General features: G+C 39.9%; 1 protein-coding gene across 1 annotated transcript; it reads right to left on the bottom strand.

The window, feature by feature from the left end:
• Positions 1–21177: 21177 nt before the first annotated feature.
• On the bottom strand, positions 21178–44056 carry LOC149167700 (uncharacterized). The gene is made up of 3 exons (XM_089430565.1): positions 43885–44056; positions 25461–26161; positions 21178–25302 (listed from the first exon to the last, which is right to left on the bottom strand). Exons 1-3 carry the CDS (start codon positions 44054–44056, stop codon positions 21178–21180), a joined length of 4998 nt encoding a protein of 1665 aa, XP_089286691.1.
• Positions 44057–72089: the final 28033 nt, after the last annotated feature.

Raw genomic sequence — 72089 nt, 5'->3', positions numbered from 1 at the left:
AAAGGTCAAAACATTTTGACCATAAACCATTTACAATATAACTTGAGTATAACCAGCGTTGTGCTCATCAATGACATAAGACTCATGCACATTAATGATATAAGACTCTTTGAACCTTGTGGTGCCAGGTGGAGATGAAAAAATAGTAGAAATAATTTATCTACTGCATGTTATAAAATGTCAATTATTTATTGAAATTATATTAATTTAATAGAATAATTTATCTAATACATACACATTTTTAATAAATATGATAGTGTGTTGATTGCTTCTATAAGTTATGATATCTTAAAAAAATTATAATATTAATTTTTGGGTTTTATATAAATTTCTAGGGTTTATAATTATGGTCAATCATGGTCTAACCTCACATAGTGACAAAGATTGTCTCAATATGAAAATCAATGACCATCAATCTTTGTCAAACTTGGTCAATCATGGCACCATGGTCAACCATGGTCCAATGTCACATTGTGACAAAGATTGTCTTAATATGAAAATCAACCATGGTTATTTTAGGGTTTATAATATTTATCTTAGAATTTATATACCTTGGCTTTATAATATTAATTAAATGAATGAAATAAATATTATTATTAGTTAATTATTATTATTATTATTATTTAATAATAATTAATTAAATTATTATTATTATTATTATTAATTAAATAATAATATTAGTTATTTTTATTAAATAATAACATTATTATTATTACTATTAACAAAAAATAATATTTAAAATTTTCAATAAATTATATTAAAAATTAATTATTTCTGGTAAATAAATAAATAAATTTATTGTTATAAAAATAAAAATGATGATGATGATGATGGTGGTGGTGGTTAACGTCCACTGAGACCAAATTAGTCTATCGGACCTACAATTTTCTTAGTTTTTAATTATCTGGCTCCTCGTCTTTCTTGGCGAGATTGGTGCTGTAGTTTTCTTTTTTTTCTCTACGGTCTTCCAACTTCCTTTATCTTGCATCTCCTTCATCTCTTCTGGTTCTTGGGACATTGGTGTCTTAGCTTCATGATTTATTGTGTTCGTCCTTTTGAAGATAGTCGAAGAAGAAGTTTGGTCTAGGAGATCTGCTTTGCATAGTCTTTACTTGTTAGGTTTATTTCAGCTGGGAATCCGATGCTGAAGTCGATTTCCACACAAATGCATGCATAGGTGGTTCTGACATATTCCTCTGTTGCTGGGCACCTACAGTCAAATTTCCCAATTGCATTTCCAATGGCTTTTAGCGAGGAGAGATTCCAGAGATGCAAGGGTAGTCTTGGCAATCTCACCCAAATTGCTGTTGAGGTTATGACTGTTGTAGAGGGATCGAATGATGGGTTCCATGGCTTCATGAATAGGCCTGATTTTTCCCAAAACCAAGGGCCGGAATCTAGAATACATTGTCTGCTTCCAGGATTTTCAAAATCTACTATAAAGAAACCCCTAGCACAGGGGTAGATATTAATTTCATCAGAAATGACAGGCTTCCATACCTCTGAGATCCAATTGTGGAGAGCTATCAGCCGCGGCCAAAAACCATTGAACCGGAAGATTAGGGAACTTTCAGAAAACTTCAAAGCCTCATCAAGTGAGGCTTGGACCACCTGGACAGTTGGAGTTGGGGCTTCACTGACGATATGGGCAGGAGCTTTCCCTCCAGAAGTGGATGAGCCAATAGCTATTTTCGCGAAGCTGAGAGCCATATTTTACTTGCTCGTAGACCCCAGCCGCAAAGAAATAAGGCAGAAGATAAGATTAGATCTAGATCTAGCCGCAGAAGATTAGATCTAGAACTTAGCCGCCTAGATCTAGATCTAGCTGCAGAAGATTAGATCTAGAACGCAAAATGTGCAATCTCAACTAAATAGCGAGTGCAGATCAGAATTATTAAGAACCAGATGCCTACTTAATGGATCGGGGGTGCCCACAAGCCATTCACAACTCTGAAAATCCCCACTGTAATTCTCACGAGCAGGCTGCCAAAGGGACAACGTGCTATCTCTGAATCATTCTTCGCCGATCCGGCGATCTTTGCGCTTTGCGAAATACCCAAACAGGTCGATGGATCATGCAATCAAGCAATGTATGCACGCCGATCACTCACACAAATGGTAGAGAGGATTCGCATTAGCGGAAATACCCTGCATAACCAGTCACTCATCACTCGTAGATCTCAGCCTGAGGTGCAGAGCCGCAGAGCGTGAAGCTGAATAGCGTGAAGCCGCAGAGCATGAAGCCGCAGCCGCAGAGCGTGTGCCGCTGAATAGCGTGAAGCCGCAAATCTCAGCGTGAAGCCGCAGATCTCAGCCTGAAGCCACAGATCTTGGAATAAATGAATAAGGTAATTATTTTTATTTTTATATACAAACAAATAAATAAATTATTAATAATATTTAATTAAATTATTAATTGATTAATATTAATAGTAACTATATTGTTTTATCATTATCTAATTAAATTATTTAATATTTATTTAATTATTTAATATTTAATTTTATTTAATATTATTAAATTTTGAACTATTTAAGTATTTAATAACAATAATGATGATGATTAATATCCATTAAGACAAATGTAGTCTATCGAACCTTAAGAAGGAGAATCTAATTATAATTATAATCAATTGTAATTTTAAAATGATTATAATACTTTTTAATTAGCAATGATTATATTTAATTAACAATGATATTTAATCTTTAATTACTGTTAATTAAAGATTATTATAATCATTTTAAAATAATTATTGTTATTAAGATTATTATCATGCCACACTCAGAGATATCGCAATTGCTATCTGGTTGACTTTAAATTAGTTTTAAGTTTGACTTAAAATTAAACCATTATATGCAAAGTTTACATTACAAACTAAAAATATTATATTTTTTAAAATATTTTAATTCATTTTCTTTTAATTTGGATTGGTTCTCTATGGTTGCGTCTTATTGTGCTATGATAGTTGCGTCGCCGATATGTCGATTTGCCAAGCCTGGAGCCTGTACGGCTCATTGGTCATGCTCCTTTGCGTCATATTGTACAACAACTAATGATATAGATGTAGACAAAGAAAAGAAAAAATGTATTAGCTATCACCATCATCTCTTTATTCTTCACTGCTCTTTATCTAGCCCTCACAACCCAAGCACACAACTGGATTTTGACCAGAACCTATGTTATCCATCTATCCATGTCTTAGTTATATTGATATAGAATCATTGTAACTCAATTAAATTTTGTTCTTTAGTGGTTCTCGAGTTTTTGTAATTTCAATAACTTGGACTCTAAAAATATTTGTGTTCTTGTAAAGGAAGTAGATTTCAACCAAAATCTTAAAATTACAAAACCTCACTCGCAGTTTGTAGTTATTGAGCTTACAAACTGTACAGACCATTTTCACTCCTCTAAAGTAAATAAATAATACATTTCAATAGTACATGGCAGCCAACGTACTGAGGTCTACAAGACTTGTAAGAAGGAGCAATATAGTTCGTATAGATTCACTTAGCTATTGAAATTGTATTTTTTCACCTCCACGTGTTAATGTTTCCCACTCCATTGCGTGTCAAGTCAGAGGAAAAGATTGCCAAGGAAGAGGAGGCAACTTTCCATAACCAGACGAGGCATATATTTATTTGATTAAAGTAAATGTCAAAATGCTTAATAATTTTTTTTATTATTATTATGTTAATGACCTTTTATAATTACAAATATTAAGTGACTATGTTATAAATTAAGATGACATATATTAAATTGATAACAAATATTCAATTACTATACATTAAATTAATTTAATCTCTTTTCATTTTGGCATGAATATTGTTGTTTTCATCCAAATAACTAAATTGCAAGTCAATCATTAATTTATCACAAACTTTAATATTCATTCAACTAACAAAATTGCAATTCCATCATTAATTTTTCACAAACTCTAATAATCATCCATTACATTTCTTTCCATTACATTTCTTATAATTGAAATGATTGATTAAGTTTCATAATTTAATTTTTTTTTTTAATTACATATTATTAAAATTAATAAAATCATAATAAAATTAATAAATATATAATTAAAATAACTAAAACAATTTAAATCAATTCTTATATATTGAGCAACATGCATTACCATATTTTAAAAAATTGTACCATTTTTAATGTTTTATTTAGTTCCATAATATTTTATTAATATGATTAACGATAGTGTCTAAAAAAATGTGAGAATATGTTATTCCAATTTCCACAAAATCCATATTTTCAAGTGGGTCAACTAATATACTTCAATGTAAATGCAAATATAATTATATTCAATGCAACATTAACTGCATGCTTGAGTTGGAGAATACAATTTTTATATAATGCAATTGCTTTCGAGCCAATAATTTTACTTTAATTTAATTATATTTAAACTAAATGGCAGGTACGCTAGCTATGCGGTCTTGTTATTATTAATTAATATTACTATTATTATTAATTAATAATATTATTAAATAAATGTTACATAGTAGCTATTCCCCATCACTTAGTTAAATTAGATAGAACACATTACACACATTAATAATCAGAAAATAGAAATTCAATGTTTTTCATGCAAATTAACTAATCAAAAAATAGAAATTCAGATTTAATATATATATATATATATATATATATATATTCAAAAAAAATCAATTTAATATTTATTTATTTTCAAACTTTATAGATAGTTTTACAAATTAAAAAGTCAAAACATTTTGACCATAAACCAATTACAATATAATTTGCCAGGTATAAGAAGCTTCGTGCTCATCAATACCATAAGACTCATGCACATCAATGATATAAGACTCTTTGAACCTCGTGGTGCCATGTGGAGATGAAAAAAATTAGTAGAAATAATTTATCTAATACATGTCAATTACTCATTGAAATTATATCAATTTAATAGAATAATCTATCTAATACACATTTTTAATAAATATGATAATATGTCGATTGTTTTTATAAATTATGATACCTTAAGTTAAATATATTAAAAAAAAAAAAATTATAGTGACAAAGATTGTCTCAATATGAAAATCAACCATCGTGAATCATCGTCAAACTCGGTCAATCATGGCACCATGGTCAACCATGGTCCATTGTCAAATTGTGACAAAAATTGTCTTAATATGAAAATCAATCATGATTATTTAGGGTTTATAATATTTATCTTAAAATTTATATGCTTTAGGTTTATAATATTAATTAAATGAATTAATTAATTATTATTATTATTTAATAATAATTAATTAAATTATTATTACTACTATTATTGTTATTAAATAATAATAATAATAATAATATAAATTTGACTCAAGAGGTAGAAGTTTTTTGCCCTAGAGCTCTGCTGCCCGCGCGCGACCTCTTCTGAGACTGCTTCTGCGCTCCGGCTTCGCGGCCGCCTGGGCCTTGGCCTCCTGCCATGGCCCCTTCGGATCCTCCTCTGGAGGGAGTCGACCCTCAACGAGCTTTTTCAGATTTGGTGAAATCCCTTCCACCGCAACGCCCCAGGCCTGCTCTCTCAAGATTTGTTAAGAAGTTGGATGTACTCCAGGAAGTTCAGTTACCTCCAGTCCTGCCTCGCATGGCGGCTTTGTCTCTTGCTGAAAAGGGTCTCATAGGTCAATTTACAGGCCTTTGGCCTTCTCCTAGAACTGTTCAAAGATGGGTTGAAAGAAATTGGTCTGACAAAATTCAAGGGAAAATCTCCATTAGGTTTTGTGGGAAAGGGTATTACATATTCCACTTTGAATCCAAAGAGGATAAGGATTTAATTCTCAGAAATGGGCCCTATTTCATGGACTAGGGGCCTCTACCTCAACAAATGGACCCTAGACTTTGACCCTGAACTGGATGTCCCCAGTTCTGTTCCGGTTTGGGTCTGTCTCCCTCATCTCCCCCTCCACTGTTGGGAGATGAGTCTGTTCGAGCCATCGGGAACGCAGTTGGCAAATATATTGACCGTAGCGAACCGAAAGATAACATGCAAGCCTGCGCAAGGATTTGTGTCGAAGCGGATCTTGGCAAAGGGCTTCCCAAAGCAATAAAACTGAAAGTGGACGAATGGAGCCATATCCAGCAACTGGATTACGAGCAGATACCATTTAAATGTAAGGTATGTCATGAATACGAACACTTTGCCAATAGATGTTCTAAACTTGTTGATGCAGAGAGCGGCGAACAAGAAGGCCAATGGGAAACTGTCAAAAAGAAGAAGTCTGCCCTGTCAACCAAGCCTCCCCTGGAGTCTGATCCTCCTGCTCCCTTTGCTTCGCGACCCTCTTCTTCCTCCCCTTCTTTATCTTCCCACCCCCCTCCTGATCCGCCCCTCCCCTCCTCTTCTAATCCCTTTCTAGTCCTTTCTTCCCTTGAACCTCCTTCCGAGGACCCCTCCCTGCCCCCCTTGATCCTATCCGAGCCTTCCGATCCTCCCCCTCCCAGATCATCTCATCGCAGGCTTCCCTTGAACCCTCTCTTTCCAGGATTACCAGAAGCTCCTCTAAAGACCATGGAACTTCCAGCGACACTTATAAGAAACCTGGACCTGGTAGAAAATCAGCCAAGCAGCATAGGGACGAGAACGCTCAGAAAGACATAGCCATGGGAACTCAAACCCCAATAGAATCTTTCATCCTGGGGCATCAAGAGAAAGAGACAAATTACAAAGATCAAGAGAGGCGAGCACCTCTCCGCACGCCAAATATCCAATGATGAAAATTCTGTCTTGGAACAGTAGGGGTTTAGGGCACCCCTCCAAAGTCTTAGCCCTCAGAGATTTAATACATAGTGAAAAGCCAGAAACTTTATTGATTCAGGAGACAAAGCAAGACCAGCAAAAAATGAGAAGAATAATAGATCAACAAAAACAATACAAAGGATGCACCAGTGATTCAAGAGGAGCTTCTGGAGGAATTGCCACCCTCTGGGATCATAGTAAATGGAACTGCACTTCAGTAAATCTTCATCAGCATTGGATTAGAACCGCTCTGGACAGCAGAATAGACAACCAAACTGTAATCATCTATAATGTTTACGCCCCCAACCATTACAGAGAAAAGGAAATTTGTTGGGATGATCTTAAGGCTAGCATCGATGGTGAGTTAAACTTAAATATCATAGTGGCAGGCGACTTTAATCTTATCTTACATGCCAACGAAAAACGGGGAGGCTATTTTTCTCCAGACCCCTTTAGAGGCCGGTTGGAGACTATCATTCAAGATCATGAACTAGTGGATGTTGCACCTAAAAACTGCAGGTACACTTGGAGCAACCGCAGGCTTGGCATTGGCAATATAATGGAAAGGCTGGACAGGTTTTTAATCAATATTTCGTTTCTTTCCTCCTTCTCCGTAGGATATGCTAGCATCCTTACCACTTCAGCCTCTGATCACTATCCCATAACCCTCACTCTGGAAACTCACTGCCCCCTTGGGCCTATACCGTTTAAATACAGTCCCCTCTGGAATTGGGTTCCAGCTGTCAGAGAAATTGTTCAGGGAACTTGGAATCAGCACGTTGAAGGCTCACCAGGCTTCATTTGGGAAACTAAACAAAGAAGAACCAAACAGGCTATCAAAGAATGGGCAAGAGCTAATTATAAGGAACCTGAGGAGACCAAAAAGAAAATCAAGAATGAATTAGAGAGCATCCAAAGAATGATAGAAGAACATGGCCTCTCTTAGCAGAATATGGAGCAAGAAAGCGCTCTCTATTCACAGTTGAGCCACATAAATAGGGAAGAAGAATCCAAATGGCGTTTAAAGTCAAGGCAACTCTGGCTCCAAGGAGGCGATAAAAATACAACCTTTTTTCACAAACAGGCCACTGCTCGAAAACTCAGGAACAACGTAAGCTCAATCTTGGATAATGAAGGCAACCTGCATAACACCCAAGAGGCCATTAGAAAGGCTGCCACTAAACATTACAAAGATCTTTTAACTGAAACTAAAGGAGAAGAGGATTATGCCGATTTTCTTCAATACTTACCCAAAGGAATCACTAAGGAGATGAATGACAACCTAAATAAGGAAATTGATGAGGAGGAAATCAGAAGAACGATTTGGACTCTGAATCCTGATAAGGCTCCTGGGCCTGATGGATTCCCCATTTGTTTCTATAGGGCGTTTTGGGGTTTAATCAAAAAGGTTCTGATCAAGATGATCAGATGGATCCAGCGAAAGGCTAAAATAGGAGGTTACACCAATGCTACTTTTCTTGCCCTCGTCTCTAAAGAAAATTGGCCCTCTTCCTTATCTTGGTTTAGGCCCATATCCCTCTACAACTCCTCCTATACAATTCTGTCCAAAATCTTAGCATCTCGTCTCAAACCCCTCCTCCCCTCTCTGCTCTCTGAAAACCAAGGAGGGTTCTTGCCCAACAGGCAAATTACTGATTCTATTCTTCTTGTGCAAGAAGCCATTCATTCGAGCCTCTCCAGGAAGGAGAAAGGGTTTATCTCAAACTTGACCTGGCCAATGCCTTTGATAGAGTTAGGCATTCCTTCCTTACACCTGTTCTAAAAAAGATGGGGTTTGAGTCGCCCTTCATTAGTCTTATCATTGCTTGCATCTCTGTACCCTGGATTTCCCCTCTAGTTAATGGTAGACTGGGTGAAGCCTTTCAATCCTCCCGGGGTCTTAGAGTGGGTCTCATCACTGGAATCAAATTCGGGAATGGAGCCAAGAATATCAACCACTCACAGTTTGCTGATGATACCTTGCTAATTAGAGGAGCCTCCACTACAATAGCAAGGAGGTTCAAGATTCTTCTTGATCAATTTATGGGGTACTCTGGAGGTTTGGTCAATCAGCTAAAAAGCTGTATATATGGATGGAATGCATCAAATCAGGTCATCCACAATATTGCAAATATTTTTGGTGTCCCTTGCAATTTGGATTGGACTCATTTCTCTTACCTGGGCATGCCAGTGAGCCTAGGACCTCTGAAGGCAGGAACTTGGGACAGTATCATTGACAAGGTGAAGCGGAAAGTGCAGCAATGGGGATCAATGTGGCTCAACCCAGCAGGCCGCCTCATTCTCCTTAAATCAGGTATTTCTTCTCTTCCCCTCTATCATTTTTCTCTATACCAAGCCCCAGCTACCTTTCATCACAAAATGGAAGTTGTTCTCCGCCATTTCCTATGGCAAGGAGGGAAGAACGACAAAAAGAAATTCAACTTAGTCAATTGGAAACATGTCATTCAAACACAGGACAGAGGAGGTCTCGGTATTAGGTCCCCCAAATTTTTAAATCTAACCTTTGGAGGGAAGATTGCTTGGAGGCTCATAACTAGTCCCTCTACGTGGTGGAAAAGGGTTCTGGAAACCAAATACTTGAACTTCCCCATACAGTAGTTACTTGACTCTGATATTCCCAATAGAGACTCTTCAAAAATCTGGTGATTATGTAAAAAAGCTATTCCGTTCATGACTCAAAATATATCCAAAGTCCCCAGGGGAGGAGCTAATATTAATATTGGGGCTGATAAAATTCTGGGACAGTAGCCAATAAACAGGCACGAAGAAACCATTCCTATTCTTACTTTTTTCAACAATAGCGGTATCCATTATCTGGACCAAATTTCTAGCTGGGATCCACAGTCTCATATCTGGCTTGGGTGGTCCTTTCCTGTTATCCCCAGTGATCTTAAATCTAGTCTGTCCACTCTGCAGTCTCTCCTTCACAGTAAAGCTCCCATCAAAAAGAATGAGATGGATGGCTTTCGATGGGACCTAACTGGATCGAAATACACTGTCCAAGAAGGCCACCAGCACATCTGCAACAACACTTTCCCTATGACATTATGGAATCACTGGAGAATGGTTTGGAAGTCAGAGGCCCTACCAAAAATCAAATTTTTTATATGGGTCCTTCTAAAAGGGAAAATCTTAACAGCAGAGAATTTGTAAAAGAGGGGTATCAATGGTCCATCTCGTTGCCCCAACTGCTATGGTGCTGAAGAAACTATGCATCACCTTTTTGTCGAATGTCCCTTTGTTGTTGATTGTTGGAAAAAATTGTCCCTCATTGATAATTTACCTTGGAACTCTCAGCATTCTATAGGGCAAGTGATTCATGTCTAGAAAAAGAGTTGTCCTTGGAAAAATAAGAGGAGAAATCTAGTGAAGAGAGTATGGAATACTCTCCCCTACACCATGTTATGGAGTATTTGGCTAGCAAGAAACCGGAAAATCTTTAAGAACAAGAGCTCGGCTACAAGAATTATTTGCAATAAGGCTAAGACTCTTGCCCTTGAAACTATTTCTATCAAAACCCAAAGAAACATCGATGTAGCAAGGTATAGTGTTGAAGAAAGAAATTTCATTAGCTACATTCTAGACAAAAATAACAGCATTCAGAAAGGTAACATAGTGAAAGATCAACGCAGTCAGGAAACCCATTCTTGGAAAATCGGGTTAAAAGAGGAGGAGTTTGCAAATTAGTTAGAAAAAAGCAATAGCTACTATCTTTTCTTCGACGGAGCATCTAAGTAAAACCCAGGAATCGCTGGAGCAGGGGGATTGATCCTTAATGCTAATGGGGAATGCATCCTCTACTATGAATGGGGTCTAGGGAATATATCTAATAACAGAGCAGAAGCGTTGGCCCTTTATCAGGGGCTAACTCAGCTCAGCAGACTAGGAATAAGAACAACAAAGATCTTCATAGATTCTTCTGTTGTTATTAGCCTTATGGTTCAACAGAAAGAGTCACCTAATGTTCTCCTACAACAGGTCATTCAGAGATGTCAACTCTTGCACCAGACAATGGGTAACCTACAGTATCATCACATCCTTCGTACTATGAATAAGCAAGCTGACAGGCACGCCAACAAGGCTTGCGAAAGGACAATAGGCAGTTTATGTTGCAATGCCGAGGAGATTCAACAGCCTTTGCCATGATCCGAATCCGTTTACCCTGCATCAAATCGGATAGCTCTGACAGAAAGGAGTGGATTCAGATTTTCCAGATATACAACAAGATCATTATCCTCATAGGGATCTGGCACAGATACAATCTCCCTAAAACTCTGTTCACATTCAATAATCTCGCCGTTTTCTATCTTATCATTCTCGACTATCTGGCTTCTCAGGACAGCCTCCTGGTCTTCCCGCGTCTTTCTCCGGATTCCCTCTCATTCCCCGTGTTTGGCCCTCATCCCCCCCGCCCTTCTTTATATTATCCCACCCTCTTCCTTTTCTCAGCACCCTTCCTCCTGTTAGCTTCTCTGTGCGATCACTCTCGGCATAGTCTTCCTGCCTCTGTTTTGCGTTGGATCCCTGTTGACCGAGTTGTAGTATTTGTCTCCTCCTCTGTCCAAACCCTCAGGCTATTCTTCTTTGCCTCTTTCTGTATTCTTATCCTCTCCTTCCTAGCTTCTTCAATGGCTCGCAATGAGGATTGCCTGCATTGTTCGGATCTTCAAGAAGAACTGGAAGAAATTAGAGCCCAACAGAATATATTAGACAATCAACAGAGGATTTTAGATGCAAAAATCGACAACCAGAACCATATCATCAATGACAAGTATCGAGCAAAAATCGATCTGTTCCTACACAGGGTCTCTTCTCTTCATGAGCAATTCAACCATCTGTCTAACAGGTGCAGCCATGCGGAAGAGTCCATAGCGATTCTGAAATACATGATGGACAAGCGCAACAACGCAGCCCCAAGCTCTTCAAGCGCCAAGCACATTGATGGGGATGAAAAGCCGGAGGAATCCACAGCAAGGCATATTAGTCACATTAACATAGATTAGATATGTTCTGCAAATGTCAGTTTTTGTTGCTTCAATTTGTAAGAGTCTATTTTTGTCTAGAATTTCTCAAAGCCAGAACAAGCAGGATTAAGGAGAAAATTCTGTTTTGTAACTCCACCGATCCTGGCTTACCTCGACACTTAATGTATCTCAGGAGTCCAAACTCCCTTCTTTTTTTCAGATATTAATACAGCAACCGACTTTGTATATATATATATATGTGTATATTATTAACAAAAATTAATATAAATTATTAAAAACCAATATTTAATATTTTCAATAAATTATATTAAAATTTAATTATTTCTAGTAAATTAATAAATTAATTCATTATTATAAAAATAAAAGTAAATAAATAAGGTAATTATTTTTATTTTTAAATATATATAAATAAATAAATAAATTATTATTAATATTTAATTAAATTATTAATTGATTAATATTATTAGTAATCGTATTGTTTCTATTATTATTTAATATTTAATTTTATTTAATATTATTAAATTTTCAACTATTTAATTATTTAATAATAATAATAAAAATGATAATAATGATGATGATTAATGTTCATTAAGACCAATGCAGTGTATCCAACTTTAAGAAGGAGAATCTAATTATTATTAATTGTATAAATAATTGTAATTTTAAAATGATTATAATAATTTTTAATTAGCAATGATTATATTTAATTATCAATAATATTTAATCTTTAATTAGTGTTAATTAAATATTATTATAATCATTTTAAAATAATTATTGTTATTAAGATTATTATCTTGTCGTAGGCAGAGATATTGCAATCGATATCTTGTTGACTTTAAATTAGTTTTAAGTTTGACTTAAAATTAAACCGTTATATGCAAAGTTTACATTACAAACTAAAAATAATATATTTTTTAAATTCTTTTTAATTTTGATTGGTTCTCTATCGCTGTGTCTAATTGTGCTATGATAGTTGCGTCATCGATACGTCGATTTGTCAGGGCTGGAGCCTATACGACTCATCGATCATGCTCCTTGCATCATATTGTATGACAACTAATGATAGCAATGTAAACAAAGAAAAGAAAAAATGCATTAGTTGTCACCAACATCTCTTCATTCTTCACTGCTATTTATGTAGCCCTCACAACCCAAGCAAGCAACTGCATTTTGACCAGAATCTTTGTTATATATCTATCAATGTCTTATCTATATTGATATAGAACGATTGTAACACAATTAAATTTTGTTCTTTAGTGGTTCTCGAGTTTTTATAATTTCAGTAACTTGGACACTAAAAAAATCTAGGTTCTTGTAAAGGAATCAGATTTCAACCAAAATCTTAAAATTGCAAAACCTCACTCGTAGTTTGTAGTTATTGAGCTTAAAAAATGTACAGACCATTTTCACTCCCCTAAAATAAATAAATAATACATATCAATAGTACATGGCAGTCAACGTACTGAGGTCTACAAGACTTGTAAGAAGGAGCAATATAGTTCGTATAGATTTGCTTAGCTATTGAAATTGTATTTTTTCATCTTCACGTGTTAATGTTGTCCACTCCACTGCATGTCAGGTCAGAGAAAAGATTTCCAAGGAAGAGGAGGCAACTTTCCAGTCAGAGAAAAGATTTCCAAGGAAGAGGAGGCAACTTTCCATTACCAGATGGGGCAAATAATTATTTGATTAAAGTAAATGTCAAATGCTTAAAAAAAAAAAAAATAATGACCTTTTATAATTAAAAATATTAAATGACTATGTTATAAATTCAGATGACACATATTAAATTGATAACAAATATTCAATTACGATACATTAAATTAATTTAATCTCTTTTCATTATGGCATGAATATTGTTATTTTCATCCAAATAACTAAATTGCAAGTCAATCATTGATTTATCACAAACTTTAATAGTCATTCAACTAACAAAATTGCAAGTGGATCATTAATTTTTCACAAACTCTAATAATCATCCATTACAATTCTTAAAATTGAAATGATTGATTAAGTTTCATAATTTAATTATTTTATTTTTTAATTACATATTATTAAAATTAATAAAATCATAATAAAAATTAATAAATATATAATTAAAATAACAAAAACAATTTAAATCAATTCCTACATATTTTTATTTTTTTCCACAGAAAAAAATGTCGAACTTTCTATTAGAAATAGATTGTTACAGAGTAAATGCATAGCATTACAAAACGACTTGATTTTCGCCTTGTTGGGTGAAAAGAAGTCACGTCTAAAAGGTAAAACAACTCAAAAGAGCGTACGTGCAGCAGTTGTTACTGCCAATAAAATGGCTACAAACGCCTCCAACTGAGAGACCATCTCCCCGAGAAAAGATTCACGCAGAGAGAAACAGTTTACAAGTTGAGGCCGAGAGACCAGAAGGAAAAGCAGCGAACAACGTCCCCAATGTAGATCATTTAACATTGAGGGCACTCCGCGGCCCGGGCTTCCTATAGAGAAGGAAACAGCCCAAGAGCCCAGGAGAAAGCTGCCTGAAAGAAATAAAAAAACAGAAAGAAAAAGAAAAGCTATGTACATGATCAAAAACAGACTCTGGTAAAAAAACTTAAGCGAAAATGGGTTGTTCGAGCAGCCGAACCAGCCCATTTTCTTCCTCCAAAATAGTCCAGGACCCCGAATCTTGTTCAACACCCTCTTTTGAAAGACGGTCAGCTTCATGATTTCTTTCCCTATAGATATGGCTAAGAGTGATCTCCGAGAAACGACTTTTCAGGCGTAGGACTTCTCTAAGCAAAGGGAGCAAGTTGAAGTTCCTGCATTGATGAGTCCCGTTAAACCATTTCACTGCGTTCATTGAATCCCCAAAGATCTGGATGTCTCTCACATTCCTAAGGAGAAGCCAACAGAGTAGGAAGTGAAGGGCTTTCAATTCGGCAAAGTTATTGGAGCCCTGTCCCAGACCGACAGAAGCTTTAACAACCTTAACCTCTGATAAATGAATAATCAACCCAGCCCCACAGCGACCATTAATATCTGAGGCATCGTCAAAGTAATCCCACGGCATTCAATATCTAATAAATTCTTGACAAACATCTCTAGTAGAAGGAGGATCCAAAGGAACAGGGATACTTTCATAAATTGCAGCTCCTTCTGCGGCAAGACGACCTATCGGGAAAACAGAGTCCTTGAAAATAACTTGGTTCCTTGCAAGCCAGGTCCCCCAGGTAACGAGCAAAGGAATGGATCTCTCTCTGTTATTTGTGGCTTCATTCCACCACTTCTGCCAAGCTTCCAAGAGCCCCTGCCCTTCCCATCTGAAAGGGATTTTTAGAAGCCTTAATGTTTCGACCCAAAGGCTGGTGTTAAAAGGACAGAAAAGGAACAGGTGCTGAGCAGATTCGACACTATCTTTACAGAGCGGGCACCATCCAGGACCAATCCTACCTCTTTTTTGAAGAAAGTCCCACGTAGGGACTTTCTGGAGCAAAACACACCAGAAGAACAATCTCGATTTGGCTGGCCCTTTTAGTTTCCAGAGCGGTTTAAACCACCAATCCGGATTCTCCCATCCTTTTTGAGACATCATCCATTTGTAGCCCATCTTTGGGGAATATAGCCCATTCTGGGCAAAGACCCATCTGAGTTCATCCGGGGAGTCTTAGAGCCGGACTGAGGAATTGAGAAGGTCCCTTCTGAACAGATCCCATTCCTCCAGCCATTCTTCCTCCAAATGCAAATCTCTTCCCTGAATCCATCCTTGACTCCAAATGGATGAAGCCCGAGGATCAGCTACCTGATTTAGAGTGTATATCCCCCTATCTTTTAAGGCCGAAACCAAACCCTAAGAGAGGGAGAAAATCTTAGTACAACCTATCCATGGATCTCTACCCAGCCTAACCTGAGTTCCATCCCCCACACTCCAAGCCAATCCCTTCTCTATAATTTTGACAGAGGCGACCACAGCTTTCCATACCACCGAGGAGTTTTTGCAAGTCTTTTGCGGCAATCTGATCCAATCTAGTGTTGTTAGCGGATCAATATATTTTCTTTTAGAAACAGAAGTCCACAGGTTCTCCGAAGAAATGAGCCTCCAGCTGAGCTTTGCTGCTAGAGATTTGGAGAAACAATCAAGATTTTTTATACCCCAACCTCCCCACTCTTTGGGGCGAGCCACTTTATCCCAAGCAATCCATGGGGTAACTTTTTCCGTCTTGGACCCCGCCCACAGGAATCTGCTGCATAATTTGTCAATTGAGGATAAGATTCCTTTGGGAACCCAAGTCAGACTAGCCCAATAGACTGGGATAGCCATCAGAACAGATTTGATTAACACTAGCCTTCCTGCCCTGGACAGCCACTTGAAACTCCAGTGTTTCAGTTTGGATTCAATTTTTACAAGTATCCAATTCCAATCTTTAATCCTGTAGTTGTCAGGCTTCAAAAAGAACCCCAAATATTTAAAGGCATCCTCCAGCGATTTGACTTCGAAATTTAGAACCATCTCCACTCTGCGAACAAGCTCTCTGGGCATACCGGTACAGGTGAGAGTGGATTTTCTCTCGTTAATGCATAGACCTATAGCCTTCAGGAAAAGGTCCAAAATCTTCTTGAGCGTCCTGCAGTCCTCTAGACTTCCGTTGCTGAACAGGAGTATATCATCCACGAAGAGGAGGTGGGTGACCCAAAAGTTTACCGCCACTTCAATGCCTTTAAGAGTCCCTTGTCTTTTAGCATCTTGAATCATAAGGCTAATGTCGTTTGCTGCCAGCAAAAACAAAAGTGGAGAGAGTAGACAGGCTTGACGTAGGCCACGCTCAGGACTAAAAAAACTGGAGGCCGCTCCGTTGATCAGCACGGCTATGGAAGAAGAGGAAACACAACTCATCACCCATCTCACAAAGTCATACCTGAAACCCAGATGTGTTAGCAGAAGCCTGAGATACAGCCAGCTGATCCTGTCATAAGCCTTTGACAGATCGATTTTCACAACGACTCCTTTTTTTTTCCCAATTTTTAGACTATGAAGAGTTTCTTGTGCAACTCCGACTGCTTCATGAATTTGTCTGCCATCTAGAAAGCCAAACTGCTCTGGTGAAATATTTCTAGAGAGGACTGGTTTGAGCCTAGAGGCGATAACTTTTGCAATAATTTTATAAACACAGGTGCACAATGAAATAGGCCTGAATTCGTCATAAGAAGCTGGAAGATCCGATTTGGGAATGAGGGCTAGAAATGTGGCATTGAAAGGTTTTGGGATTGTACCTGTACGCCTGGAATCTTCAACAACTGCCACTAGCTCGTCTCCCATGAATTCAAAAAAGTGTTGGAAGAATTCGACAGTCCAGCCATTCGGGCCTGGACTTTTGTCCTTTTGCATTGACTTGAGAATGTCTTCAACCTCCTCCTTTGTGACAAGCGCCATGATAGAATCGTTTCCTTCCTCCTCTATGAACCTTGGGAAAAACTGGGCTACTCTTATAACCTCTGTAATAGAAATTTCCTCTGGTGCTTTGTAAAGATTCTTGAAGAAATCTACCCCTAAGGAGGCTAGATCTTCAAAAGAGTGCGCTTGCTCACCATTAACTTTCTTCATTTCCCAGATAGTATTTGAATTTTTCCTTCCTCTTGCAAAATTCTAAAAAAACTTGGTGTTGTCGTCCCCCGCCGGAAACCAGGTCGCTCTACTTTTTAAACGCCAGCTTTCCTCTCTTTGATGAAGGATTCTCCTCCTTTCTCTCTCCAATTCTTGAAGTCTATCCCGAGCTTCTGCTGTACCATAGCCATTTACACCTGGGACTTCTAGAAGAGCTATCTCAAATTTGACATTTTCCAGCGTTTCTTCATCCTTCAGTTTCTTTTGGAGGGCCCATTGTTTGGAAGCAATCTTCATCCTTTTTAAATTATCCATAAGATTTTGACTGCGGCTCTCATCTTCACTGAATGCATCTTTCCTCCAAGTGTTGTGGAATAAGTTGATATAAGTTGCATCCGACAGCCAAGAGGCGTTAAATTTGAAAGGGGTGCCCGGTTTGGTGAAAGCCCCTTTCACTTCTAGAAAGACCAGAAAATGATCCGATAGGCCGCCTTCCCCAACCCAATGTCTAAAAGCCTGTAAATTTTCTGCCATCGATTCACCAATCAGAAATTGATCCAGTTTCTTCCCAACCCATTCTTCTGCAATTCTACGATTCCTCCATGTCGGGGGCAGCTTGAGAAAAGGGACATCCACCATGTGAGAAGAGGCCAATTTATTTTGAAAAAAATTAGAAAGGGGATCAGCCCTGGCTCTGACCCCCCACGATTCTGACATCCCCAAAGAAAAATTAAAAGCTCCCCCAACTATAAGATTTGGGTGCGACAGAAAGGACTTTGCAAAAGAAAGAGTTCCAGAAACTCTCTCGATCCAAGACTGGACCATAAACATTAAGAATATGAAAAGGGATGCAGAGTTCATTGGAATAAAGCTCCACTGCCAAAACATTTTCTGATCCCCAGGAGGAGATCTCCCGAAGGACCTTTGTGTTGAAACCCAGAGCCACTCCTCCCGAATGACCATTTGCATCAATGGCGTCGAAGGTCCAACCCGGTAAGAGCTTGACGAGACATCCTGTAACTTCTTCCCCCTTCCCTAGCGTTTCTTGAATCAGGAGTATGTTAGGTTTGCTGGTCCTGACCAGATCCTTCAGAGCTAGCTTTTTGGGCAGACTAGCTAAACCCCTGCTATTGTAGGATAAGATGATCATCGGGAAACCTCAGTGGGTGTCCGCTTTGCTCTAAGCACCCCTGGCAGGGACATCTGTTTCCCACCAGCAATATCAATGACAGCCTTCAACTGTGCCTTCGTCAGATTTGATTTTCTTCCTCTTGTCTTCCTCGGTCCTGTTGACACCATGTCCAACTCCAGGCCTCCCACAGCAAGCCCTTTCCCTTTTCTAGTGGCCAGTGATCTGAGATTGTAAGGGGGGTTCAGGACTCCAAACGTTGGAAGGAAAAAATAAGGCATCATCCGTGGGACTAGAAGTCAGCTTTGGAGAGGGTGGAATAGTCATAATAACACTGTCTGAAGTGACTAGGTCCTTCCTCAGGATCGACAGATCATCCACGAGTTGCCTGAAGGGGCCAGACTCATCACAGCATGAATGAGATAAATCAAAAGAAGAGCATATGGAAAAAGAAGGGGATAGAAGTGGACTAGCCTGGGCCACCCCTGCCATTTCAGAAAATGCCGCGGTTCCCATGAGATACACCGGAGTTGAGATAGACTTACTTGCTAAAAACCCAGGCTGTTCTTGATCAGCTTCCTCCGCTTGTTCCGAACCCGACCCCTAAACTTCTGCCTGAAGACCGCTCTCCTTAATTGGAGCCCCTTCTTTCTGGGAAAGCAACCACTTATTAGCCTCCAGATTTTTTCCTTTTCTCTTTTGTCTTCGACGGCGCCTGTGACCTAGAGGACACTCCCGGGCCAGATGTCCGTATTTGTGACAACGATGGCATCTGAAAGGGAGGTTTTCATAGTCCAGGGTCTGTAGGAACTCTAGGCTTCTATACTTCAGGTTCATAGCATCCGCCAGACCTTCTCTAGGATTTAAGCTTACCAGGATACGAGCGACACTCCAATCATGGGTACTAAGATATGATCTATCAATATCGAGAAACTTCCCCAGGGTATTACCCATCGTAGTAAAGGCCGAGTCAGTCCAGAATTGCATAGGGAGACCCGGTAATTTTACCCATACTGGAGACTCCACCGTCTTTTCTTTCTGAGCATCAAACAAGGGCGTCCACCTTCTGAATAGGATTGGCCTTTTCTCGAAGCTCCAATGCTTGTCCAACACCCATTCTGCGTGCTCCTTTTGCCCAAATCTAATGCAAAACCAACCTCTGACCAGATTCTTGATCTCTACTGGCTGTCCCGGAGCTTCTTTCCATTCAGCCTGCGTCCAGTCCTTGATGGAGTCAACCAAGAAATTTCTACCATGAACTCTGCCGACTAAGAAGGTTTCCGAGGCTTCCATTGCCTGATCTATACTAATATCCACTCCAAAAACGCAGCTAGGCCGCTCCTCCTTTTTTCTGATTGGTTTGTTCTTCTTTCTCTTCCCTCCCACGGCCTCCGTCTGAGTTCCTCCCTCTCCTGGAGTATTCTTTGTAGGAACGTTTGTTTCTTTTGCCTCATGGATCTCAGAGCGGCTACCAACAGGGTCTCTATTTACTTCATACACCCTCCTAACTGTCCTATCTACCAATAACTCAGGTGCAGCGGCTAATCTTCTCATTAGTCCCTTTACTCCGTGTCTTTTCGGGTCCCCGCCTTCCTCTTCACTGGACGAGGACCACGTCAGGCTGGGGGTAGCCTTTTCAAACAAGGGTTTGATGCAGTTACCCTTTCCTCAGCGACTTTTTTCAGCCCCCCTCCTTCCACCTTCTCTGCAAGCAGAACAGGGTCCACTGCGCTTATTGGAAAGAAGAGTTGCAGGTTTTTCTCAGATACTTCATGTCCCCAACAAGAAAGAAGATCTTCAAGAGCTGGTTCTATGTCCACTGATTCATTATCATGCACCTTCTCCCGCTCTGCACGACGCTCTGAATCCATTTAAAGTTTGAGATACAGTAAAACGTTCCTCCGGATAGACCTTGTATCTTCTGAACTGAAAATGCCAGTTCCCGTAAAATCTATCTTTCTTGAAACTATCGTTCTGATTTCCATGGCCGAATAATACCGAAACCCGCCATTTTCATTAGTCAAAACTCCTTCCCTCTGGTTCGACCACCATTTTCGTCATTCAAAAATTTTTCCCTCTGGTTCGCCCGCCATCGCTCCTCTTCATGATCAATTCCTACATATTGAGCAATAAGCATTATCATATTTAAAAAAATTGTATCATTTTTTAATGTTTTATTTAGTTCCATAATATTTTATTAATATGATTAATCATAGTGTCTTAAAAAAAATGTGAGAATATGTTATTTCAATTTGCACAAAATCCATATTTTCAGGCGCGCCAACTAATATACTTCAAATGTAAATGCAAATATAATTATATTCAATGCAACATTAACTGCATGCTTGAGTTAAATACAGTTTTTATATAATGCAATTGCTTTCGAGCCAATATTTTTACTTTAATTTAACTATATTTAAACTAAGTGGCAGGAACGCTAGCTATTCGGCCTTGTTATTATTATTTTTTTTCACAAGAACGGCTATGGATTATATTAGCTGGTTGGCCTAATTGCCAGAATTCTGATTACAATGGGAGTTGTCCAGGTCCAAATAGAACCGACCTCCTGAAGTATTGAAGGGTTTGTATTCCTCTTCCAGCTCTTTTTAGGTTCTACAATGGAGTTGATTTCTGTAATTTGCCCAAGCTTGAAAATGCAAACAAACTGATTTAGAATCAGGCAATAAAACATAGCTGCTGAAATGTTTATGGAATTGGGTCCCAAGTTTCTTCCCCGTCCCTTATCATTGCCCCGGCGGAGAGAAGAACGGCCTTATTTGCTTCACGATCTGCTTCTTTATTATTTTCTCTTAGTACATGAAAGTATTTCAGGTTTTGGAACAACTTTCCCAAGCTTCTAATTCTTTGAATCTGCCTTGCTAATCTTAAGTCCCGGGGGGCAGTATTGGTCACCATGAGCTTTATGATCACTTGAGAGTCCCCTAGAATGATTGCCTCCTTGATTTCCAGACTCAATAGCAGCTTGAGACCTTGATAAAGGGCCAATGCTTCCGCTTGTATGCTGGAATTGAACCCCAGCCCCCAGGCAAAGCTATGGATCAGAGTGCCTTCCGTGCTATTAACCGTTCCTCCTGCCCCAGCCTTGCCAGGATTTCCTTTTGCTGCCCCATCGAAAAAGAGAGAATGAACCTTATGGTTGGAGATCCAGTCTCGAAACTCTTCCTTATTTATCCCCCTTACTTGCCATTCCTCAAAAGGAATAATGCTTCTGTTGGCTTGACGGAATTGAAGGTTTAAGGAAGTCCCCCAAATAATGTCGAGTTGACTAAGATTCGAATCGTCTTTATGATCCTCCAGGCATTCTTTTAGCTGGATTTTTATCTTAGCCACTACCACTTTGGCATCGTGCTGGGTATTTCTGAATATTCTGCTGTTCCGCTCTAGCCAGATTTGCCAACAGCAAATTTTGAGGAGGGAAGACCAGGCGGCCTTTATCACTTTATTTTTAGAAGGGGGAGCTGGATATCTATTCTGCCAGTTAGTGAAGAGTTCGGATATGGAGGCAGGCAGTTCGAAATTTGGATTCCAATGCTCCATCAGTTCTCTCCAGACCTGCTCTGAAAATTTGCATTTTAATACCAGATGGGTGACACATTCCGCCTTCTCTCTGCACAACGAGCATCTAGACGGGCCATAGATGCCACGCCTCTGCAGGTTCTCGTCGGTGAGTATTTTACCGTGACAAAGAAGCCAATTGAACATATCGATCTTGGGCAGCGATGGAATGTCCCAAACTGTTTTCCACGGGGCCGGGTCAGGAGGAACATACGGGATTGCAGCAAGATTCGAGTAGCCACACGACACAGTATAACCCGCAGCTAAAGAGCCCCAACCTCGTCTGTCTCTCCTGCGAATGTGTGAAGGGGCAGCTCCGTTTAACAAGTCGCAGAGATGACTGACGTCCTGAAGAAGTTCCGCCGGTGGATCGAGGAAGTTCCAGCCAACCCAACGCGTCCCTTCCCACTTGGAGATGTCCCAGAGAGTGTGTTTACCTGTATTTGTGATCCAGTCACGCAGCTTCTTCATGGAATGACAGTCCCCAATCGGATCGCGATCCATTATGCGATCTGACCATATGTTGATTTTTTTCCCATTTCCAGGGATCCAATAGGCCTTGGAACGGATCAGAGGGGCAGCTTTAGAGCTGAGTCTGGCGAATGAAGAGGTGCCTTGGGGAAGAGGCCCGTCCAGACATCTTGACCTCTCGCCTGTGAAGTATTTCCTCCAGAGCGCTAGCTGAGCCCAGCCAGGCTTGGGCGCTATGATTTTCCAAAGTAGCTTAGCTCCCATGGCGATGTTTTGAAGGGGAAGCTTCTTGAAGTTTAGGCCTCCCTCCATCTGAGGTTTGAGGATTGTCTCCCAGTTGACCAGGGGGAATTTCCTCTCGTTTTGCTTACCTCCCTTCCAAAAGAAATTTCGAATGTGCTGGTCCATTTTCTGAAGGATGCCGACAGGAGCTAGAAGCACAGAGAACTGGAATAAAGGGAGACTGCAGAGAACAGATTTGATTAGGACTGTCTTGCCTGCAATGTTTAACCAATTATAGCCCCATGCCTGAAGTTTGACCTTGAATTTTTCTAGCTGAGGTATCCAGTCCCTGCTATAGGCACGCTTGAGGAAGATAGGCATTCCTAAATACTTAAATGAGGTCCATACAACAGAGGCAGCAAATCCTAAACATCTGGCAATGGAGTTGAGCATAGGGGGCGAGGTATTCCAGCTGTATATGTGACACTTTCCTTTATTAAGACAGCTTCCAGACATCATGCCAAACTCATCCAGAGCCTCTTTGAATCTGGTGGCTGAGTGGATTGAAGCAGCCCCAAGAAGCAGTGTATCGTCTGCAAACAGGGCATGATTTATGTTCTGAACTCCTCTTGCAATGCAAATCCCTGGAATCTCCTGATCTTGCATTTTTTTGTTTAAGTGAAAGCTGAGAACTGAGGCTTGGATAACAAACAACAGAGGAGACAGGGGGCAACCCTGCCTTAATCCTCTTGTAGCTTTAAAGAAACCTGCAGCTCTGCCATTAATTAAGGGGGCTATCCATGGCTCCGAGATGCAAGCCCGGATCCATTTTATAAAGCTCTCTCCGAATCCAATTTTTTTTAAAACATTCAACAGAAAGCTATGCCTAACACGATCAAATGCATTTGCTAAATCCAGTTTGATGGCCATACCTCTTTCCTTGCGCTGGTGACTGGATAGGATTGCCTCTTGAACTAGAATGAAGTTATCCACCAGCTGTCTTCCATGGATGAAGCCCCCTTGATTCTCAGGAATGATTTTAGGGAGGATGTGTTTCAGCCTGCTAGCAATGATTTTGGTGATCAGTTTGTAGCCAATATTACAAAGAGAGATGGGGCGAAATCTGTTGAACGAATTGGCGCCCTTCTCCTTAGGAATAAGTGCAAGGAACGAGGAGTTTGTGCTTCCTCCAATTTTCTGGAAATCTTGCGATTTTTGTATCATTTTAAGGAGATCTTTTCCCACAATGTGCCAGCAGGATTGAAGAAATCTGGCAGAGAAACCGTCAGGTCCTGGGGCTTTATCAGGGTCCATGGCAAAGAGAGCAGCTTTGACCTCATCCATGGTGACTTTAGCTTCTAGCTGGAGGTTCATATGAGCTGAGATTGAAGAGGGGACCCCGTCCAGCAGACAAGAATTCTGAGATCCATTCGCCTCTTCGCTGTACAGTTTTTGGAAATGGCGAAAGGCTGCCTGCTTGATGTCTGTAAAGTCTTTGTGGGTCACGACTTCTTCTTTGATTTCTGCTATATAGTTGAAGCTTTTTCTGGCTTGAGATTGTTTGTGGAAATATGAGGTGTTTTTGTCTCCTGCTTTGAGCCATAGGCAGCGAGATTTGATCCTCCAGGCTTCCTCTTCATTCAAACAGGCTTTGTGATATTGCTGTTGAAGATGGGCCTCTTTGTCAAGAATTTCTTTAGAGATGTGGGCCTCTTCCAAGATCTGGTGGTGGGCATCTAGCATGCATTGGATCTTTTTCCTTTCAGTAGCTGGATTAGGAAGAGATTTGGCCCAGCTTTTTAGGGCAGATTTCACTCTTCTGAGTTTCTCTTCCCAGATATAGAATGGAGAGCCATTGACTGGCTGAGACCAACTTTGCTTGACAATCTGCAGGAAGCTGGGTTCCTTGATCCAAAGAGGGCTGAATTTGAAGGGGATGGGGCCAAGATCCGTGAGGGTTCGGAGGATCAGCTTGATGGGGTTATGGTCAGAGGTGCTACAGGGAAGGATATGCATGTTGGCATCTAAACCAAACAGAAGGAAGGAACTTTGCACAAAAAATCTATCTAGCCTTGCTGCAATATGCCCAGGCCCTATTCTTTTATTTGACCACGTGTACTTACCTGAAACAGGCTTGATATCTAGCAGATCCCAGTCTTGGAGAAGATCTTCTGCCCATTCCCTTGCCGGGTCTCGCACAATGGTTCCTCCACGCTTTTCTGTAGAGTGCAGCGTGAGATTTAGGTCTCCTGCAATGATGATGTTTTCTAGAATGCCCAGATCCGCTTGGTTTCTTAATGAATCCCAGCAAGACTTTTTTTCTCCAGCGCTGACCGACACATAAACGTTGAAGAGGCAAAAGGTTTCTTTAGTAACTAAATGTTGCATCTTCAACATCAACCAGTGGGTGGTTGAAGTTTCAGATATTAGCGAGAACATGCTATCATTCCATAGAGATCCCAGCCCTCCAGAGGCTCCTCGGGCTGAGACAGCAGCTGCTTTGCTCTTATTCCATAGTTTTCTACTTAGGTGAAGGAGGCCCGAATCCTCCATCTTGGTCTCCTGGAGGAGGAGTATGTCCGGGGCTTCTATTCTTATTAAATTTCTTATTGCCTCTTCTTTGATTTTGCTCCCCATACCCCTGCAGTTCCAGGAGATGATTTTCATTATTTACCTTTGCTTTGGTGGGCTCCCTTGGAGCCTTGATGCTGGTTTCTAGCCATCTTTGGTTTTTTTGCTAACAGCTTCTCCAATGTAGGTTGGCTGCCCTGCAACTTGTCCTTATACATTTCATGCTCCCTTTTCTCCCGATCTATTTTGCGCCCTCTTGTAGATCTCCTTACAGAGGCTTGGGAGTCTCCTATTTCTCCTTCCTCCTCCGAGTCTTCTGATTCTTGGTCCTCTTCCTCAACTTCTTCTGGGGTTCCTTTTGAGCTTTCTGCTACGCCTGAGTCTTTGGAGGGATTGGGCTGACCGCCTTTCTCTGGAGTGACTGATTTCTGGGCCTCGACTTCATGGGTGTCCTCTGGTTGAGAGCTGAGGGGATCAAACCTGTTTTCTAGGGCAGTCTTGGGCTGGGTCTGCTGAGCAGGGCCCTGATGAGGATTGCCATTAGATCCTCCCACCTTCTGAGCTTTGAGAGAATTTTTAGTTCGCTTGACTTGGTTCCAGCCGTCCTCCTTCCCTTGCACAGATTCAATATTGGACGGACAACTTCTGGCGAAATGGCCATAAACATGGCATTTCCGGCATTTAAAGGGCAGTTGTTCGTAGTCTAGTTTCTGCATGTGTGTCCAGCTTCCAACCTTGATTTTAATGGCCTCTGGAAGTCCCTCCTCCAGATCCACCTCCACGCAGATCCTGGCACAATCATATTGATCCTTGTTATTTGCCCGATCTATAAATTTCCCCAGGGCATTTCCTATGTGCATCAATGAGTCCCAGTTCCAGCAATGCACTGGAAGATTTGGCAGCCTGACCCACACTGGGACAACTTTGGGTACATCCACTACCGGATCAAAGTCCGGAGTCCATTTGTTCAGGTACAGACCCTGGGGGCCCATGAAGTAGGGGCCGTTTCGAAAGATCAGGTCTTTGTCGTCCTTTGAGGTAAACTCGAAGAGGAAGAATCCTCTCCCCAAGAAGTAAGAGGTCACACTTTCTTGGATCAACGACGCCCAGTTTCTTTTGACCCAGTTCTCTGTGGATTTGGGGGAAGGTGTCACACGGAATGAGTCGATATTGCGGACAAGATAGACCTTCCTAGAATCTAACGATATCTAGTGACAAGCAAGCCAATCAAAAACTATCTTTCTCTAAATATGCAATTATAAACAAAGGCAAACAAGTGTTTTAGGCCTACCTTGGGTCCAATGCAAGTTTGTGGAAGCCTCGCTCCTTTGATCCAAATGAGCTCCCTTGTTGCGAATCTGCAAACACAAACTAGCAAACAAATTAAATAGCACCTGAAAAGCCAATATTATAAAGCATACCTAACATGATGATCAAGGAATTCATGAAACAAATCACATAAGACAATTTGTTGAGAAAAATGAATCTGATTGTATTAATTCAAATCAAAGAAGAACTTTACAACCTGTGCCTTGATGTTGTACAAGCTCCTCCCAGGGTCCAACAAGAAGTCTCCTCTACTTTGACAAGTTTCACTCTCTTCCCAATGAAGCCAAAAAGGTATGTGATCTCTCCTCTCAAGCTTAACTAGGAAGTCTCAATTCCACCAGCATTTACCCTCAAAAATGTTCAGCTTCTAACCTCCCTAGCAACCAGCCCAATGCCTTAATTTATAGTGCAATGGAGGGAAGTTACTAGGTCCTCCTTCAAAGGGATAGCTCCTCTCATCAAGGGATTAGCTCCTTCTCTTTTAGGATGCAAGAACCACCTAAGAGCGACCAATCCACGTCAAAATTCCTTCTAGAATCATCGAGAATTAACCCAAAGTGAGTTTTTTAGAATAAACTTGCGCCTTTTTGACTTTCACAGGGGTCCGCACCCACTCCTTTAGGGACGGAGCGGGCAAGTCCGCAGTTTTTGTGAACAGGGGGTGCGAGACCGCAGGCAACAGTGAGAGAAAGTGCGGAACCAGAGCTTTGTTGATTTTTAATGTCTTCCTCTCATTTTCAAACCTTGTCTTGAAGAGCTGAGGTCTGAGACTTGCTTAGGAGGACAGTACAAGTGATGATAGACCCATACTAACTGCAAATAGTCATGGTGACGATATTTTTGTGTAACAGATTGCCCCCTAAAGTGCGAAGTCTGTAGTAGATGAGGATTTCATTTATCATTTAGGAAGAGTGAAGTACTTTATCATTTCGAGGATCATCTTGTGGAGAGCCTGGTTGGAACCTGTAAACATTCAATGTAAAATATATATATGAGATCATATCATCGCTGAGGTAGGCATTCCCATACTCAGATCAAAACTGACTAGAAAACTAACTACTGCTCTGATATAGGAATGATCTTGTAATACATCACAAGTATAGACACATGTAGACATAGTATGGATGCAGCCATTTGTTTATGAATAGTCCACAATATAATGAATACAAAATTCCTCGCAGCCTGGATTGCGGAAACTAGATCCAGGGTCTTCATTTCTACTTCCCGAAACAGTACGATTCTATCGAATGAATGTGTTAAAGTCGAACATGGTAGAAACCACTTGATTACCAGTCAATGATGTAAACTGTTAACAAGTGTGAGAGAAACCACCAATAATGTCAATGGTTCTCAAAGTACTCAGTACAATCCATGAGATGTGAATAGATGTGTTGATGTCGAACATGTCACGGAATCCTTTGATCGAAGGTCAATGATGCAACCTATCGTCAAAGGCGAGAAACCTACCATTGAGGCACGCAGATCCCAAGGTACTGACGATTTCGAGATCATCTTTCTAGATAATGAGTTGAAGTCGATAGAAAGTGATCTATCGTAGGCAAGCCCACAACACGAAATCATAGATCAAGTCGAAGAAATTTAGTTGCAAAGACTGACTCAGGGATGGTCAAGATGGATGACAGATATTTTCCAGATGAATGGCTTATTGGCAGTGACCTCTTGAACACATAACGACACAGCAGATGGTTTGGTGACAATTGACCCAAAGTTAATACCCAGAAATCGGCAGAAGACTTTCAATGTGGTTTGATCAACTGTTAGGCAAAGGATTTCCCAACCCAGGTGAATAAAAATGTCGTGTTCAAGAGTGGTTACAAAGTATGACAAACAGGCTAATTTTTCTCCTTTTTCCCCCACCATTTCTGCAAGTACCTCCTTATTTTTGACAAGCTTGAGGACGATAACATTTGCTTGATTATAAGCTCATCCTTCGGATGAGTCCAACTTAGTTTAAATTCGAACCCTAAGAAGGAGTGATTCGTTCCTGTTTATAATTGAACAGGTCCTTTACTGTTAAATTGTAACGAGTCCAGTATAGGAGAAACTCGGCGTTTTTCAATTTTAGAGAGTCTGAAAAAACTTAAGAAGACTCTAGGGTTGACCTTTTTCGTAAATTTGTGTCTCCCAAGCCTGAAAAATTATAAAATAATACTTGAGAGAACCGCTTGATCTTTACGACCAAGGAGTACTTTTCATAATTAGTGCCCCTGATCTGAAAAAGTAAAAAAGCGATCAATGACACGTCATTTTATAACCAATATCGAATTTGAAATGACAAAAATCCAGCAATCTTTTCATGTTTTTATGGTCAGAAAAAGAGTTGTAAGTGGACCGTCTTTTTAGTTCCATTTTAACGAGTTTAAAAAGAAAAACTTGGCGATTTTTTCATGTTTTAGGAGTCAGAAAAGAGCTTAAAGGTGACTCTAAATGTTTTTCCGTTGAAAATGACCGATTTCGTCTGAAAAATCCATTATCCTGAACAAAAATGCAAACATTACTCATACCTGTTTGAGATGGATAAAAATGCTGCGAAAGTTACCTTTCTAAATTGAAACATAAACAAATTTACAACTCATTTATTCAAAAAACTTATAAAAAGGGCCTTTGTCAATTCATTTTTACCGTTTGAGATTTGGGTGAAAAAATAGTGCTTTTGGTCAGAAACTTCCCGTGAAGATTGCAGAAAATCCATCCGTCGAAATCGAGCGTCGTCTCCTCCAGGTAATCCACATCATCCTACTCTTCAATTTTATCCGTTTCAAATCATTTTTTAGGGTTTTATTTCATTTTTTAGAGGGTTTTTAGGCTAGAAACCCGTGCACGGGGGCCCGCAGGCATAACACTGGCAGCCCACGGACCCCGACTTTTTCTCAATGGGGAAAAAGTCAGGGGTCCGCACCTTACATGAAGGCAAGGTGTGGACCCATGCATTGTCTCTAATAGAGAGGGTGTGGTCCCCGCAGCAAGGGTTTTTAACCCAAAAATTCTCAAAATTGACCCAAACAATTTAATTTTTTACATTCTGATTTGCCTTTTTGTTGGATGTAGAGTGTACATCATGCTTGATTGGCGAGAACGGGAGCATGATGACGTAGATCTTGCCACGTTAAATCACCAACCTTCGATCGATGCATTGAAGGCATGCGGCTTGTACAAATTCTGGACCATACCTGGCATGAGGGCCCAGGTGGACTTCTTGCAGTGGCTGGTAGACAGGTGGAGCATACAGGACCACTGCTTCTTCATTGGTGGCCACCAGCTCGAAATTGAGCCGGCAGACATATACTTTTTGACTGGTTTGCCTAAGAGAGGTGAAGACTTGACTATATTCAGGACTAGGCCATGTGGCCAGTCTGTCGATAGCCTCCGGCTAGAGTTCTGCAACAGCCAGGCTAGAGACAAAGGGATCGCGTTTACTGATCGATTCCGCCCAATCTCCTTATGCAATGTCTCCTATAAAATTATCACCAAAATCTTAGCTAACAGGTTAAAAAAGCTCCTCCCCTCCCTCATCTCTGAGAATCAAGGAGGCTTCGTGCCCAGAAGACAAATAATGGACAATGTTATTCTTATTCAGGAGGCAATTCATAGCAGTATAAATAGAAAGGAAAAGGGCATGATCATCAAACTTGATATGGCGAACGCCTTTGACAGAGTCAATCATCAATTCCTCAAGGCAGTCCTCGGGAAATTTGGAATATCTGAAACCTTCATCAGCAGGATCATGGAGTGTATTTCATTCCCCTGGACAGCCCCTCTCATTAATGGCAGGCCAAGTAACTTTTTCAGAAGCTCAAGGGGCTTGAGACAAGGCTGCCCGCTCTCCCCCTTCCTCTACATCATCATGGCCGAAACTCTAAGTATACACCTGGAAAATCTATGCAGGCTAAAAGAAATCACAGGTATCAGCATAGTGCAGGGAACCAAGGGGATAAACCACTCCCTCTTCGCTGACGACACCCTACTAATCGGAGGAGCTTCCAGTATCATGGCTAGAAGGTTCAAGAAAACGTTAGAGCTCTTCCTTCAAGTGTCTGGAGGCAAGCTCAATAATAATAAGTGCATGATATACACCTGGAACGTCCCCAGGCATATCATCTAGAGAATCTCCACAATCTTAGACATCCTTGCTCAAAGGAACTGGACCCATTTCATGTATCTGGGGTTACCATTAGCTAAGGAGCCAGTCAAAACCGAAATCTGGGTCAAATTAATAGAGAAGCTGAGAGGGAAGCTTCAGAGCTGGGGGGTGTCCTGGCTCAACCTGGCTGGAAGAACAATTCTTATCAAAGCCATTCTCTCAGCCCTTCCAATTTATCAGTTTGCAACCACTCTCGCCCCGGCCAGCATCCATAAGCATATGGAATTAATCATTAGGAGCTTCTTGTGGCAGGGAGGAAGGCAGGACTCCAAAAAGTTCAGTCTTGTAAAGTGGGATCAGGTCATCTTACCCTTTGAAAAAGGAGGGCTTGGAATTCGAATTCCAAGATTAGCCAACATGGCCATGGGCTTCAAGTTGATCTGGAGAATTCTCAACGAAAAAGGAGCCTGGTGGACAGAGGTAATCAAAAGAAAATATTTGAATGGGGCCAACTCCAATATCCTATCAGAAACCATTGTTGACAGGCAGTGCACCCCAGTCTGGAAACTTATTAAAAAAACTCTCCCTCACTTCAAAGTCTGTATCTCAAGAGTCCCGGGCAGTGGCAGAGACATCAACATTTGGACTGATAGAATTATGGGCTCAGAAGCAAGGGAAGCTCTCCCAAATCTCAGGCCCCTGCAATTGTGGATGGAAGGGAGAAATCTTAAGACCCTTCATGACATCTCCTCTTGGGATCAAAACAGATGGCTAGGCTGGAAGCCCCTTCCCCTTCCTAACAACCTAAAGAATATGTGGGCCGATCTCAAGATATCCCTCTCAGGTTCAGCTCCCCTTAACAGTCTGTCTGAGGATAAACATGTTTGGGACCCCAATGGTGGCAGCTACACGGTCAAAGAAGGATGCAAAATCCTCCAAAATGCCTCAACCACAAACAACTGGCCTCTTCACAAAGCGGCTTGGAATCCGGAATGCCTCCCAAAGGTCAAATTCTTCAATTGGACCCTCCTCAAAAGTAAAATCCTCACAGCGGAAAATCTAAGGAAGAAAGGTATCCTCGGCCCCTCAATCTGCTGCCTGTGCAGAGCAGCGGAAGAAAGTAGCAATCATCTCTTCCTAGAGTGCTCCTTCGCTCGAAATTGCTGGAAGCTCATCACTAGCCCGCTAATGATTGGTGACCTTCCCAATCAGGTTACCCTCCTTCAAAAAAATTGGGGGAACAACTATCCTCATCCCAAAAAAAGCAAGACCCTGGCCAAAAGGCTGTGGAACAGCATTCCCTCAAATCTTTGCTGGCAAATTTGGAACGCCAGAAACAAAAGCATTTTCAACAACAAGAAGCCCAGCATCTCCAGCACCCTTGCAAAAACAATTGCCCTCATCTCCGAGACCATTGGAGCGAATGGAATAGCCCAAGCAGACCATGAACCTGGGGATCCAAGAGAAATGGATTGGATGGGTAAATTCAGCCATGAAGCAAGGATCCAAAAAACAATAAGCACAGGTAAGAAAAAAACTGATTAGAAGCTGAGAGGATCCAAAGAGGAAATTAGACAATGGATTCAAAATCAAAAGAGGCCCTCCCTTCAATTCGACGGGGCCTCAAAAAATAACCCGGGCCAAGCAGGTGCAGGAGGAGTCATCAAAGACCTTCAAGGGAAAACCATCGTGACTTACGAGTGGGGATTGGGTACAATGTCCAATAACAAGGCTGAGGCATATAGCCTTCTCCTGGGAACCTCTATAGTGAAAAATCTTGGCCTTCAGAACCTGCTTATAATGGGTGACTCAGCTATCATCATAGCTGCTATGGTCTCAGGGAGGGAATTCAAGCAAATGGCCTTGAACAACATCAAATCCAGGATTATGGACAACATCAGAGAAATAAACGGGGTCACCTTCAAACACGTCCTAAGGAGCAGCAACACAGAGGCTGATGAACAGGCCAACAAGGCAGCCAGCAGACAGGCAGGCCAAGTCAGAGAAAATGACTCAGTCTATGACAAAGCTATCCCCTAATCAATCCCATCCCAGCCTCTCTTCCCAGAATCCGAGTCACCTCAGGCATCATTCTCCTCGAAATTTGTCCACCATCGAATCCCATTACCCTCTGCCAAATCTCCTCGACTGCGCAATCTTGTCCCTCTCATCTCAGATCTTCCCCCCTGCAATTGATTATATCACCTCTCCCAGCCTCGACATTGAGTTTCACTCATCCCCAACTGCCATTTCCTGGCTCTGTGCAATGGATCATCTCTCTTGTACTTTCATCGCTCGCTGCAAGATCTTTTCTTGGGATCACAGTCATCTCAAGAGTCGACCCTCTCAGCACTGGCTCACGCACCTGAGAAGCCTCCTTCCTTCTATTTATAGCAGCTTGGGCCTCATCGTCTTCTCATCTATCAGTGCTGCAAAGGTTCTGGATCGCGCCTTCTCTAAGCACAGGCTTTTTCATGAAGCTGAGCTCAGCCATCGGGAGCTCGGATCTCGCCCTTCGACAGTGGTAATCTCAGGCCTCCTTATTTCTGTTTTAAATTACTTGCTAACTGGTGGTTTTACTGGCTGTGGCAGCGCGTTCCCTCGCATCTCTCTGTTCCCCTGTCATTGTGTCCCTCCCCCCCCTCCCTGTGCTGCTCCGCTCCCCCCCTCTCTGTGCTTTCTTCTCCCTTGCATCGCCCTCCTCCCTGGAATTTGTCCCCTCCCGCATCCTCAGCTCGTCGACATTCTTTCCCAGTTTAGTGAAATGGCGGATTAGCAAGACCAGTAAGGCGCTCAGGTGCCTGTCAACAATCCTTTTGAAAAGATCATCACCAACAGTGATTGCTCACTTTGCAAAGCGCATACGTTCATGATCAACAGATTCATCAAACATTTCAACGACCTCAAGGATGATTACCAGGCAGACAGCAGATCAAAACGGAAGAAGCTTGAGAAGCAAAAAGCAGAAATCGAGGCCTTGAAGGGCAGGTGCACTCATCTTGAGGAAGCTCTAGAGCATATCAGGACTCTCACCCAAAGTATGCAAGCAGAGGCTTCAACTAGAGCCAGTGCAAGGAAGGATCCCCTCCCTGATGACTCTGTTACCCAGAAACTCCCCTAGGAACTATGAACTGTAAATTTTGTTGGCTGGGAGGCTCTTTTATCCGGCAATATAACCGTTACCTCTTTAATTTCAGTTATCGTTTATGTAGCAATGAGGAACAAGGGTCTGCGAACCCGTTTTTGATCCTCAACGTCTTGATCTATCATATCTATGTACTAGGACTCAGTCCCTGATGTTTTTATAATATACAAGTAACCGATTTTGTAAAAAAAAAAAAAAAACGTTGGATAGCTTGAACAGCTGCCAATGCCAATTTCTCCACATGTGAGTGTTTTAGCTCAGTTGGATTTAAAGTTCGACTAAGGTAATATATCACATGTTTAGTACCGATTTCATCTTCCTGAACTAACACCATTCCAATGGGGGAATGGGAGGCGGCGAGATACAAGAAGTAATCCTGGTTGTAGTTGGGAGGATGCAATAACGGTGCATGGGTCAACGCATGTTTTAGTGCATCAAAAGATTTCTGAGCTATCTCATCCCAATAGAATGGAGTATTCTGTTTCAATAACCGGGTAAAACCCTTTGTAACCTCGGTGTAGTTAGGAATGAATCGTCGTAAAAAGTTTGCTTTCCCTTGCAAACTTTGGAGTCGGCGAAGACTCGAAGGAGGAGGCAATTTGACAATAGCTTCAACCTTCAAGGGATCGACGAGAATGTCGGCTTTCGAAACAAAAAACCCCATCAACCGACCCGTTTCTATGCAAAAAACACACTTGTGTGGATTCAACCTAATCCGATAGTGCCTACACCTCATAAAGATTGCTCGCAAATGGATGAGATGATCAGATCGATGTAATGAATGAGTAGGAAAATCATCGAGATAGGGTTGCACAATGTGCTTGATGTCATGAAACGCATAAGACATGGCCCTTTGAAAAGTTGCCCCAGCATTCTTGAGCCCAAAAGGTAATTTTCAATAAGCAAATGTCTCCCATGGACAAATGAAAGTCGTTTTTGGTTGATCGGCAAGTAGAATATTGATTTTATTGTATCCGGAAAAACCATCCATGAAGGAGAATATTTCGTTGCCGACACAATCATTAATGATTTGATCGATATAGGGAGTTGGGTAATTGTCCTTTGGACAGGCTCGATTAATGTCCCTATAATCGATACATATTCTTATTGTCCCTTGCTTTTTGTTAACCAGAACAATATTCGATACCCAATCCATTAACGGAATCGGATAAATGAAACCTGCTTTGAGTAATTTTTCAACTTCTGCTTTAATGGCAGCAACTTTTCTTGGGTGAATCTGACGCAAACGTTGCCGGACGGGTTTAGCGTCCGGGTAAGTTTTGATTTCATGAACAACAATTGCGGGGTCAATTCCTGGCATTTCCTCATATGACCAGGCAAACACGTCACAGAATTCTTGAAATAGGGCCTTATATATTTGAATTTCATCTTCTGTACACGAGGCACCTATATGAATGTTTTCAACAATTCCAGGCTTAACCGAAATGTCAATAGGAATAGTTCGAGAAATGTTTCCCAAATTTAACTCTGAATCAGGATTTTTCATTGGATTCTGAGGTTCCTTGACATATTCAGTCGTAAAAATTGATGAAAAATCATTTTCAAAACGATCATTCTTGGGTAAGAACGAAGATCTGTGATGGAGATCTTCCCATGGTAAATCATCGACACATAGGATTTCACGAATTTTCTCATCAGAGTGAACAAGTTCGGAAAACATTGTTGAATCTGAGTTTGATGTGAAAAGTGATTCCTCATGGACCACATTCATTAAGTCAATTTTGGTTGAAGATGGGTCGGAAAACGATTGCACGGCCTAATATGCAATTTCATATGGACTCAAAGGCATAACATCATCAAATGAGTCTATCTCAGATTTAGAAGGTACGATCCAAGGATCATCATAAACAATGGTGTCTGACGAAATCATATGAATGGTTGCAAAAGAAGACGATGCGTTGATCGGAGGAAAAGGAAAAGTTCCCAGTAAACCGGCATCTTTAACTAGTCCTACTCCAACATCCTTATACGGGATAGTCATTTTACCGACATACTGAATGCTTTCAGAAGAGGCTAGGTCGGATGAAAAGTACGCCAGCTGGTCTATTGTTATGATCTTTCCATTATGAGTAAACTTTATAACCCGAAAGACCGATGAAACGACAGATGTCATAGTGTAAGACCAACTACGACCCAAGAGAAGGTTGTAATCTAGAGGGGCATCAACCACCTCCACATCTAGATTAACCGTTTTGCCTTCAACCCCTATAGGTAAATCCTGTAGAATTCCAAAAGGATGAAACCCACGACCATCAAAGGCCTTTAGAATCGTCGGGGATTGATTTAGTGAAGGAGAACCAAGCGATCTCCAACACTTTATCGACATAATACACGTTGAGGCTCCCTCATCAATCACAGTCCTATGAATAGGTCTGTTTTTTACTATCACTGGGATCTGGAAAGCCATTTGATGAGGTAAACGTGGTGTACTATTTTCTAGATCGAAAATTATAAGGTTCGAGTCCTGAACGTCAACAGCTCCTATAGCCGACAAAAGTAATTTACGTTGCGCTGGACATGATTGCAGCACTTCCAAAGCCGACATTGCTAAAGGTGAAACAGCTAAATCTTCAACAATGTTATATTTCTGAGCCGCTCTCGCATGTGGATTGAAAGCTGACTTTCGAAGTATACCCTTGGCGGGCGGTTTGATTACTAAGTCTGGATTAGGTTTCTTGATCTGTAGTGGATCGGAACCGGGAGCTGAGGTTGATGGGTTAGAATGAGAAGATTCTGCTTCTTTACCATCAACAGGACTTTTACTACCATAATCATGCGATCGAGTCGCAATCCTAACATGGAACATCATCAGTATGGGTTCTTCATTGGCATTTGAGGAAGGACCTATCATCTTACTATCTTGACTTGGAAAAGGATCCTTCAAAACAGCAGGCGTTTGGGAACCTTTGACAATCTTCGCAACCTCTGCACGATGAGGGCAGTCTCTTGTAAAATTATCTTCATCGCAAATGAGACAAGGATAACGAGGTTTGCGTTTCTCATCATTTGATTCCGCTTTTTCTGGTTTCTCTTTTGAATTTTTATCTATTTTATTTTTCTTCTTCCCTTTCTTCTTACCACCGGATTTTGATTTGGTTGTACATGACTCTACAACATGAACATCGGCGGAAATCTCCGCGGAAGAATCTCCTGTCGGGGAATCTGGCAAGGTTATGATAGGAGAAGAATTCTTGGAAGACTTCTTCTTACTTTTGGTATTAACCGTACCAATCATACCGTCAGCGGCATGAGACCCTGAAGGAGCTGCAGCGTTTTGATTTTGCTTAGGAAGATCGGGGATTTTGTAACGTACCTGACTGAGTATAAACTAAGTCAAGGTACTGTGCTTGAGCAATTACTTGCTCCTCAGTAACAACTCCGGCCTTAGCTACATCCTCAGTGATCTTTGGCAATAAAGATTTACAAACCATTCAGCTAAGATCTGATCCGGAATAAAAACCTTCACTAAACGTCGTCGACGTCTCCATTCATGAATATGATCCGAAATGTAAGTGGAAGTCGACTGCTTTAATGAAGTTAGTCTCTAGCCTGGTTAGTCGAATTTTAATGAAGTTAGTCTCTAGGAAGGTCTATCTTTTCCTGGTTGGGTGATAAGGAATACGAGGTGGTGAAAAACTTAGCCCCGGGTTTTCCAAAAAATTAGTCAATGAAAGATACCAAGCACTGCTCCTAGGTGGACTGTAAAAAATTGATTCGCGCTCCCTAAGCTTAATAACAGGTTGATTTTCAGGGATAGGGATGCCTACTTCTTCTTCCGGAGTAGCAAGTTCTTCGATAGCTATCAGTCCAGAAGGAAGATTTTGGATAATTATTCTTTCTACCCTGGGTGAACCAGGACCACTAGAAGTTGGAGAGGTAAACCCTGATGTTGGAGTAGCAGCAAATTCACTTTCAGGTTCGGATATTTCAGGTTCCTCACCTATATCACTAGTAGATGAAAAGCTACCAGTAATTTCGGAAACAGACACTGATTGTGGATTATAATCTGCTACTAAAGCTTGAAAATCAGGATGTACCACCAAAGAAGACTCTCCTTCTTCAGGTGACCCAACTCTACTGTCTCTAGGAGTTACGAGGGCTCTTAACCCTTTAGGTTGGCTCGGTGAAAACTCAGGAGGTTGGCCTCGAAGTCTATGGGACTTCCTTGGTAATTCAGCCGTGATTAAAAAAATTTTACTACTTCACACGAAAACAAAGTAAAATCTCAATCAAAACCACCTAAAGCCTCTAAAGAACCAAACAAATTTGAATCACACGCCTAAAGAATCTAGGAGATCAAACCACACACAAACAGTAACTTTCCGTACTGAAAACACTAGTTGGTGATGAAGCCCAACGTCGCAGAGTTCAATACAGAAATGGCGGTTGGAACAGTTACCTCGCAACCTGATTAATGAATAGACTGGCACAAGTTCCTCCACTAAACCATCTCGAGTGAAGAGAACCCCCCAGAAAATCCAAGTGAGTCTAGTCGACGTCTGCTCTAGGTACAGTGGGATCTTCCCACCACTGTCACCTTAGGAAAAATCCTATAGAATATGGTCACTAAGGTTACCAACGGAAACAAATATACCTGGGGGAGCAATCTACGATCCGATACGCACGCAAGGGCAGAGTAAAAAGCTCAATCCCCTTGAAGGCTCCTTGACATAATCCAAGGTTTACCAACAAGTGACCCCAGGCTCCTCGACAATAGTTAATTCGAGGTTTACCGTTTTTAATACGTGAATATCTGGCGTCGTTCCCAATGAGGAAGGATTGATTCCCACACTGGTTCGGACACGATCTCGTGCTTCTCCTTTAAGAGGAGCTTTCCCAGAGCATAAATACAACAATTGGATTTCTCTCCTACCGCAAGATACAGCTACTTGTTTGTTTTACTGTCTTGGAGAGTTAATTACTCCCTACTCCAAGACACTAGCCTAAGCTATGTTGGTGTATCAGAGCCCTAGAAACAAAAAGATTACTAGATAGATTTTACTTTAAGCGTTATTTTTATTGGTTTTTGTTTAAGTCAAGAGGTGCGGAGATGAAACTCGTGGTGTGAAGACTCGACTCGAAATCACTAAAAAATGCACTTAAGATGATTAAGCAATCTTTTCCCTTCAATGAACTTCTAGCTAGGAAAGAGTTTGAGAATGAAAATACTTGTAAACACAAATCTTTCTTAACAAACAAATTAAAAGAAGAGCTTTTTGTCTTTTCCAATGCACTCAAAACGAGACAACTAGTTATTTTCACAAAAATTTCCCTTTTCTTTCAAAACACTCAAATACTACAAAAACAAACTTTTTCCAAAAGAGATTTTTTTATTTTTTATAAAACACTCAAAACTATGGAAATGACTAATCTTGAGATCTATAAACTATAAAAAACTATTTGAAGTCAAAGCTTACAAGATGTCTTTTTCAAGGATGTTTTACTTAGCTATAAGCAAACTAAGGACTAATTTGTCCAGAATCACAAATCAGTCAAAAAACAACCAATTTTTGTTTTCTTTTTTAAAAATGAAATCCAAACTTTTAACACAAGCTTTTTCGAAGTTTCGTAAAGAGGAAACACAAGGTGGATTCCTCAACAAAGGTAGATTTTGCAAATGGTCAGACTCATAAGAAGGCTAGTAAAAACTAAGGTGATCTGAGGCTTCTACAGCTTCTAAGTTCAGAGCTACTACAAGACCAAAATGAAAACCAAGCCCAACAATCAAAACTTCTAGGAATTTCACCTAAAACCCTAACACCAATGGAATTAACCTAAGAAAAGCTCCTGACAGGTTATATGCAGGTCTGGGCAGGGGATAATAACATCTAAACAAAAACTGAGCTGACTAACAGAGAAAATCTTAGGTTTTCCAAAATTTTGACACGGTCCACAGGCCCACAGTTAACACAGGTGCGGTACCACTCTGTGCTAAAAGCAAAAGTACAGATAGGTCCGCACTGTGTCCCAAGCCGAGGGTGCGGTCCTCTCCCAAAGTTATGAAAAACAAAAAATAATCCTAGATCTACTAAATCTACCCAATTCCACACACAACAAGCCAAAAACAGAAACAAAAACACAGTTTCTCAGGTCAAAGTAAAAACAAGGAAAAAATCAAGTCCCCAGTGGAGTCGCCATTTTGTCACACGGAATGAGTCGATATTGCGGACAAGATAGACCTTCCTAGAATCTAACGATATCTAGTGACAAGCAAGCCAATCAAAAACTATCTTTCTCTAAATATGCAATTATAAACAAAGGCAAACAAGTGTTTTAGGCCTACCTTGGGTCCAATGCAAGTTTGTGGAAGCCTCGCTCCTTTGATCCAAATGAGCTCCCTTGTTGCGAATCTGCAAACACAAACAAGCAAACAAATTAAATAGCACCTGAAAAGCCAATATCACAAAGCATACCTAACATGATGATCAAGGAATTCATGAAACAAATCACATAAGACAATTTGTTGAGAAAAATGAATCTGATTGTATTAATTCAAATCAAAGAAGAACTTTACAACCTGTGCCTTGATGTTGTACAAGCTCCTCCCAGGGTCCAACAAGAAGTCTCCTCTACTTTGACAAGTTTCACTCTCTTCCCAATGAAGCCAAAAAGGTATGTGATCTCTCCTCTCAAGCTTAACTAGGAAGTCTCAATTCCACCAGCATTTACCCTAAAAAATGTTCAGCTTCTAACCTCCCTAGCAACCAGCCCAATGCCTTAATTTATAGTGCAATGGAGGGAAGTTACTAGGTCCTCCTTCAAAGGGATAAAGCCCTCCTTCAAAGGGATAGCTCCTCTCATCAAGGGATTAGCTCCTTCTCTTTTGGGATGCATGAACCACCTAAGAGCGACCAATCCATGTCAAAATTCCTTCTAGAATCATCTAGAATTAACCCAAAGTGAGTTTTTTAGAATAAATTTGCGCCTTTTTGACTTTCACAAGGGTTCGCACCCACTTCTTTAGGGACAGAGCGGGCAGGTCTGCAGTTTTTGTGAACAGGGGGTGCGGGACCGCAGGTAAGAGTGAGAGAAAGTGCGGAACCAGAGCTTTGTTGATTTTTAATGTCTTTCTCTCATTTTCAAAGCTTGTCCTAAAGAGCTGAGGTCTGAGACTTGCTTAGGAGGACAGTACAAGTGATGATAGACCCATACTGACTGCAAATAGTCATGGTGACGATATTTTTGTGTAACAGAAGGCCATAGTCCGGTGAACTGGCCGACAAGAGCTCTCTCGGACAAGGACAATGCTACCTGGATCGGGGTTTCTGGAGGGAGGGAGATCTCAGGAATATCGTCCAGTTTCTTGACGAATTTCGCAGCTTCGACATTCTTCTTCTTAGGGAGACCTTCCAGGAGACGATTGAAGGCCTCAGCTGAAGAGGACGGGGGGGAGGGGAGAACACCGCCTGGGGAGTGCCCAGCACCTCCATGGTCCCAAGCAGCCTGCCAAGCTCGATCCGGGCCTGCTCAAGCCTTCAATGAACCGGCCGACCGCATGGCAGGCGGAGAGTAACGAGCGAGCCCTCCCGCAGAGTGCAGAACGACGGAGTGCGGGCTTGCGCGCAGCCTGCGGGACGCGCAGAAAGCGGATCTGGGCAGGGCCGAGGGCGATCAGAGCAGCAACGCAGAGCAAGCAAAAAAGCCCCCTTTCGGCCTTGTTATTATTAATTAATATTACTACTATTCTTAATTAATAATATTATTAAACAAATGTTACATAGTAGTTATTCCCCGTTGCTTAGTTAAATTAGATAGAAAGAGTTGCACACATTAATAATAAATAATTAGATATTCAAATGTGGTTGATAAACAAAATAAGCACGTAGTGAGGGCGTAGGGCCATCGATAATTAAATCTTGGTTGAAGATCGTTCACAAGAGAAATATGCAAGTTAATATGTCCCAGCAAATACACACCTAATAAACAAATATGCAAGTTGTGTTGTCTAGAGGAAAAAATATGCTAGTTGTAAAGGATTAATAAAATGTCTACATTGACATAAGAATGTTGATATCCAAGTCAATAATTAAATCTATGGTTGCAGACATTGCTATCTATGTTAACATGGATTAGATTTCGGCTCTAATATAACTATATCCATTTTGTTGGAGGAGATAGTTTACATAACTCCCTTTTTTATAATATTCAACTTAATATTTTTAAAATGCTTGTATATATTTAATTTATATTTAAAATTTTATTTAATGTATCAATTTTTTTTAAAATAGAAAAAGAATATTATTTAAATATAGAATAAAATTATAATTATTTTATATTTAAAAATATATTTTAAATGTTAATCTTCAAAAAAAATTATAATAGCTAAAATTAATAAGATAATAAAGATGTACAACAAAGTCATGCTCTAATGTTAAAATCTTTGTCCACTCAAACTTTATACTAAAGTATTTATTTTAAATGTATCTAAAATATTTAAATTTTCTTAACTAATATTTTATATCAAAAATATTGAAATTAAAATATTTTACATATAAATTATGATATTAACTAAAAATAACATAAATTTATTAAATAGTTAAAAAATAATATAACTACTCATTCTCAATAAATAGCAAATGGAAAGTTAAAAGTAATGAGCACATCACCAAGTTAACTTAGGGGCAAAACTATTGGAATATATCCACGTGTCCATTCAAAGTGACCAAACAAACAATATAACAATTTACTTCGACTCTCGTTAGGGATTTAAATATAATTCTAGGTCGATGTGTCTTTCTAGTACGTTGGTTACCACTTGTATAGCCCCAAAAAAAATTGATAATTTACTTTGCAAAATAATTCAGCATTGCCGTGTGAATTCTTAAGGTTATTTTTATTTATTTATTTTGCCATTATGACCATCCAACACCACTACTATACTCTATCTCAACACATTAAGGATGTAGTTATTATAGTTTTCAGAGATCGATACTCTACTAGACATCCAACTGTTAACCCTTGCATTCTCCATTTCGAGTCATTGAGTACAAGCCACGTAGCCCCGCTAAAGAGTGCAGAACGAGGGTATGAGACTTAAAGAACAATGTGAGATTAATTAGTGAAGGGATGGAAAAGTTTTGATGTATGTGTATAAGATCCCTAAGGGTCCTTAAATTAATGTTGTCGGACAAGTTTGTGTCAGGCCACCAGCGTACACATCAACACAAGAAGTTGACAACCCACTCTAAATGCATTTGTGCATGATGGTAGAAATGTTTTAAATGCTTTACACAAATTTCAAAGCAATGAGCAATAAAATGTTGAATTTGATAGCCAATCAAATTAAACAAAAATAAATTAAATTATATATATATGTTTAGTAGGACTTTTCATTCATTCATTTTCAAAGCAGGTTATAACTATAAAAATACATTTTGTGGCCTCAACTTGCCCAATGGGAAACCGGGTCTTTTGGCCATCGGAATGCATTATAATCCATCAAAAATCTAAGGTTCTTAAGTCTGTCATATTTAGCCTTATAGGCCTGAATGTCTAAAAACGAGTTCACCTTTAACATGCTTATAGAAGTATTGTTAATCGACATATACATACTCAAAATTTAACAAAAATAAAATAACTAAATATTATTCATTAGAGGACTCCACCGTAGTCGGGTCCTTTGCATTGGAACCTGGTAATTCGGATTGAGGAAGGCACGGAATATGCTTCTTAATACAAGCCAGGCAGACATTCTGTTGTTGAAATTAAAATTGGACAAATTGGAATTCTTTTTGAATTTCCTAGAATCCAAGATCAACTTTGATGAAACCTGTTGCATTCATGATGGTTATGGCTACTATGCTCTTCATCATCCAATATAGATGAATTGTCTGCTTGTATTGGGTGAGCCAAACCCAGGTGTGTCCAGGATCAGGGACCAACAACTGCCAATCCTCCATCTAAATTTCATGTTCAGCCCGTTGGTTGAGGTCAGCCTCCCAACCCATTATCATATGTCTTACCTGCTCAGGAGTACCTGTTGTATATGCATGGGTCGCATCAGTGATATGTTGAGCATTCGGTTTTCTTTCGCTTCTCCTCAACGGCTTCGACGAGGATGCTCCTTGTCCTCCTTGAGGCTCTCTCTTATGGCTGCGTCCACGACCCCCAATGCCTGACTGACCTGTGCCCATGGATGGACTTTCCATTTTCGTCAACCTCTTATGAGCTACGATATAATTAACTAACCATATCATCGAATGAACAGATACCCTCGGCTCGTCGACTGGGCAGTCTCTCCAATTGATAACACCTAGAATAATTATAGATAATAGGAGCAAGAAACAAGAAATATTAAATCCAAGCAAAGTGAAAGCAAAGAATGTCGTGTTGGTCATCCTCCATTGGTTCTTTCTTCCCCTTTCCCGCAGTCTGTGCTCAAACATCGCATAGAATATATAAGATCCAAAGAGGGTTTGTCTCCACCAAATGATAGAACTGCCCACTGGCGCCTCAAACCCCTTCCTATAGATATAAACACCAACGCATTGCAAAACCATCACCGACGATAAGCAAAGAGTACCCACAAATCAATTTAACCAAATATAGAAACAAACATTCCAACTGGGCGGTAATTTCTTCTCACACAAACAAGGAGCCCAAATTCAATCATACATTCCCATATGAAGCAATAAAATACCATAAGAAACAGATATTGGCTTTGAAACAACTATTTCAAGATAGAATTAAACCACACAACACATGCTCTTCAAATGAACAAACATTGCCAAGATGCATAATCACCCATTTGCAGGTGGGGGCAAAAATCCTACAGGCAACATTCAGAGTACTAGTATGTCGCAAGCAAGGATGGGTGGAGAGAAATGATACATACCTTGTTACCAGTGCCATAGAGCCAACCTGAATGACCTCTCATAACCACTACCTCCCTGCCAAGCTTGCCACCAGAAGGGAGCCACAGTGCTTCCTCACAACTCTCAAAACCTCATTGTACCACAACTCAATTGCATGAAATGCGATGCAGACTTCCACCACCTGGAGGGTTATATCGCGGCGACAATTAACACCTGCCTTAATACCTCCCACGCCTCCTCCCATCGCATCCATCCGATCACACATGTCGTTCGTCTGCTGGAGCCACCCCTCCTCAATGCCTTCCAACTAATCACCATTATCGTGAGTCTTGAGTGGGACAGTGAACTAACGCACACCTCGATCAGGGAAAAAATAATAAATTTTAATTTCTAATGTTAAACTATAAAAATATTGCATTGAATTTTTGGTCAAAGCTAAACTAATATGGTTTGACCAAAAAAACAATGCAAAATCCATTGCTTAGCGGCAAGGATAATAATTAGTTAATATTACATAATTTAAAATTAAATAATATTTTTTTTTGAAAGCTTGGTAGGACCTTTCTATTCATTAACTTTTAAAAAAAAGGCAAGTTACAACCAGAAACTAAATGTTTAGGTGGCCTCAACTTGCCTAGAGTGAAACCAGGTTTGTTGGCCACCTAATGACATGATAAGCCATCTCAAAGAAAAATATTATAAGTCTTTCAAGCCAAGCTAAATAAGTCTAAGTGTCCTTATACTTCTTATATTTTGGATAGTTGTAAACCTGTTGAATTATTTGTAACTTCTGCATACAAAAAGTCAAAACAAGGAGTAAAACATCAAACTACTCATCATCAACTGAATCAATATGAGCAGGATCCTTCGCACTTGAGCCTGGAAGCTCAGTTTACGGGATGCACGGGATACGCTGCTCAATACAACTAAGGCGACCATTTTGCATTTGGATGTGGAATTGAATTTGCTGGAAATCCTTACTATAATCTAGAAATCGTTGGGAAGATGAAGGCGAGTTAGAAGGGATATGCTCCAAATCTTTAACAAGGAGATTCTTCACCATCCAGTATAGGTGGACAATTTTTTTATACTGGGAAGATCATCCTCGAGAGTGTCTAGGGTCAAGCACCAAAGTTTGCCAGTCATCTAGGTCAATATCTATTATACCAACCTTCATATTAAGCTCGACTTTCCATTTTGCGATAAGCTGGCGGACTTGGGCAGAGCTATCTTGATGATAAGCAATGACAACTTCATTAATAATATGGGTGGTGGATTTATGACCAAAGGCTTTACCAACTTGAGCGTTGGGCTGACAAACCTCTGAAGAAGCCTTTGGTTTCTTACCATGACCACGAGAACCCTGGGTGGAATTTCCCTTTCCATAGGGAACATGGGCCATGGTTCGAGAGTAACTGAGAGACTTGATAACAAATGACCTAGACCCTGTTAGCCGACCCAAGGAGAGCCTATCTCCAAGAAAAATATGCTTCCAAGGGCCACACCAGACCAGGGGACTTGCCAAATTAACCACATATAAGGGCCATGATTTATACATAAATCATTGCTTTTGATGCAGGAGCACTCAACCAAGAGAAAATCATTGTAATTAAGTAGACATAGGGGACGTTGTATTTTAGGAAGTTGGATTCCTAAGTGTTAAATTGATGTAATTTAGGCTTTTAAGTGCATAGAATAGGAATAAATCGGATAGTGTGAGATATCTTGTAAATGCACTCGAATAAGGAGGACATGAGTGGGAGTAATGACAAAAGAGTTCAAAATCAAATATAACTCTTAAATAGTTCCATGATTCGAGGAACTAAGGAGAGCTTTTGGGAATTAATTAAAACTAGAAATGGACACAGTGGACAGAGGATTTAGGAGTCGAACTAGGATGAGTTCAACATAACTCATTGGCATATATGTAAGCCTACGGGCAGAGTCAAAGGGGGAGGCCACTGATATTGAAGAACAGGCCCATGAGAGACAGAGAGTCTCGACATGTATCAATTGTTCATATTTATATATACAGAAGTCTATTCCGGACTGTGTGAATGCGTGAAATTATATTGAATGATTGAATTACATATAAATGGTGAATTCGTAGGTTCTGTAACTGTGGTTGCAGGCAGAGTTCTGGTGAAGAACACGCAGAGAGAGGAGAACGATTCAGAAGAATCGTAACGGATCATCAAGTCCAATTGAAGCATCAGAGCGGAGCTCTAGAGAGACAACGAAGTTGAGAGTTCGAGGAGTTAAGCTTAGAAAGAGTTGAGCAGTGGAAATAGTGAGGAACCAAAACCTTTTGAAGAATCAACCCACAGAGGAAACGCTGAAAAAATAGCATAAAAACCCAAATAAAAGGAAGAGTGAGAAGTGAAGTATTGACGCTCAACAACCATTGGATCATTTAGATCAATGACCAGGATTAAGTCGCGTCAGCGGAACCCTTTTTAAGTCATCAGAACGGGTCATTAAATTATAGCGATAGCGACCAGCATATTAAACGTGGACCGTCGGATCAAGATTCAGATCGACGGTCTAGATCTAATCGCTAATCGCATTATCGGAGGTTTAAGGCAGAAGAGTCAAGCGCAAGGACCAGCGATACGCCGATAGCGATAAAGCCGATCGTCGATCAGAGGTCGCGGTGATCGCTTATCAGAGTTCGGAGGAGTGGCATGGCAGAAGGTTAACATGGAAGGCGGACCCAACGACATATATAGTGGCCAATCTATAATATTTGAGATCCGCTATATGTGATTTGGAGCGGATTTCCTATGTATTCCATGTATTTGCGTAAAGTGTGGGGCTAAGTCTTTTAAGACTAAAACATATATATTATGTTTCGATAGTCGCATATCGGAAGGGAAGGGATGATGAGGACTTGTGGAGAAAGTGCCGATAGCCGATTGTGATAGAGGTACAGCCTCGGAATCTGTGTCGAAGCTGTACAGAAGACGAAAAAAAAGGTATCTTTGTGGGCATTTTCCTTTTTAAAAGGGTTTTGAGGAAAATAGCGCCGATAAAGGGTTTTATGTGTTAAATACATATTAACCAATGTTTTAGAGGGTGGTTATATATATATATATATATATATATATATATATATATATGCAGTCGATGGGTTTAAAAAAAGGCTTAACTAAGGTTTGGATGGGTTTTAAAGTCTCGATAAGAAAGATTCGAAGAAGGCTTAAAAAAAGGATAATGAATGTTTGAGGAGGTGAATAGTCCTGATAGTAGGTTTAGGCGGGGTGATTCGGTTCCAATAACAAGGAACTATGGTTAAAAGGGCCTTAAAAATTGATATTATGAAGATTTGACTCCTTTGAGAGTCAATTACCTGAGACAATGGTGTTTATGCATACTGTGGGTATGTGCGGGGGTAACCCTGCATCATTAGTGGTATCAGAGCAGAATTGAAATCAGAGCGAGGAAAGATTTCTGTGAAAGGGAGTTTGCACATAGAAGAAGGTCATGTGCATAAGTTAATTGATGAATGATAGAGAATACAACAGAAGACTGTAAGGGGAACTTTTGAAGTTCTTGGGAGACTGTAGCAGTTCCAGCAGAGGCTTGGAGTAGACAGGAACAGAGGAAAGAGAAAGCAAGATTGCTTAATGCAAGTTCTAAAGGAAAGAGGACTTGGAAACAAAAACAGAGGGCAATCCATTCAAAGTACAGGTGGAATGGTGAAACAAGATCATGTTGAGATCTTGAAGGTGAGGTAATATGTTATGTTTTGTTTTAAATTGAGAATGTGTGTTTTTACACTAATGCACAAGTGACAGCAAGAGAAGCTGTGAGAGGAGAACCAAATGTGTTCTTGAAGACAAAGTAATGAGAATACTCTGATAGAGAAGTGGCAGTGAACCTAAAGAATCCAATAAGAGATTGGATAGAGAGGACAATTGAAGTGTTCTCAAGAGAGAGTGAGAAATTGCAGAAGCCTAGAAGGAGCAAAGGTGTTGCTCAAGAGGAGGTTCCAAGTAGAGGACCGTGCTTACCAAAAGACTGAGTGAGGAGAGCTTAGTGAGGTAAGGTTGCAACGAGGAGGACTAGCTATAGCAAAGGCTTATTGCAGATGAGTGAGGAGCTCATGAAGAAAGAGGAGAAGAAGATGACTACTGATAGTCATAGTAGAGGTTTAGAGAGAAGTCACAGCAAAGGATACGAGAAGAAGAGTGCCAAAGAAAATGGCAAGAAGATGAGTCAAGAGGAAATTGACAAAGAGATTGCAGAGTTAAAAGAACAACTTGATGCATTAAGGAGGATACTTGAAGAAGACCAGAGACTAGGTTGGGTCTTGAGGAAAAAGCCAGTGGAATGGCATGAGATGCAAAGAAGACTACAAAAAAAGCAAGTAAAGTGGCTGAGGGAAAACTCAAGGAAGTTGAGTTGGAAATGGAAGAGTACATTTGTGAACCAGAACATGGAGAAATTCTGGGAGAAAGTGAAGACTACGCTGAAGCTAAAGAATGGGGATCAAGTGAAGATCTCATGGACTATTGGGATAGTTCAAAACAACATGAGGAGATGTTGACTGGAGATGAAGACTTGAAGACTGAAACTTCAAGTGAGACCAAAAGCTTTGACGATTTTAAATCTGGCAATTTATGTATGGTTGCAGGTGAAACATGTGAAGGATAATTTGTTGATATTGTCATAAATGAGAAAGAAGATAAACATAATCTAAATTATGTTCTAGAAGAAGATGAGATAGATAAGTCTCATATACAGTTGGCGGAAGATATCAAGCAACCAAGTGAAGGGCTTGAAGAGAATTAAGAGGAGACCACCGAAGAATTTCTGAGTCATAAAGAGAACTTGGAACAACAAGGAGATATGATGGTTGAAGCATCGAGTGAGACCACAGGGTCTTATGTTTTTAAAACTGATAGTTTGTATATGATGGTAGGTATTGTAGGAAGAAAGCAGCCTTTTACAGATATCCTCAGAGAAGATGAAGATCTAGAAGCAAAAGGTGACAAAGAAAACTTCTCAGAAGAAGAATAATTTGACTGCATACAGAAGAAAAAGTCTATGGATGAGTCTAAAGAAGCTGTCATAGAGATGAGGAATCAGGGTCTTATTCTGATGAAGAATGAACAAATATTGTCTCAGAAAGGTAATCAAATGAGTTTGTTTAATGTTATCAATGAAAAACAAACACAAGAGAATGTTAATGCAGATGGTGAGACGAGGATATCTCTTTGGGAAGATAAAAAGCAAGAGACTGAAGGCAAACTTGAAGAAGAAACTATGTTAGCTGAAAACATAGTAAAGGATCATCAATTCACCATGATGATAGGCACAGTGGAAATAGCCATGGAAGATGTTGAGACAATTAGTGAAGAAGAAGGACATCTACTGAAGGATGTTAAGAAGGAAGAAGTCTATGCAAAAGACTTAGCAAAAGGAAAAAGGACATCTGATGATTTATCAATAACAAAGGAAGGTATGGAAAATTGTGTGAAATTTCCAAAATCTACTCCAATTGAAATTATTGAGTTATATAGAAAATTAGATTTTCAAAGAAGGGAGTTGGAAAAATAGAGAATAGATGTTCAAGAGAGATTGCTGAAAAAGGAAAACAAAAACATTGTCATGAATGACAATCATAAGAAAAAGGAGGTGGATATGAAAGTTCAGCAGATTGACACTGCAAAGGAAGGAGTTCACTATGGTGGACAAAAGCAGGAAGACATCATTAGAGCAGATGATGTGGAAGAGAGACTAGTAAACAGTCTCATGAGTTCTTTTGAGAATTCAAAACAGCATATTGATGTTCTGACAGAGGAGAAATAAACAGTGCAACAAGCTTAATTGTTGCCAAAGGAAGATAAGGCAAAACAACCTTATGTTTTTTATTTTAACAAGTATTTTGTGAGTGCAGGTTTTGTTGCAGGTGCTCAATTGCTGGAGAAAATGATGGAAAATCATGATTCAGTGCAAGAGGGTAAGGATGATAGGGAGGCAGTAAGCAAAGCAAAAGTCAGCATAGCAAGCAAGACAAAAGTTGGAGCAAGAATAACATAACAAGAAGAAGAACAACAGTTTAAAGAATTAGTGTACAACAACAACAACCTGAAACAAAGAGAAGGAGGCAGAAGTAAGAAGCAGAACATGGACGAGTCCAAAGATGTACTGGAGACAAAGATTGAAGAAATGTGGCAACTAATGATGAAGCAGTCCAAATGGAGGAAAATGGTAGCAGAAGGAAGCATGATCAATCAGAGTTTGAACTTGATTGACAAGAAGAAGAAGATGGAGCAAAAGACATCAGAAGTACAATAGCAGCAAAGGAGAAAAACATTTGAGCAATTACAAAACAAAGTATGGGATCCAAGAAGACCAAGATCAGAAGAAACATGATCAGGGGATCATGAATATTTTCCACTTTGGGAGTCTAATGCAGGAGCACTCAACCAAGAGAAAATCATTGTAATTGAGTAGACATAGGGTGCCATGTATTTTAGGAAGTTGGATTCCTAAGTGATAAATTGATGTATTTTAGGCTTTTAAGTGCATAGAATAGGAATAAATCGGATAGTGTGAGATATCTTGTAAATGCTCTCGAATAAGGAGGACATGAGTGGGAGTAATGACAAAAGAGTTCAAAATCAAATATAACTCTTAAACAGTTCCATGATTTGAGGAACTAAGGAGAGCTTTTGGGAATTAATTAAAACTAGAAATGGATATAATGGACAGAGGATTTAGGAGTCGGTTCAGTAGATTTAGGAGTCAAACCAGGATGAGTTCAACAAAACTCACTGGCATATATGTAAGCCTATGGGCAGAGTCAGAGGGGGAGGCCACTGATATTGAAGAACAGACCCATGAGAGACAGAGAGTCTCGACATGTATCAATTTTTCATATTTATATATACATAGGTCTATTCCAGACTATGTGAATGCGTGAAATTGTATTGAATGATTGAATTACATATAAATGGTGAATTCGTAGGTTCTGTAACTGTGGTTGTAGGTAGAGTTCTCGTGAAGAACATGCAGAGAGAGGAGAACGATTCAGAAGAATCGTAATGGATCATCGAGTCTAATTGAAGCATCAGAGAGGAGCTCTAGAGAGACAACGAAGTTGAGAGTTTGAGGAGTTAAACTCAAAAAGAGTTGAGCAGTGGAAACAACGAGGAACCAGAACCTTTTGAAGAATCGACCCACAAAGGAAACGCTAAAAAAATAGCGAAAAAACCCAAGTAAAAGGAAGAGAGAGAAGTGAAGTATTTATGCTCAGCAACCGTTGGATCATTTAGATCAACGGCCAGGATTAAGTCGCGTCGGCGGAACCATTTTTAAGTCATCAGAACGGGTCATTGAATTATAGCGATAGCGACCAGCCAATTAAACATGGACCGTTGGATCAAGATTCAGATCGACAGTCTAGATCTAATCGCTAATCGCATTATCAGAGGTTTAAGGCAGAAGAGTCAAGCACAAGGACCAGCGATACGCCGATAGCGATAAAGCCGATTGGTGATCGGAGGTTAGGGTGATCGCTTATCAGAGTTCGGAGGAGTGGCGTGGCAGAAGGTTAACATAGAAGGCGGACCCGACGACATATATAGTGGCGAATCTATAATATTTGAGATCTTCTATATGTTATTTGGAGCGGATTTCCTATGTATTCCATGTATTTGCGTAAAGCGTGCGGCTGCGTCTTTTAAGACTAAAACATATATATTGCGTTCTGATAATCGCATATCGGAAGGGAAGGGGCAATGAGGACCCGTGGAGAAAGTGCCGATAGCTGATTGCGATAGAGGTACAGCCTTGGAATCTGTGTCGAAGTCATACAGAAGGCAAAAAAAGGTATGTTTGCGGGCATTTTCCTTTTTAAAAGGGTTTTAAGGAAAATAGTGTCGAGAAAGGGCTTTATGTGTTAAATACATATTAACCAATGTTTTAAGAGGGTGGTTATACATATATGCGGCCGATGGGTTTAAAAAAGGCTTAACTAAGGCTTAGATGGGTTTTAAAGTCCCAATAAGAAAGATTTGAAGAAATCTTTAAAAAAGGATAATGAATGTTTGAGGAGGTGAATAGTCCCGAAAGTACGTTTAGGCAGGGGTAATTGGGTTCCGATAACAAGGAACTATGGTCAAAAGGCCCTTAACAATTAATATTATGAAGATTTGACTCTTTGAGAGTCAATTACCTGGGACAATTGCGTTTACGCATGTTTATGCATATTGTGGGTATGTGTGGGGGTAACCTTGCGTCAGATTTCCCCAGCTGCAAATTGTAAACTAGAAAGAAAAATAATCCCAAAGCCAAGAAACATGAGTCCAACCCTACCATGGATGGCTAAGGGCATAAGTTTGAATGGAGTCGTACGCATACAAGAACCTTGAAGCCTCAGGGCCTAAACCATAAACATTCATAGGAGAACCAAATCCATTGTGCCAAGGACAAAGACATGAAGAAGACCAGAAACGATACATTGGCCCTACCCAACAAATGCCCATACACAACAACAAAATTCCATAGGACATAGACACAGGAGTACAGAAAACAAAGGAGCCCTCATTCAATTCTACCACTGCCATATAAGATTCTGGATAGTGCTTCTTCCAAACCATCAAATTCAAGACATATCCATTCTTCCTGGAGACTAGTGTAGAAATTTTGAATAATAAACACATATTCAACAGAGATTATCCCGATTATACACTATTGTGGAATACATGCATAATACATAACCTCCTCTACATTGATCAACAATTTAGCAGCATAAAAAACAATGAAACATCAATCGCATGCACACATTAACACAGTATGTAACCCGGGGAAAGCTTACAGCTGAAAACCCCACACTATCTGTATATTAATGATTGAGAACATGTAAAAATACATAGTACAATACTCCTCTCAAGTATCCAACACTATCTCCACATGTTACACACAAACTAGCTCAGATCCGGACAAGTCACAAGTTCAAATCTTCTCCACTGCTTTGCCTGCCTCTATTGCACACAATACCTTGTGAAAGTCACTCACACTGGAAATCACGTGAGCATAGGCTATTTCACTGGGCATATGCTGGGAAATTCTCATGGGCATACTCAATACATTGCTTGTGCAAGACCTCATGCACAACTATAGTCACAACTGACAGAAATCTCAACCTCTAACACCTATCTCCACTGAACCGTACATGCACTGAGTTAACTGATGTATTCTTCAGTTGCATTATGAGTTAATAATTAGTGAATTAATTTAATCAATTAATTCACATCACTCATCACTAGTCTATTTATAGTTAGACTAATTACAACTAGTTTAACAAAGTCAAACTGAACACAACTCCATCAACTCCACATCCAACTCCACAGAACTCACATGCATGAGTTCTAATTGATATCATGCATGCAATAGCTCAACTGACTCATAAGAAAAGCATATTTCCTTCTGACAGCTGCATGTGCCACATTTGTAGCTCAAACTGAAGTGCTCCAAGAGGATAAGATAAAGTTTATAGTCTAAATATTATTATGAGACAATAATATTTGACTTTTCTATTTTTGACTAGCAGTGTAAAAATAGACTCTGATCACTCCTGCTGTGATCCAAAAATAGAAGTCCATCTATTTTTCCCAACACAAACAATCATTCATAAACAGCATCCTGCAACTCATAGACATGATCCATATGTCTAAAAATAGACATAGTCTAAAAATAGACTTTACGCCATAATTTGCCTGTGGGCCCACTTAGTGAAGGCGACTCCTTTCCACTAAGCTCCATCATCTTGTTGCATTCTCAACACTCCCTCTCAACAAGATATGGATTATCAGCAACCCCTATCCTGCCTCGGTGGTATTCGAATTTGCTCCTGGTGAGCGCCTTCGTCAAGATATCAGCATCCTGATCCTCCGTTGGAATGTATGAAAGTAACATGATTCTCCGCTGCACAAAATCTCTGATATGATGGTACATAATGTTTTCTGTTGAGCTCCCTACCCAATCTACATCCTCCTGTCTTTACCAAGATCCATATCCCGATGTGCCTCTCTTGAGCCTGCACACATGCGACTCCACCAACTATCGATAAACAATGGCATCCACTACCTCCGCTGAAGTAGCATCCTCCTTCTTCCAACCTCCAGGAAGGAACGTAGTCTTCACATCCATCTAAGGAATGTGGCACTCCATCTGCACCACTTTGTAGATCCATCTCGAACCCACCATTGATTTCCCTTTCGGTCTAGGAACAATCTCCCATGCACTGTTTATGACAATCGGATCATACTCTTCCACCATGGCGTCTACCCATGCGGGATCCTCCACAGCTTCCTCGAAAGACGATGGCTCCGTCACAACACATTTTCTCATAAGATCCATGTATCCAGTGTACCGATCAGGTGACTGTCTTTGCCTGCATTGGGCTGTAGGTGGTCCTACAACTTTCTTTGCATCTTGAGTCAGTCGCTCATCTTCTGTCAAGCGCTTTCGCCCTCTGATGGTTGGCGCTGCATGAGTGGTCTCTTCCACTCCATGAACCTCGTCCTGTGGCTGATCCAAATCCTGAAGCTCATCCTTAGGAACTAATAGCTCCTCATCTGCATGCAAGTGTAGCTCCCTCTCAAGCGAACACTTCATGGCTTTCTCCTCCTGAAATTTTATATCCCGTCGCACAACAGTTTTACCACTGTCTGGCAAATACACACGATAGTTGCGGGGCGTATTAGTGTACCCCACAAATATCCCAACCTCTACGGTTGGCTCCAACTTCTTCCTGGAATCCTTCGTCACATGCATGTAAACGTTAGCACCAAAAATCCTCAAATGAGAAATATCAGGCTTCTTACCAGAATAAGCCTCCTCGGGTGTACTCATGCCAAGTATCCTATGAGGACAACAGTTCTGCACATAAACTGTTGTATTGCATGCTTCCGCCCACAAGTGAAGGGGTAGGCCCTGATCATGCAACATCGCCCGTGCAGCACCCACGATCGTTCTGTTCTTCCGCTCATTAACCCCGTTCTGTTGCGGGTTATGGGGAGCTATGAGCTCTCTTTGAATCCCTTCTACACTGCAGAAATCCTTGAACTCACCAGAGATGTATTCACCACCATTATCGCTCCTAAGAGCCTTCACCTTCTTCCCCGACTCCTTCTCGACCAGTGCTTTGAACTCACAGAACTTTGAGTATGTCTCGTTCTTCTTCTGCATGAAGAAGATCCAACACTTTCTAGAGAAATCATCAACAAAAATCACATAATACCTGTGTTTTGTTGTCGAAGCTACTGAGAAAGGTCCACACACGTATGTGTGAATTCTCTCAAGGATCGTCGTGGCGTGACTATCCTTCTCGTGAAAGGTGGCTTTCACAAACTTTCCCAAAGTACACCCTTTACACTGATCTGACTGCGCAAGAGTGCCTTTAGGAAGCACTGTAGTGATCTGCTGCAGTATCTTCAAGGCTCCATGGTGAAGGTGACCCAATCTCCTGTGCCACAGCTCGCCATCATCCCGGCTCACCAATCCTTCTGCCTTTCATGCCATTGCTGCACAACCATCTACATGCAACTGATAAAGGTTCCTCACTCAAACCCCTATCTTCCAGGTTTCTCCAGTTGTCTTGCTGCGCAGGAAAGCCTTTCCCTCGCTGAAAACAACATCATATCCCTTGTCTTCTAACATCGCCACAGAGATAAGATTCTTCTTCAATCCTGGAACATGCATCACTTCCTTCAATACGAAGGGTTTACCAGACTCCCTCTCAAAGGAAATGGTACCGATACCGGTCGCACTATATCTACCATCATCGCCCATCTTAATGTGCACTCCAAGATCTTTGTCCTCCATATTAGAAAACAAATCTCGATCTCCTGTCATGTGAAAAGACACACCACTGTCCAAGAACCACACCAATCCCATCACACTTGAAACCAAGCATGCGATCAATGAAAAATCAAGCTCAAACTGCGAGGCTAGAGCCTCTCCTGCTGCAGATCCAGCAGCTTGCTTGTTCTTCTTCTTCTGCAGACAATTAGTGGCATAGTGTCCGTGCTGGTGACAGTGAAAGCACTTCACCTTGGACATGTCCTGCTTCTTACCTTTCGCACCAGACTGAGAAGCTTTCTTGCTCTTCCCCTTCTTTGCTTTGGCAGCCAAAGCGCAATTTTCTTCATCAGGTCCCTTTGATGAAGATCCGTCCCTGGTATTCCGCTTGATCTCCTCCTGCACAAGATCTGACCAAAGTCTCTCCCATCCTGGCAATTTCTCCCGACCATTGACAGAGTCCTGATAGGAATGCCAACTCTTTGGAAGACCAAGGAGAGCCAAGCTCACCAAGTCCTCATCATCGACAATCACCCCCACACTTCCCAGCTCCCGACACTGAGTGAACTTCGTGAGATACTTGGGCATATTGTCTCCCTTCTCACATTTGATGTTTCTGAGTTTATCCTTGAGCGCCAGCTTCCTCTGATCGCTCTTGCTTTGGAATAGATCTGTTAATGCTTTCCACATCAAGTATGGAGAAGCCTTTCCATGCAGGCTGGACACAATGTGATCCTTCACGCCCTCCAACAGAATCCTTTGACACTTTGTTGTCTTCTTTTGCTAAGCATCAACTTGCACAACATCAGTAGGCTTTGGGACCTCAGCCTCTATGAACTCCTTCAGCCCGTTATCATCCAACACTACCTCCATCCTGTCCTTCCATGCAATATAGTTCGAGCTGCCCTCAAGAGCATACTCCAATCGCAATCCATTGAAAGACATTGCCACGTTGATACCAAGAAAACACTGCTGCAAATTCGAATTCCACTAGCTCCAAACTCAACCGCCTCCGATCTAAGATTCGTGAGAACAAAGTATTTCTCGTACAGAGATTGACTGTATGGGATTTTACCAGATATCTCACCTTCCAAAGGAAGGATGAATCCAGAGGCTAACTGGCCCGATTACAGACTCTGCCTGAAGAAATAGAATGTAAACACTTCCTGAATAGTAGATTTGATGATCAACAGCTCCGATACCATGTAGAAATTTTGAATAATAAACACATATCCAACAGAGATTATCTCGATTATACACTATTGCGGAATACATGCATAATACATAACCTCCTCTACGTTGATCAACAATTTAGCAGCATAAAAAACAATGAAACATCAATTGCATGCACACATTAACACAGTATGTAACCCGGGGAAAGCTTACAGCTAAAAACCCCACACTATCTGTATATTAATGATTGAGAACATGTAACAATACATAGTACAATACTCCTCTCAAGTATCCAACACTATCTCCACCTGTTACACACAAAACTAGCTCAGATCCGAACAAGTCACAAGTTCAAATCTTCTCCACTGCTTTGCCTGCCTCTATTGCACACAATACCTTGTGAAAATCACTCACACTGGAAATCACATGAGCACAGGCTATTTCACTGGGCATATGCTGGGCAATTCTCATGGGCATACTCAATACATTGCTTGTGCAAGACCTCATGCACAACTATAGTCACAACTAATAGCAATCTCAACCTCTAACACCTGTCTCCAAAAACTATACATGCACTGAGTTAACTGATGTATTCTTCAGTTGCATTATGAGTTAATAATTAGTGAATTAATTTAATCAATTAATTCACATCACTCATCACTAGTCTATTTGCAGTTAGACTAATTACAACTAGTTTAACAAAGTCAAACTGAACACAACTCCATCAACTCCACATCCAACTCCACAGAACTCACATGCATGAGTTCTAACTGATGTCATGCATGCAATAGCTCAAATGACTCATAAGAAAAGCGTATTTCCTTCTGACAGCTGCATGTGCCACATCTGTAGCTCAAACTGAAGTGCTCCAAGAGGATAAGATAAAGTTTATAGTCTAAATATTATTATGAGACAATAATATTTGACTTTTCTATTTTTGACTAGCAGTGTAAAAATAGACTCTGATCACTCCTGCTGTGATCCAAAAATAGAAGTCCATCTATTTTTCCCAACATCACCAATCATCCATAAACAACATCCTGCAACTCATCGACATGATCCATATGTCTAAAAATAGACTTTGCGCCATAATTTGCCTGCGGGCCCACTTAGTGAAGGCGACTCCTTTCCACTAAGCTCCATCATCTTGTTGCATTCTCAACAACTAGTAGAAACAAATAACTAGCCATGGGTGCAGGGAAACAAGGTTTAAGATTGAGAACATACCCGAGAAAGGTGGCCAGAACCGATTGAAGGTAGACCAACGTCTTGTGAAGGACCACGAAGGACGCCTCACCCAAGTTGTAGAGATGCTCAGACCATATCAAATTAGGACCAGTTTTGCAAACAAGAAACACACCAACCTTACCAATGAAAAGGCCAAAAACCTTTTCTCCTATTATCATCTTTCCACCTTCTAGATTGGCATTAATTGAAGACATGCGCAAGGCCACCACTCCATGTGGCCCGTGCATGTAGAGGGTCGTGACTTTCTTCCTTGAGATTTTCATAACAAATGATGGGCAGTGGCGTGACCATATCTATCCAAATGACACCCCAATCGAGGATAAAATTAAATAATATTAAATATTAAATAATAATTAATATAACTTAATAATAATAGTAATAATAATAATAATAATATTTTTATTGTAACAATTTATTATTATTATTATTATTATCATATATTTATCAATGGTAGATATTAATAAAGTCTTCCATGTATATCAACCACATTAATATTTTTAATTCTCAACCTTGTTAAATAAAACTGAATTAATTAATTATTATTAATATTTATTAATTAATAATGCTATTAAATTTAATTAACAATAAAAAATAATATTAATTAATAATAGTAGTAATATTAATTAATAATAATAAATCATAATTGTGTGTGTGTGTATATATATATATATATATATGTAAAAACCTAGATCCATTTTAAGAAGCTATCAGAAGTTTAATAAGGATAGAAGCTCCTGACATACTCCTCATTCAGGAGACCAAACTGGAGGACTCTGCCTTCCTTCATGCAAGTAAGAAACTCTGGAATAAATGCAAGGTGAAAGCAATCTCAGCCTGAGGGGCTTCCAGTGGGTTGGGCACTCTCTGGAATGCTAGCAAATTCTTAGTCATTTCTGAGACCCTCAACTCTCACTGGTTGTTTTTAAAACTGCAGCATTTAGACTCAAAAGAGATTTTTAGTCTCTTCAACGTGTATGTCCCTGTGAACACTGGGGAAAAAAAGGCTTGCTGGGAATCCATAAGAAACCAAGCAGACCTTGTGAACTTGGAGAATACCATCATTGTCGGTGATCTAAATCTCACTCTTCTTTCAGCAGATAAGAGAGGAGGCAAAATTGTTCGCGATCCGGCAAGGGAATGGGCGGAGGATCTTATGCAGGACTGGGACCTGTTGGACATCAAGCCAATCTCTGGTAAGTACACTTGGACTAATAAAAGAGTTGGCCCTGGCCACATCACTGCTAGGCTGGACAAATTCTTTCTTCAAAGCTCTTTTCTTCTGCTTGGTTTAGAGGCTAGAGTCCATATTCTCCCATGCAACACTTCTGATCATAAACCCATCAAGCTTGAGCTCTTGGCCCAGCTTGATCATGGGCCTATTCCCTTCAGATTTAGCCTGCTTTGGGCTAAGGAATCTGATTTCATGCAAATAGTTAAGGACATTTGGTTGCAGCCAGTCAAAGGCTCCCCCTTTTTTGTCTAGGAGGAGAAGCTCAGAAGAGTGAAAAGGGCTTTGAAAAGCTAGGCCAAATCTCTGCCCAATCCAGCCAACGAAAGAAAAAAAATTCAATGCACACTGGATAACCATCATCTCTAGGCTGAAAAAGCTGACATCACAATAGAGATTCTAGATAAAGAATCCTAACTCCAACAAAATTATCACAAGGCCTATCTAGCTAAGGAAGAATACTGGAGGCTTAAGTCATGTAGTCTTTGGCTTAAAGCAGGGGACAAGAATTCCTCCTTTTTTCACAAGCAAGCTCAGGTAAGGAAATGCACCAATTCCATCTCCGAAATCAAAGATGGTACTACCATTCATAAGGATATTGTAAACATAAAAAAAGCAACCTCCCTTCACTTTAAAAGCCTGTATAGTGAAGATATAGATCTAGACCAAAACTTTGATATGATGGATGTGGTGCCCTCCTTGATTACTGCTAAAATGAACCACCTCCTTGAAGCTAAAGTCACCAAGAATGAATTCAAGGATGCCCTCTTTGCCATGGACCCAGACAAAGCCCCTAGGCTGGACGGATTCTCAGCCAAATTCCTCCAAATCTGTTGGTTGATTGTGGAAAAAGATCTCTTCAAAATGGTTCTAAAGTCCCAAGCTTGCCAGAAAATCGGTGGCAGCACAAACTCCGCTTTTCTTGCTCTCATCCCCAAAGAGAAAGGAGCCAACTCCTTCAACAAGTTTCGCCCGATCTCACTTTGTAATATTGGATACAAATTGATTACCAAAGTAATCACTAATAGATTGAAGCTCATCCTCCCCAAAATCATTCCGGAAAGCCAAGGAGGCTTCATTCAAGGTAGACAGATTGTGGACAATTTCATTCTGGTCCAAGAGGCAATCCACTAAAGTCTGAGTCGCAATGAAAAAGGTATGGTTGTCAAACTTGATTTAGCAAATGCATTTGATCGAGTTAGGCATAGTTTTCTGCTGAAAGTCTTACATAAGCTTGGATTCGGTGTGAACTTTATAAACTGGATTCGGGCTTGCATCTCGGAGCCTTGGATTTCCCTGTTAGTAAATGGCAGAGCTACTAATTTTTTCAAAGCCACGAGAGGCCTCAGGCAGGGGTGCCCTCTCTCACCCCTACTATTTGTTCTTCAAGCCTCAGTCCTCAGTTTTTATTTAGACAAGAAAATGATGGATCAGGAAATCGTTGGGCTCTGCATAGCAAGAGGTGTTAAAAACATCAATCATGCCCTCTTTGTTGATGACACCTTATTGTTGGAGCTGCTTCTGTGCTCATGGCTTCCATATTTAAAGGAGATCTGGATGAGTTTTGTAGGGTGTCGGGAATCACACTAAACAATGGCAAATGCCACATCTATTGTTGGAATACATCGCCCAGTTTTCTCAACTCCATTTCCAGATGCTTTGGTTTCACTGCCTCCTCAACTTGGACTTCCTTCAAGTACTTGAGTCTCCCTGTTTTTCTCAAAAGAGCCTATAGCAGAGATTGGCTCCCCTAATTGGAGAAATTCAAGATTAAGTTGCTTGCCTAGGGATTTTCCTAGTTCAACATCGCTGGTAAGTCTGTACTTATCAAATCTGTTCTTAAAAGCCTTCCCTTATTTCACTTTTTTGTCTTTCTTACTCCCACTGGTATACTCAGAGAAATGGAGGAGACCATTCGAATTTTTTTTTGGAAGGGGGGCAAGTAGAATGAGAAAAAGATACCTCTAGTCAATTGGGAATCCATCTCCAAACCAATGTTGGAAGGAGGTTTGAATTTCAAAGATCTTTGCAATCAGAATATTGCAATGGGTGCTAAATTAATTTGGAGAATCATTTCACCTAATCAAGGTTGGGCGCAATTAGCGTTATGGAGAAAATATTTCAAAGGCCAACGCTCTCGCTGCCTAGATCATCCTCTGCCCCATTCAAATTCATCTTTTCTGAAGCTCTGTATCAAAGCCTGCCCTCTCATCAATGCTCATGCCTACTATGTTCTTGGTAATGGCAAAAGGATCAATCTATGGATAGATAGGATAATGAATAATGATCTGTTGGGAGATTGCTACTCACTCCAAGCGCTGCGCAGATGGATGAATGAGGATAGTTTGCATTCTCTGTGGGACATTTCCATCTAGCATGGTCCTCGTTGGGCTGGTTGGAATCTTCAAACGCCCCCAGAGCTGCTTATGGAGTGCGATGTCCTGTTATCCAAGCTCCACGGTTCGGCTCCAACGTTGGCTCGAAAATGTGACTCAAGAGGATGGGGTGCGCAGGCTGGTGGCTACACCGTAGCTCATGGCTATGCCAAGCTGTGTGAGCGCCCTCACGTGGCCACGAACCCAATGCCGTGGAAGGGGACATGGCATTATCCTTCGTTGCCAAAAATCGACTACTTCAGTTGGCTGCTTTGCCACTCCAAAATTTTGACTGATGAAAATCTTCAGAAGCGAGGTTTCCATGGCCCTTCAAGGTGCAGCATGTGTAAGGAAAATCAGGAAAGTGTAATTCATCTTATGCTTGAATGCACTTTCACAATGCAAATTTGGTCCGAGCTACTGGGAACTTTGAGCTCCAACTTCGCACTACCATCCTCCATTTCTGATCTATTCGCTAATTGGCTGCAAAGGTACCCTAGTCCCCCACCAAAAAACAAGACTATCAAAGTCGCTTGGTCTACTCTCCCTAAAATAATCTGTTGGCAAGTTTGGCTTGAGCGAAATAAAAGGATCTTCAAAAACTATGAACAGGATGCCAAGCTTGTGGTAGTTAAGATAAAATTCCAGTTAAAAGAGTGTCTGAGAGAGCATAAAGACGATTCAAGTTTAAGCCAGCAAGATATAAATTGGGGCTCTTCTCTCGATCTTCAGTTCCAAAAAGTTGCAAATAGTATCTCCCTCCCCAAAGATTGGCAAATAAGGGCTACAACAAAAGAGTTCCAGGGATGGATTACAAATCATCTGAGACATTCTCTATTTTTTGATGGGGCTGCAAAGGGAAACCCTAGAAGAGCTGGCGCTGGAGGTGTCATATTGAACCCAGATGGCATAAGGATCCACAATTTCGCCTGGGGTTTGGGCATCGCTTCCAACATTCAAGCTGAGGCTTTGGCTCTTTTCCAAGGTCTCAAGCTTTTGAAAGGGTTGAACATCAGGGAGGCTAATGTATTTGGGGATTCTCAGGTTATCATTAACACTATGGTGACTCATTCTAAGCCTTCGGACCTAAGGCTTGCAAGGCTGATCTTCAGAATAACAGATCTTGGAGACTCATTTCAGAAATTGAATTTCTACCACGTGTTGAGAGCTAATAACAAGGAGGCGGACATAGAAGCCAACAAAGCAGCCCTTCTTACGGCTGGAGCTTTGCTCAGAGGCGAAGATGAAACATGGGATCCAATTCCTTAATTTAGTGAGCTGTCATGTTTTACTGCCTATTGTTAAATCAATATGTATGTACCCACAAGCTTGGGAAAATCACTGAAATTGACCACATAGTAGCAACTAAAAAGAGATGTGATCTAAGCATAAATTCCATGGCCTTTCAGGGTTGTGCGCCACTTGAAAAAGGGATTATATATATATATATATATATATATAGAATAAAAATCCCAAAGTTTGTGAGCAAGTCAAAATGTTGCATTGATTTGTTGTATATTATTATTATTTAAAAATCCTTTGTATTTTTCCAAAGGCTTATATTTTATTGTAAATAAGATGATTTGATAATTTATCGTATAGCAATAAAACGTGATTGGAAATCAATGGATGGGATCATCCTCGCCTGGATCAACGACGGAGGATGAATTTGGGACCCCCCTGACTTTCAGAAATTAACGGGGGGGTCTCCGAAAAGTTGATTTGCTGAAAATGCCGAACCATACATGGCAGCTCCATGATGAGTTCGAGATCCTCTTCTCCAATACCAGTAACCGCCCAACCCCCTCCGAAAACCACTTTACCTTTCTGCCTCTACGCCCACTCCTGTTCATGCTCCACCAATTTTCCCTCTGTTATTGGCTCCCGCCAAATAACCGTTGTATAATTAATTCTTCCTGCCAATGTCTAGTTTACTAAATATAAGCACCCAAAAATGGTTACAATCTGCTAAATCTGTTTAAAACGTCATCTTTTAAAAAAACCGCGCTACCTTGCATACTTCTTTTCACCATTTCTTGTTCTAGCAACATCAGTGTGGCCCCGACTTTCATAGCTATGCATCAATCTTAATACACCAGTGATTGCCATAGCCTAGTAATTTGCCACCCTAGACTGTAATTTGTTGTTCATGATGTCTTCTCACAAAGGAAAGTCAAAATTAGTTGTACAGATCCCTACATTTCCCTATGTTATTAACCTAGACGAGCTCCCTCTGGTCGGTATGCAATACAAAATCTCAAAAACTCAGTGCGAGTTCAATCTTTATGAACTCCACAGTTGGACAAACCAGAAATTCCTAGATGTTAGTGATGAATTGAGTATTTAGGAGTCTTTCTTGAACTTATTTGTCTTTCCCTAAACTCATACCTTCCCAGAATTTGTCACCTGGTACCATCTCAGGTATCTTCCCAGTCAGAGGGTTGTAATTGCCCAAAACAATGAAGTTTTATTTGCCATTACACCTGAATCCATATGCCAAGCACTCCAAATCAATCTCCAAGCTCCTCTACACCCTTTTTCTACTGATTCCCTCATGGAGATCTAACCAAAACTTACATTTCCTCAACAATCCCATATCTTTGAGTCATTCCTACCTAAAAATTTCGAGTTACCTAGAACTAATCCGCCCTATTCCACTTCGATTTTTCCAAAAATGTCAAGGCAGATTATTTCCATGGTCGCCTGTTTGTTAGGTTATCCTACCGATTAGTGGGAAGATGAAAAAATATCAAGATTTTTGTCAGTTTTCTCTGTGGGCAATAAGCCCTCATTTATTTTCAATTACAGTAAGTTTTTGTCAGACATTATTCACAATCAATTTCTAAAGTTTTCCGCTGAAGGTGCATTTAAACATCAATTAGTTCTTGTGTATTTGCTTTTATTTCATCAAGCATAAAGGTTTAAATTCCCATTGCAGAAGTTAGATGCACAAGGAAAACCTCAGTGAATCATTCACTAGACTTCCTTGGTAAGGAAGAACACAAAAGAGTATTCCTTCAGTGATTTTGTAAACCAATTTTTGCATATGTCCTTATGTCTTCTTAGTAGTGATGTAATACCAAGGATTTCACCTGAAATTAGAAGAATTTTGCACCTTACTGAGCAAGCCAAATTTGGAGATTGGTACCTTTACCAGAATTATACAGAGATCAAAATATATGGATGTGAATTCCCTCCCTACAGGTTACTAGTTTTTTTCCAATAAGAATCTTTGCCTTAGAATACATCATGCAAATGACGAATAAGGATGATTTGCATTTCGTATCCAGGAAGTAGAAAACATAATTTAAACTGAAGGCACAAATTGGCCCTTTCATTGTTAATACCAGAGCAACAGCAAGGGAGGCGGATACTTTGTTAAAGAAGATGAAATTCAAGTTGAGTTTTAGTTGGTCCTATGATCCCTTGGGAATTATTTCAAGGTTGAGAGTTGAACAAAAAACAACACCATATGTACATACAGCTAGACCATAGATAGAACATAATGCAAATCAAGAAGAATGGTAGGAAAATACATTACAGGGAGCTGAGGAACACATTATTAGTCAAACATCTTCATAAACTCCAGTTCCTCAAGAAAAAGAAACTAAAATATCAAAAGAAAGTTTATCTCCTACAGACTCAGAAACTCAAATTACAAGTTTCACAGTTTTAAAAAGGAGAAAGAAGACAAACACTCATGAAGAATCCTAAGAAGGAAAGAGTTCACAGGAGCAGGCTACAACAGTACTGTCAAGTTTTCCTACCACTTCCTTTCCACAAATTGAAGAGATAACAGATTCTCCCGTGTCATCTGTTTCTCAAGATACAACGCAACAAAATATTTTTTCTAGATATAAAGAAATAAAAAGGAAGAATGAAGCATTAAAGGCCACTACTTATTCTGAATTTTGGAAGCAGTCTTCAACTACCCAGCATAGAATTTTGTCTGCACTTGATACTGAAAAGGGACAATTTCAATTAGCCTTCTTAGAACCTAAAGTTCTAGTCCCTAAAAGTGCAGAAGATTATAAAACATCCATTTTTGCTTTTGATACTAAGCAAATTCATGCAATTGATCAAATTGACCATAAGCAAGCTGGTGAAATGATATATTCTACATTGATAAGTTCAACTATGGAAGCCTCTAAACTGCAAGCTTCCTTGAATAATATTCACACACAGTTGAAAATGGAGAGAATGTCATCTTTGGCTAAAGATACCAGAATCAAAGCTCTTGAAGATTTGGTGATCAAACTAGGATATGATCCTAGTGATATCAAAGTAGCAAAATAGATGATAAAGAATAAAAAATGCCGACATTCAAGCATTGAGGAAACAACTTAAACTTCCTACTACAAAGCTTCCACAAGCTAAGGAAGTAGGTCAACTAGAAAGGGAAAAGTAAAATATTCTTAAATTGGTAGTTGAACAAAATCTTCAAATTTAGAAGATGGAAGTTGACATGGAAACATGCTTGAAATAAAAAGAGAAGCAACTCAGTCATTGCTATAGTAACAACTTCAACAACAAGGACATCTACAACAACAACCATCACAGTAGAAGCACAATCTACTGATTCAATAGAACAACTATCAAAGGCCATGGGAGACTTATCTTTGAAGGATCAAGAAATTGAAAAACTCAAAATGCAACTCCAAAAGATTCAAGAACATAAAATTAAATCTAATAATGCATATTTGGTTGAGATTCAAAAGAATTACAAGTTAACTCAACAATTAGAAGTTTATGAAAATGAATCTTTAATTGCACAAACTATTGCTCAAGCCAAAGAAAATATCTGGATTGACATTAATGTATTAGTGACTGAGTTATGGCCTTCAATTGAAATTATTTTTTAGCAGGAAGATTTATTACAAAGATAAAAAACAATAGTAGTAGAAATAAAAGAAGACATGGACCACAAACCAGGAGATGCCACAAGCATAATCAAAGTCTTAAACTCCAAGACAAAAGATGAACTTGAAAAATTTGGCATTGAAGACAGAACTAAAGTTATCTTGAAGGTAAGAAAGGTTCTAACTAAGAGGAATTTGATGCTACAACTTGAGAACAAGTGCCAGAATTTAGAGGTTCAAATTAAAAAATTTCACAGGAAATTCAATGCTCTTCATCAGAAAGGACTTCCAACTTTGCAGGATATTAGTGGCAAATTGATTCCACTTGAAGATTATCAAGACATTTTTAAAATTTTGTGGAAAAAAATTGTGAACTGTTTAAGAAACCAACGTTTCGGACTAACTTAGTGAGTTCGAAACATTGGTTTCTTAAACAGTTCACAGGTTTTTTCCACAAAATTTTAAAAATTCTACCAACCTGTATGGACTCTCTCTTTAACATTATCAAGACATGTTACATGAGATGGCATTGGAGAAGACCAAGTTTGCCAAAATAAGAGGAATTATAACTAGCAAAGGCTTCATTGAAGGTTTAAGTTATGATTTATTAATTCAACATGAAATTAAGCATAAGTTTTTAACAACGCCTACTTTTGAAAAATATACTGAAGTTGATGAGTCATACAGGAAATTGTTAAAGCTTTCTATCCCTGATGAAAATAGATGGGATAAATTATGTGAGCTCATCGAATAAAAACAAAATGCTAAATTTCAGGAGCAAGCAACAGAATTTCAGAAGCAGACAACAGATTAACAGGGGCAGTGAACATAAAGCAAATTTCTAGCTACAGTCATCAACAACAACCCTCAAAATTTGTGTAGAGTGTTCAAATCAGTTTAGATCTACTATTTTTCAATTCTATTTTTGTAATATCCCAACTATTTTGGATGATATTATATTTTGTAATAAATTTTGATTCAAGTTTAGATATGTTTGAAGTTGAACTCTATAAATATTTTGTAATTCAAAGAAGAAAGGGTTGAACCCTTGTGATGAACCAGTTGACATGCTTGTAACTTTCTAAGCTATTTCTGAAGTTAATAGAAGGATTATGGATTCATTATGAGCAACTTGTGTATCTTTGTGAGTTCTTATGGTTATTCAATTATGTATTCATTTTTATTTTCTCTGCACATGTTCAAGGTAACATAGAAGTCTAGGTAAGATTAGATTGAATGTCAATCTCTCTGAAAGCTCCTGCAAAGTTATCATTATTAAAAGAGATTAATTAACTGAAACTATCTGTCTTAGTTAATTCCTCTAAAATTTTAAATTGTTGCCTTCTGTCATCTCTTGCACATGTACTATTTGGCTATAGAAAACTTCTATACACATATGCTATATATAAGAAATTAGATATTCAATATGAATGTTTAAGGAATTATATATCTTCTTAAATTCTACTTTCCAAATCATTTTAAAGCTTAATTATGTTAAGAATGAAGAATCAACCCTTCCATTTTCTCATAAATATGTAGGATTTGCATATGTTTAAAAGTTGTAAGCATTGGTCATCCACTCAAAATTAAAAACCTTACTTTAGATTCTTTGACATAATTCCTTAGCCTATAAATGTCTACAAAGGACAACACAAGTTATGACGCCTTAAGTTAAATATAAAAAAAAAATTACATTTTTTTGTTTGTTAGGTTATGTGAGTCCCGAGATGATTGACACTCCTAACATGTGACTTGAGTAGCTGTGACCTAGGGGTATCTAAGCCGTCAAAATCGCTTGAGGATCGCACCTGACCTGAGCCACACCAACCCTTAGCATGGCTAGATTTTTACCCACGAAGTTTTAAACCAATGACTTTTACACCACAAAGTGCCTTAACAAAATCACTGTCTACTCTACACCATATGAGCAAAAAATGTACATATTTAAAAAAATACTGAATTTATAAATTACACTCCAATTAATGTTTTCTTATTAATATACCCTGATATATTTATTAAAAAATAGTATATAAAAAAATAATAAAAACTATATTTTTCCCAAAGGAAAAATCGTAAATTTCATTAATTTATAATGAAAGCTACATGATGTAGATGCCAAAAGGCATATCAAAAATATAGAGTGACACTACAAAAACTAAGCAACCCCGAAGAAGCTCACATAGAAAAGATAACATATACATATCCCAAGACAAAAACTGCCAGTAGAGACTATTGTTGGAAGCCTGAAATGGTCAAGGATTGCTGAGGCAAAAACTGTCATTTAATTGTTGAACATATAAATAAGAATTCACAAAAACTGATTCACATTGATTGGAACCTGTAAGAGCACAAAAATTGTTTGCAGAAGACGAAACAATACTGCTTGTCATTAAGAGGAAGTCCCTCTATGATCTGTTTTTGTATGATTAGTTTTGTTGTGCTAATAACAACTACAGATTTATAAACATGTGCTTGCTTATTGCTTCTTGTACTGGGGTTTCCTTAGTCGTTTGTGTATACTATTAGGTAAATTTCCTTAAGTTTTAACATGACATTCATGAGAAAAATAGTTTCAAAACAAATATTGAACAACAGACATTCACAGTGAAACAAAGCATCAAAGAGACACATTAACACAATGTTTTGATGAAGGAGTTCACCCCTCCTAGGTTACATCTCCTTGGTCCAGCTTCCTTGGGCCTTTGTATTAGATCAATGTGGAAAAATGTTGTTTTAAAAAGCTCTAGGGCTCTTGATACCTGTACCAATGTGTTCAGAATGTCCAAATTAGCTAAGAGCACCTCTTTTTGAGCTCAATTTGGTCAAAAATTGACTTCTCTAAGGCTCTGTCAGTCTTTTCCTATAAAAACTCCACTAAATCTGGAATATCTCCAATTAGCGCCGCTAAATTTGGTGGCAGGCCCGAATTTGGGGGCACCGCCAAATTCGCCACCAGGTTAAACTGAGTGCTAACTGCACTTAATTAATTATTAATCTTAGTTTAACGCTAACATAATCCTTGATTATCGTGAAAACCGTGGAGTTAAACTAACCACAACCGTCAGAGTTTTGAATGCGGTCACATGTGGTGGATACCGCGTGTTTCTAGAGGAGATCGTTAGCTTGACCGTTGGGGTTATGGTATCATTCACATGGGATAACTGCCGCATTAACCGTTGGTTGGAACCGTCAAAGCGCATACTGTTAGGCATTATGGTGATATCATTCACACGGGAACCGTCAGAGCTTTAGTTTGTATAGTCGTCGCGTTAACATAAATTGTTGTGGTTTGTTTATATGGTGTTCATATGGGGGAGGGTTGGCCCTCCCCTCACCGCCAAATCATAAACCTTTACACTTCAAATATACATCGCGAACTTAATGGGTAAGAAACATGGTATAGAGCAGACGGTTAAGGTGTAGAGTTTGTGTGCGGGAGGTTGTGGGTTCGACCCCGACTTCCGCCATATATTTTGCTCCACTGTAAATATTGCCAATCTGACCTTTGGGAGGTGCCATGTGGTGGCCTCCAAGCTTGCCACGTGGCATTCTTCCATTGGTTAAAAAATCCACCAATAAGAACGCGCCAATAAATCACCTGTACAACCCAATCAGATAATGCCACTTGTCCATCCCTGATTCGCCGTTGACCAATGTTTACCATGCCTAGTCACCTGCCACGTCAGCAATATAGATTGTTGACTGTGTAGTGACTGGAATTTTTTTTTGCAAATTTTGCTTGTTTAGCAAAGCGATCAGAGCACAATAACTTTCTCATATGAACTCGGTTTCGAGCCATTCTGAGAACTTTGATTTTGACCTAAATACTGAGCACCTGATCATTCCTCCCCACTAGAATCCTTTTGGACCCCAAAATATACTATCAATTGTTCAGCAGGTGAGGGTACATCTCCCTCACCTTCTCGGTCTGCAACCATTTGTCTTGAGAAGGCTTTTGTCCCTTGAGTCCCACTCTAAGGTATTCAACATCCCCTCTCTTTGAAGTTATGGTTCTTTTGTCAAGTATGAGATCTTGCTAAAGATCATCTAGATCTTCTGGCGAGAAATCATCTATTGATGGCAGCTGAACATGCTCTCCTTGATCATCAATCAAAGGAGGCTCAAAAAATCTCAAATTCTCAACATTAACAACAAAGTATATTTGCATATAAGGAGACAAATCAATCTTAAATGCATTGTTACCAATCTTTTCCAGAATTTTAAAAGGACCATAACGAATTGGTTTAAGATTTTTACCTTCCCCTTGAAGTCTCTCTTTGCTAATATATAACCAAACTTCGTCGCCAACTTGAAATTTATGATCAACCCAGTGTCTGTCATGCCTTGCCTTGTAGCTGCTTTGACTTTTCCCAAGTTGTTCTTACACTGTAAGATGTATCAATTGAATTTTCTCTATGAACTTCCTTGCCATATCAATGTCACTATGACCATCGATGGCAGCATCTATCTCAAAGATGAAGTCCAATGGTGATCTTGGAAAGTACCCATAACATGCCTCAAATGGCGATGTGTTTGTGGAAGAATGCTTTGCCTTGTTGTATGTAATGCAACAGTTCATCCCACAACTTGAGATGTTTGCTGCAATATCCTATAAGAAGATGAATAGTTGTTCGATTGACCACCTCAGTTTGTCCATCTATTTGTGTATT

This window comes from Pinus tabuliformis, chromosome 5_1 (assembly GCF_031772625.1).
Source record: "Pinus tabuliformis cultivar Carrire ecotype Pingquan chromosome 5_1, CPIR1, whole genome shotgun sequence".
NCBI classification, from domain to species: domain Eukaryota; kingdom Viridiplantae; phylum Streptophyta; class Pinopsida; order Pinales; family Pinaceae; genus Pinus; species Pinus tabuliformis.
This window is presented reverse-complemented; position numbering and strand designations above follow the sequence as displayed.

Bases quoted from the DNA above. Each gene is read 5' to 3' on its own strand.
- LOC149167700 (XM_089430565.1), bottom strand. From the start codon at position 44,056: ATGGAAAGTCCATCCATGGGCACAGGTCAGTCAGGCATTGGGGGTCGT. The intron at 26,162-43,884 runs GTACTCCTGAGC...TGATGCACATAG, and splicing joins GACCCATGCATATACAACAG to GAAATGCCCTGGGGAAATTT. The intron at 25,303-25,460 runs GCTAGAAACCAG...CTCCTCCTCCAG, and splicing joins TAGCAAAAAAACCAAAGATG to GAGACCAAGATGGAGGATTC.